At 44.1% G+C, this 72,089-nt stretch overlaps 1 protein-coding gene and 1 pseudogene across 1 annotated transcript; one reads left to right on the top strand and one right to left on the bottom strand.

Moving 5' to 3' along the window:
• The first annotated feature begins 27,883 nt into the window (after nt 1-27,883).
• Nucleotides 27,884-28,455, top strand: LOC100763483 (annotated as a pseudogene).
• Nucleotides 28,456-38,561: 10,106 nt separating this feature from the next.
• LOC100763767 (dehydrogenase/reductase SDR family member 2, mitochondrial) lies at nt 38,562-45,211 on the bottom strand. Its single transcript, XM_027390063.2, has 8 exons — nt 45,063-45,211; nt 43,705-43,882; nt 42,541-42,642; nt 40,848-40,918; nt 39,925-39,976; nt 39,290-39,424; nt 38,920-38,975; nt 38,562-38,673 (listed from the first exon to the last, which is right to left on the bottom strand). The coding sequence occupies exons 1-8, from the start codon at nt 45,209-45,211 to the stop codon at nt 38,562-38,564; spliced, it is 855 nt and encodes a 284-aa protein (XP_027245864.1).
• Between the last annotated feature and the right edge of the window lie 26,878 nt (nt 45,212-72,089).

The raw sequence follows: 72,089 nt of genomic DNA, 5'->3' as shown, positions 1-72,089 counted from the left end.
GAATGACCAGCTGTTTGACTTGTTTCTCTCCATATTTCTGTTGCATTTCTAACCACCTGTATCCTTAAACCTTTGGTTAGTTTTGTAGGATTTGTTTGTTTCCCTTTTAACATGACATAAACAAAAATCACATACTCTGTACTCTTGTTTACTTTTCTAGATGGTATCATTTTACTCTATTGTGATTTGACTACATTGTGTATGTGTATTGGAACTCTGTTCTCTAGGAAATGACATGGCCATTGACATTTGATCAGGCCTATTAAGAACCCCTGGGGAAGGAGGGGGCAATGAGACCCTCACCTGAGATTCCAGCCACTATTCCCTTCTCCCCTAACTGCACTCAATCCTGCCCTATTTGCTCATGGTCGGGGGATGAAGGGGCTACGCTATATAGGAGGTAAATGTTGATCAGGGTTGACTCTCGTGATGGAACTTTTGTGAGTCATCAACTAGACTGGGGTAAATGAATTTTGTGGTGATGCAGTTGCCCAAGAGCAACCCACACTCCTGTAAGTAACCCCTCACCTGTGCTCCTATAGATGACCTATACTCCCTGTGGGCTAGTGACCACACTCCTGTAGACAACCCCTCACCCACACCCCTATAAGTAACCAAATAAACTCATTGCTTTGCCAAACTGAATAGAATAGAATTGTTTCTTTGGTTCATCAATGTCCTATTTGGAGTGAACAGGCATTCTTCTGTCTCCTCAGTGAGTCACACAATATGTTTCAGTTCCTTCATTTTGTTAGGGTATTTATGAATAGACCATATTTATTTATACGTTTTATGGCTAATGGACATTGGGCTGTTTCAGTGTGAGTCAGTTATAAGCAAAGCAACACAGGTGGATATAATTCTGTTGCCTAGGAACGAGATGAGGAATTACCATTCCTATAAGGATATGGTCAAGCTAGCACATAATACCATCACAATGGTGTCAAGTTACACTCCAACTGCCCACAGTGCCTGGGTGCTCCCATTACTCTGCATCTTCACCAACACATGACATTCTCAGATGTACCTTACCTTGTTTTTTCCCCCAATTCCTCAGATTGGCTGAGCATATTTTTATATGTTTATGGATATTTGGAAATCCCGTTTTGTAAGGTGTCTTTTTCACAGTGTCCTTTCCTTTTGCTATTTTTAGTTGTTTCTTCCCACTTGAGACTTTCCAGGTGTTATAGTGTAGATATTCGTGTTTCCCCAAAAACTCCTGTACCAGAAGTTGGTTTCTGAGACACACAGTGTTGACAGGCTATGAATCATGATTAATCCACTGATGAGTTTAAATTTAAATATGTTGCTCATAGGTGGTGGAACTGTGGAAGGTATAGCCTATCTGAGGGAAGTGTGTCCTTGGAGAGTACCCTGGGAAAACGTCCCTTGCCTCCGACATTCTCTCTCTCTTTCTCCTTCCTAGCTACTATGTTACGAACAGCTTTGCTTCAATAGCTCTCCTTGCATGGAGTTCTGGGCTGTGGCATAATCCTTTTGTACATTGTGAATACATATTGCTCGTGTTGGTTTAATAAAGAGCTGACTGTCCAATAGCTAGGTAGGAAGAAGTTAGGAGGAAGAGCCAGACTGGGAGAATGCTGGGAAGAAGAAAGTCAGAGTTGCCAGCCAGGTGCAGAGGAAACAGGAGATGAATGTGCCTTGTTGAAAAAAGATACCACCACACAGTAGAGCATAGATAAGAAATATGGGTTAATTTAAGATGTAAGAGCTAGTTAGTAACAAGTAGCAAGCCTAAGTTATTGACTGAGCATTTATAATTAATAATAAGTCTCTGTGTGGTTATTTGGGAGCCAGCTAGTTGGACAGAACTGACTGGTGGGACAGAAACTTACACCAACAGTTCTGATTCACAGCAGCCCAAACACAATGAAGAGAAGTTGACTGTAGACTGCAACCTATGAAACTGAGCCAAAATAAATGCTTCTTCCTTTACTATCTTATGTCAGTTATTTTGCCTTTCAAAAATGAAAAACTAACATGCTTTAGTGCTTTGAGAAATCTCTCCCATAAGCTCAGGCATTTGAATACTCGGTCCCCAGTTGGTGGTGGTATTTGGGGATGTTTAGGAGGTGTGGCCTTCCCAGAGGAAGTGTGTCACAGCAAGTGGGCTTTGAGAGTATCAAATCTTGCCTGCTTTCAGTTCTCTCTGTTTCATGCTAGCAGTTAAAGATGTGAGCTCTCAGCTTCTGCTCCTGCCACCATGCCTGCAGCTTGCTACCATGCTTCCATGATGGACTGTTAGCCCTAAGCCAAAACCAACTCTTTCTTCCAGAATTGCCTTGGCCATGGTGTTTTATCACAGTGACAGAAAAGTAACTGATTCATATTCCTTTTACTTTCTTAATAGTGCATTTTGATTTTTTAAGACGCTACTAATTTTAATATTAGATGTATTAATCTTTTCAGGTGGTTGGCATTCTTGTATGCTGACAAATATTTCCCTATCAGGAGTCTATAAACATTTCTCCTAAATGGTGCACTAGATTACTTCATTGGACTTGATCAAGTTGTCCCGGGTATTTTATTTTAAATCCACTGAGGAGAGTATGAATTATGCTACTATCCTACAGTGCTTATTCTCTGTCCCCCAGAAACCTTCAAGTTCACATAGCAAAGGCTTTCCCATGTATACATTAGGTGAGGCAGCTCTTTTTCTCCTTCTCACCCCCTGCCCCTGGCTCTCCTCCTCCTTGCTCTCCCTTCCAAGTAGCTCCTACTCTTGCCTCTTCAACTCTATCTCTCTAGCCTTTACCTCATAGTTCTGCAGTTAACCCAGCTGTCCTGGTCAGGGTTTCTATTGCCATGACAAAGCACCATGGCCAAAAGCAAGTTGGGGAGAAAAGGGTTTATTTGGCTGACACTTCCACATTGTAGTGTATCATTGAAGGAAGTCATGGCAGCAACACAAACAGGGTAGGAACCTGGAAGCAGGAGCTGATGCAGAGGCCATGAAGGGGTGCTGCTTACTGGCTTGCTCACCGTTGCTTGCTCGGCCTGCTTTCTTATAGAATCCAGGGCCTCCTGCCCAGGGATGGCACTACTCACAATGGGCTGAGCCACCCCATCGATTATTAAGAGAATACCCTACAGGCTTGCCTACAGCCCAATCTTATGAAGGCATTTACTCAATTGAGGCTCTCTCTTCTCTCCAGTGATTCTATCTTGTATCAAGTTGACATAAATCTAGCCAGTACACCAGCCAAGTCACAAGACCTGTCTTTCTAGAGAGACAGAGACAGGGACTTAAAGCTCTAGGGATCCTTGTCTGGGAACTGCCATGCCTAAAATTCCCAATCCTAGCACATTGGGCTTTTCCACCTTTGTAACTTGTAAGTTGTGGAAACAGGATCGGGCTCATTTCCTTGCTTCATGGTTCACTAATCATTAGTGACCTGTTCAAGGCTCCATCTTATTTAACTTAGTTTGTTTTATTCCTTTTATCCGTTATTTCCATTGTTATTCCCCTCTTCACAAAGGCTTGATTTGTTTTCTTTCACTTGTATACAGTTACACACCCATGTTATTTTGTGTGAATACATTTTTCTCCTTCTACAGACAGTGCTGTGACATAGATTTTAATCTGTGTTTCTTGCACTGTGGATACACGTGTACTCATTTTTTAACATCTTAAGTTAGGTGTATGTCTGGTTCATTACAATGCCCAAAGTCCCTCTAAGTGCTGTCTTACGAGGCAGAAAAACAAGATGGAGCTGGGACATCTTATTGAAGTGACACATTCAGAAATTTATACGGTGCTATCAAAGCAAAGGAACTGGTATTAAAAAGACCCATTTAGATGATCTAAAAGGCAATGACTGTGACCAACTCAACACACAGTTTTTGAAGACTCTCAGACCTCTCAGTGACCCCTCTTGGCACCATCTTTATCTTTCCTCCAGCCCAATCCCAAGACTCCTAAGTACACTGGAGGGTTATAGAAATGAAGCTGTGAAAATGGTCAAGCAAACAGAACAGCAGCTTAATGGAAACAACCTGACTTTGGAGACACAAGCCCTGCTAAGAACTAGTGCTGCTGTGCCCACAGCTGTCCCTGTGACAGTGGCACTTAAGGCCTTTGATTGTTGTAGCTATAAAAGATGGCCTGAGAGGCTTTGGCAGGTGACAAGTAAAGCAATGGCACCAGAATCACACACACACACACACACACACGCACGCACGCACGCACGCACGCACGCACGCACGCACGCACGCACCTGCATTTGCAGGCACAGGCAGCAGGCACACAGCCTAGCAGGACCTTCACTCTTTGCTCAGTCTCCATGGAGCCAGAAGTTCTCCCCACTCCACACTGGAGCAAAGTGAAAAGACCCAATGGCTGGTGGTGAGTCACTGGGATGAACCAGTCACAGCTCCTTCATTAATGAGCTCAAAGAAGTGGAGAACTACATGAAGAAGACAGCTGAAAGTGACAGAGTCACATTCATGATGCTAATGTTGAATTGTAGAACGAAGCTTCTACTTCTTTCTAAGCTAAAGGCATCCAACCGAGTAGGACCGACGTGATGCACCCAGGAAGTTTCCAAGTCAGTTATCTTTAACCTAGCGCAGAGGGCCGATGAGATATGGCAGATGTAAGCCTGCTTGCTGGAGACTAGAGTCATCTGAGCCTCTTGTGTCTAAGGACAGTTTGTACCAGGGGAAGAGAGGCAGAGGCTGCCTGGCTTTTTAAGACACTATTGGTAGCATGGGTCAGTCGGCAAGTTCTTCAGCTGAAATGAATATGGAAAGAAAGAAGAAGTGAAAAAGCAGATAGAGAAAAAGTGGAGAGAAAGGTAGACATTTCCTCATTGGTACTTTTGAAAGACCTAAAAGAGACTCTCCTGGATGGGCAGAAGAGAAAACACTGAAGAAGGAGAAAAGCGCCCTTTCTGAAGATTTCCATGATGCTTGAGAGCAACTCTGGCCTTTGACCTGAGGTCCAAATGGGAGGAAACCACACTGGATTTCTTGGGAGCAGATGGACTCTTATAGCCGCCTTCTCTCTATCCAGAGACACGGAGACACCTTGGGATCTTAATCCATATTTTGGCAACCCTACTGATGGGACTCTAACACTCCAGGATTCCCTAGTGGGCATGAGAATTTCCTATTTCTCAGATTTATTTGACATCTGTCCATGGTGACCAAATGCCTGGTGGCTGTAGCTGTGGCCATGGCCATGAAAAACAGAATGCCCCTGCGTGGGCTTTGAAACAGTTGAGGAAACTCCTCTGCCTAGTTAGAACTCCAGTTTGGACCACTGTGATACCCAAACATCCAGCAAAGAGAAGCCACCATGAGCTGTCTTTGGTGGAAAATTCAGATGTTCACCTCCACTCCTCGAAGACATAGGAAAATTTTTCTTAGAACAGGAAGAATGATAAGATAGGCAGCTAGCCAGCTATAGCCACCACAGCAGCCACATTGTAGAAGGGGAGAAAAAAAAAACAAGCAATCAACTAGCACCAGCCAGAGGAAGAACCCTTGTAGATACCTCTGCGTGCTGAGGTGTGTGCAGAGTCCTGGATTCAAGCCCCAACACCTGCAGAAGCAGGGGGATGAAACCCAGCACACACGGGGACTGTGAAAACATTTGTAAAGCCACTGGGGACTGTAACCAAAGGAGTGAAATAGCACAATGGCCCTCTTGATTTGCTTTCATTTCAGACTGAAGTGATTGACGGGAAGGTGGAAGAGGCAAAGATCCAAGTAGATGAGGAACGATTCCCTTGGAGAGAGAGAAGGCATGGGAGCTCACAGGTGAGAAAAGAAACAAACACAAGCAAGTGGTGAGACAGTGTAGGGAAACTGAAGAGGAGCATCTTGATGACGTGTGACAACCATTTCCTGAAGCAAACAGAAGAGAACCTTTGGGAAAATCACAGCCGCAGTGTAAATAGCCATTGGGGTTTAGGGGTATAGCTCAGTGAAGAAGCACTTTCCTGACAGGAAAATGGTGTTGGGTTCAATTCCCAGCATCCCCTACTCTCCAAATAGCCACTGGGAAAAGCAGCTAAGGGTCCTAGGAGAGTAGGACAGTCAGGGAAAGGGGTTATAAGGAAGGGTGACGGGGTCACACTGGCGCTGATGGGGTGAGCTCATAGGATGGTGACAAGGGCAGAGGGGCCCTGGAATTAGACTATATAAGGCATCTTAGGTGGCCTGGGACTCTCTGAAGGTCCCTCATTTCCCCAGCTTCTTCCATCTGTGGTAGAAACCTGGTTAGGTTTGTTGCCATCACATTATCATGGTAACAAAACTTACCGCATGAAAACTGAAACCTCCAGACCGTGCTGACCTAGAGGCCAGAGCACTGGGAAACACTGAGCAGTGTCTGCCAGAGAGCCAGAAGAAGAGGCCGCGGGACGCTTTGTCCAACTCCTTATATGATGATGGCGGCCACTGAGCCAGGCAGATGTAGATAGTGGCTGAGGAGGGATTCTGAGTAGGTATTCCCTTCTGGTGAGAAGGCAGGGAGGGGAAAGCTGGATGGGTCTTCTGGTGTCATCACCCTCCTAGAGATGAGTTGTTGACTATGCTGGGTATTAGGTAAGGCATCTCTTACCAGAATCCCAGGACTCTAAAATGCTGGTGACAAATGTGAAGGAGCTCTTAGGGATGGGAACCACGGAGACAGGGGGATTGACCGCCTCTAGTTACTGTCACATGCCACGTAGATCCTAGCCATGCCTTTCCTACTGTTGTGCCATGATGAGGAGAAATCCCTTTGAAACCAAAATGAACCTTTGGAAAGTGGTAGCTAATACAGAAAAAGACAGACAGACAGACAGACAGACAGAACTAGCATACACTGGTGAAGAGAAAGGGAGCCCTTGCTGGACCTTCAGGGTATGGAGGATAAATATGCTGGCGCCTGGCCACAAACTCAGATGTTTCTCCCAGTGTACCCTGGAAATCACCAAGCAGAACCAGCAAGAAGCTACACTTGTCGAGGAGCACAGAGACTATTTGCCCCTCCTTGACCCAAACAGAACTAAGCTAGGGAGGCCCACAGCAGATACCTTAATTTCTCTGGGCCTCACTTTCCTTTTCTGCTACACTGAGTTTCCAAGTCTTGTTCCACAGTAGTTCTGGCTTCAAGGAGCACTGGTGGTCTATAGTGCCCCCTGGTGTGAGGTTTTGAAAATCTGTCTATTGTGTTTAGACAGCTTATATTGGATGCTGGAGATCTTAAAGCCACTCTATTCCTTCAGGATAATGCAAGAATTTCGCAGTCTGGTTATCTTCAACCTGAAAGAAAAACAAATTAACAACAAACAAAGAAACAAAATCCAGGAAGTTGGTGCTCAATGGAGTAGTTCACAAGGAAACATTCATGCCAAGGTACATCACCTGCAAGCAGAGCTGGGGTCTGGCTCCCATTCCTTCCTAGGCCTCCCTGGCCGGAAGGCCAGGAGTTGATAAAAGCAGACAACCTGGTATCCTAGTTTGGTTTCTGTTGCTCTGATAAACACCATGATTGACAGCAGTGTGTGTGTGGAGGGGGGGTGCATTTATTTGGTGCGTTTATTTGGCTTACACGTCCACACCACAGACAATCATTGGAGGAAGTCAGGACAGGAACCCAAGTGGGAACCTGGAAGCAAAATCTGAAGCAGAGACATGAAGGAACGTTGCTTAATGTCTTACTCTCCATGGTTTACTTAGCCTGCTTTCCAGGACCACGTGCCCAAGGAAGGCACCAATCACAGTGAGCCAATCTTGGCCACATGAATTATTAATCAGGAAACTACCCACACAGACATGGCCACAGGCCATTTTAATGGGAGCAATTCCCCAGCTGGGTTCTCTCCTAAGTGACTCTAGATTGAATCAAGCTAACAAAAACCAAGAAGCACATGTGGTTTTTAAATTTAAAAAAAGAAAATGCTGTTTGTGAACTTGGATCTTGTTATCACATGGGATCAGTGTTTGCCCCCACTCCACAGCCCACCCCAAAGCTCCCCTCTTAGTGAGGTTGTCACTGCGGACAACAGCTGTGACAATGAGCACCAGGGAGAATCTTCTGTGAGGACGCACCGGTGTCATAAATGAGAGACAAACTTAACCAAGCCAGAAGCTTCCAGAAAATGAGCTTCAAGGAGAAGAGATGGGGCTGGGAGTAAGGAGATGAAGGGAAAACAGGGGTGGGGAGGGGCAGAATCTCCTGGGAGACGTGAATTCTTTAGGGAAGCTACCTCAGAGGGTCCTGATGCTGTCTCTCCTGCTGGAAAGCTCCAGTTCCCCACAGGCATATGCATGACCAGTCAGCAGCTAGATTTCCAGAGCACATGACCTGGGGACAAGGAGCCATCCATGTGAAGCCTGAGAAGTGGTCACTACCTGAGGACAGGCCAACCCACAGGAGAGAAATCCATTTATAGTAATCTGGTTTTATAGAATCTCACCCAAGCAAACTAGGCTCAGGAGGAGCACATGTATGGAGCACCATTACCAGGGACTGAGGGTGAGCATTTGAGGCCATGCCACATGGCCCTGTCCCTTTCAGTTGCCCCTGCCTTGCTATTCTCAGAAGATAGGCTACATCAGGAATGATAGGAGACGACCCTCCCCCCATACACACACACAGTGGCTACATTCCCCTGAAATGTTCCCTTTCCGTGTGTGGATCACATCCTTTGAAGACCAAGAAATGTGGAGACATGGAAGTGATAAGGGGCTGGTGAGATGGTAAAAACACTTGCTTCCCAACAATGCCATCCTAATGACCCGAGTTCAACCCCCAGATCCCGCACAGAACGGTAGAACGATGAGCCAACTCCACAAAGCTTTCCTCTGGCATCCACAAGCATGCCATAATAGCACTTCCCCTATAGCCCTCACACTCACATCACCACCACGACCACCGCCACTGTCACCACCACCATCACCATCGTCTAATAACATCATCATCCTCTGGCCACCACAACCATCTTCATTGTCATGACCACCATCATCATCATCATCATCACCATCATCATCTAATAACAGCATCATCATCTGACCACCACCGTCACCACAACCATCATCATTAACATCATCTAATAAATAAGTTCCAAGAGCAGTGTCCCAACACTTGGAACACACTACCTGCTCTTCTTGGGACATTTCATTTTCTGAGCTTTTTCCTCAAGTGTCCCCAGTGAAAGAAGAGAAAGAGGCAGCTTTGGAGCTCCTCCCTTCCTTGCTCTCCCCAGCAGGCAGGGCCCCTTCCACCATGCTCAGGGGTTAAAGCAGACCAGGGCATGCAGGGCTTCAGGTAGGCCAACATCACTACTTCCTGGATATCAAAGACCATAGTGACTGCAAACAGGAGCTGGAGTTCGCATGCTTCTCCATATGACCCGAGAGCTGTGGAGAAGGAACTCGGGGGATCATTCCAACCTCCATGAATACCCAGAACACCTGGTTTAATGACCTCATCAGTGTTACTCACTACACAGACTGGCCCAGGGTCCAGCACATTCTGGGAAAGCAGGTCGGTGAAAAGAGAGCTCGGATGCTAGGAAAGCTTGCATATCGGTGTCTGCTTTAATGAGTGGAGGTGAGAACTCACACACTATAAACATTAGGTCTGTGTTGATGCTTCAGGAAAGCTGAGGGCTGGAAGTGGCTGATGGCCAAGATGGGGCTAGTGAGTGGGGGAGCACAGCCTGTCTGAATATCGTCACATGACCAAGTACATGAATCCTGAATGCAGTCTCTGGTGAGGCCAATTTGGTCTCTCTCCCTCAGCCCCTCTCCCTGTAATGTGGTCACTTTCTGGTTCATGTTTTGTTGCTTTCTGTAGCTAGAGTTTCTTTCCAGCCTGGTCCCACTGCTGATTCTCCCCTAATAAACACAGAGACATATTAATTTACAGACTGTTGGAGGATGGCTAGGGCTTCTTACCTGCTAGCTCTCTCTTAATTATTAACTCATTTCTATTAATCTAAGTATTCCCACGTGGTCTTATCTCACCAGAGAAGGGTCTGGGCCTGTTACTCCTTCCTTGGCAACATGGCGTCTCTTTGGAGGGCTTCTCTGCCTCTCTCCCCAGCATTCTCCTCGTCTCCTAGCCCCACCTATTTTCCTGCCTATACTGGCCAATCAGTGCTTTATTCATCAACCAATAAGAGAAACATATATACGGAAGAACGTCCCCCATCAGCTTTCAGCAGCTGTTCACCATGTGAGGACATCCTAAGCCAGACACCCAGCAGAGGCAGAGCCAATCCTGTGGGCAAAGGTGGTGATGGGTTCATCCCTCCCATCATTCTCCTGGAGGCCTGACAGTGAGACATAAATCCATTCCCTGGTGTCCAGTCTCAAATCCTACAGGCAGGAAAGGGAAATAACACAGCTGAGTGTCTACAGTGTCTTGTCACAGAGACAAACTCATACTTTACAGAGGTCCTGGGTAGGAAAGGACTTGTGTAGAAATTGGGATGGTCCTGGAACCGGAGAAGGGTGTGCTTGAGGTGGGGTCATGAACTCTCACTGTTAACTTGTAAAATGGTGAAGTGCAAGTGCGGAGAACTCACCAGCCAGAGGAAAGGGCGGATTGCCAGATCTAGGCCTCACGCTGTGCAATGGAAAACCACGGGGTCTTCACAGTTCCCTATGTGGTCTTTGCTGTAGATGATCCTTCTCAGGGAGGCACAGGGCCTCTTCAATGCAACAAAGAGAAAGCACTACAAACTTTTCCCCAGGCCCTAGCTAAGAGATGGAGAGACAGCTCAAGTGGTCAAGAACATTTGTTACTCTTACAGAGGACCTGGGTTCAATTCCAGCACACACATGACAGCTCACAGCCATCAATAACTTCAGTCCCAGGGGATCCTATAGGCACGCATAGAGTGAACACACATGTACACAGGTTAAACATTCATATACATAAAGCAAAACTCATAAATAAATCTTAAAAACACTGCAAAAAATTCTAAGAGAAGGGGAAATTGCTAATCATTCTTCCTCTACTGCTCACAGTTTATTAAGATGAATTTTCTTCCACCTTCTGGTTGGTCTCTTCCAGTCTTTGTAAGCACTTTTGAGAACAGTGTCTGAGTAGGCACTTAACACTTGAGTAACATGCCTATAACTAGAAAAGATCTTAGGAGTTTACTCCCGGGACAAAAAGCCATGTAGGTCTGGACTCACCTTCTGGCTGTGAGAGGAGCTGCACTGATGTCTCAAGCAGCAACAGCAACTTCCTACCACTTCCAGGGCAGAGAGGTGCTTTTCCCAGGCAGCATCTAGGCAGGTGGCATCTGAATTCTATCTGTCTGGACCCCGATATGTTGGCAAGCTAACAGGCCAGTTCCTCTTCTGCAGTACAAGCAGAACAGCAAAAGAACACTGGAATTCTAAACTAAAGCAGTGGCAGGTAAACCCGGGCTTTGCAGCACCTTCCCTGGGTCTGGGGGTGGGGGTGGGAGTGGGGTGGAGGCTGGGCAGAGCAGCAGGTGTCTTTCTGCTTACAGACTCTTGCTATGGAAATATCCTCCCTCCTAAGAAGCTTTGCTCTGAAGGACAATCTCTCCACACCCCCTTCTCTTCCTTTCCTTCCAAGCCTAGTTGCTGAGTATATGGTGACCACAAAGGAATTCACCTTCCATGACAAAAGATGATCCATAAACTTTCCAGGGACTGGACTCATAGGGTCCCCAGATGCTCTCCTCCACTTCCTGTGTTCTGGTGGTGATGGTGACATTTGTGTGCTGAGCCTTCATCATTTTTTACAGAAGTAGCAATTGATATTCTAGGTACCAGCTCCAGAATATTTGTTACTATGAATTTGGCTGTATGCAGAATATATACTGGGTGATTTGTATTCACAAATAGGCCCCAGAAAAAGGGGATTCCTTCTCACTGGGGCATCAGCTGTAAGAGCCTCCTGATCTCACACTACATAGCCTTAGTTTTTCCCTTTGATAGTGTGCTGAGAAGCCCCCGCTAATGAGTTAACAGCAAGTCACATCTAGTGGAAAGATATGAGGCACCTGTTTTTCTCAAAATACTATCCGCCTCCCTGGCTCTGAGAGGCATATATGTCCTAATGTCAGAGAGTTGTTACATGTGCCTGTGGATAAAACTAGAAGCCTTGTGGGATAAGAGAGACCTCAGGAGAACTTTTAGAAAGAACTTTTGGAGACTTTTTAGAAAGAGCTTTAGAGAATTTTTAAGAACTTTTAGAGAAGAATCTTAAAGAGAGCTTTTGAGAGAGAACTTTTGGGGAAGAACATTTTCTTGAGAGGAACTCTTAAAGAGCCATGAGAGGAACGCGCATGTGTGAGCCGGTTTATTTCCCTCTCACCCTCAGACCCCTTTTAGAATCCCCCCACCTCCCCCCCACCCCCGCTGTCTAGCTCCTAGCCTAGACACTGAGAGAGCATGGAGTCTGGAACTTGGATGCTCTTGTTATTTGTGCCCTCTGTATGCTGAGGACTCCACGTCTGTGTGTCCCACCTTTCTCTCCAGGCTCAGGCTAGTAAATTTAGCTTATGTGAGATCTCTAATATCACACATCTAATGCAGCTGTGATGGCTTTAAAATCTGCTCAGAAACTCTGCTAGTCTTTCCTTTGTCTCTCCTATTATAGAGTGGTTGGTCTATACTACAGCGCTTCTCTACCAAAAGAGAAAAGTAAAAGTGCTGGGAGACAATTGGGGGAACTAGGTCCAAAGACTCCATAGCTTGCATCTTGTCTACTCTTGTCATTACATCCTTTGTCCTGGAAGAGGACAGCTACCAAGTTGTGAGGTTTGTCAGGCAGTCTAGAGAGAGCTCCAAGCATGAGAAACTGGGCCTCCTGTGAGCTGCCACATGAATGATTCAAATTTGCCCCCTTCAGACATCGTCACTCAAATCTACAGGCATCCAAGTAAGTCTGATGAGAAACCCTGGCCAGCGGCACACAGCTAAGCCCTTCCTGAGTTCCTGTAGAAATAGTGAGATGACAAGTGCTCATTAGCTTAAGCTGCTGAATTTGGGGATATTTTATCCTATAGCAACGGCTAACTAAGATGGTAGTCAAGTTAAATTCTTTATGTGTGCCTCAAGGTTGTTCCATCTACAGCCTCTCCATCTTAGCTGATAGCCACTGTATCCTCCAAGTTATCCAGGCATGACACTGTAGAGTCACCACCTTCTCCTCTCTTTCTCTCACACCTCAAGACCTGCCAGAAAATCTGTACTATACAGCAAAATGGGACTTTCACTGCTATCACCTAATTGGGGAGGGGAAGGGAAGCACCCTTTTTCTCCCTTTCTACATTTTCCTGCACTAAATGCTAAACCAAAATAAAGTTAGAGATGTTAAAATCAGAAGAAAAAGACCATTTCTAAAATTTTTTAAAGACAAATAGGAATACAGCTTTTATGTTGACGACATACACACTCCCCCAACCTAATATGATGTATCTTGACTGCAGGCTGAGAATGCATCTCTCAATGTGGATTTCATCTTAGATATGACCCTCTTTACACTGTAGACTAGAATGGCAAGTTGCAATTCGACAAAGCTAGAACCTTATGTGAAGATGATGCTGATGAATGGCGGTGATTTCAAGCCCAGGGTGATAGGCCTTCCCAGAGTAACAGGCTTGAGTTTGTCCTGTACAGGAGAGTATGTCAGAATGGGAATGATGGTTCTTTCACTAGAGCAACCATTCTGCCCTCACAGTCCTGCTCAATGTGCTGTGGGGTAATGCCCAGGGCGTGTCCGGATTTGAGGTGGAGTTCAGACTTTGTGTACCGATTAATAAACTAGCCTTTTGAAGCACATGGGAAGCCAGTGGTGCCCACATGGGAAGCCAGTGGTGCCTCTTAGTCACCCAGGTTGTGGACACTTTGTTTACCTTTGAAGGATAGATGGGTTCTCTGACTACAGCAGGTGCATCTTCAGCTAGTCTAAGCTCAAAGGGAAACAGATATGCCTCTCAAAGACCCAGTGGGAGGGCTTAAAGTGAATTGAAAGTTGTTTTATGGGTCAGGTATTTAAATTAAACTTTACTTTTTCAGAAACAAACAAAACAATCTAGTAGTCACTTTTTAAAAGCAAGCAAAAAGAATAAAGAATCAAGGTCACAGCTCAGTGGTACAGCACTTGTTTTGCATATTTGAGTCCCTAGGTTCAACTTCCAACACTGCCTAAAACAAGAGACAAAAACCTAAGCCAGAAAAAAAAAAAGGATAGGAAAAATTACTTTTAAAAATATGCTCTATTCAACCTAATATATTAAAAAAGTTTACCAGTAAATATGTAACTGATATAAAAATAATAAAATTAAGTCCCTTGAACTGGTGCATATTTTGCAACTAAAGCTTATTTCAGTTTGGAACAGACACTTTTAAAGTACTCATTACCCACAGGTATCCAGTGACTCTCATACTGGCCACGAAACAACTGGTAGTTAAATAATAACTTCTGTTATACTGTCACTGTCCCTCAGTTAAAGAAGAAACTAAAATTTAAATTGCAAATATTCATGAATGAACAACAAAAGCATGTCACATTTTTACCTGCATGTGTGTCTGTGTACCGCATGCATGCCTGATACCCTCAGAGGTTGGAAGAGGGCATCAGATCTCCGAAACTGGAATTACAGGTGGGTGTGAGCCACCATGTGGTGCTGGGAATCGAATCCCTGTCCTCTGGAAGAGCAGCCAGTGAGCCATCTCTCCAGCCTCCATGTCACATTTTTAAATGATGTTATTTATGGCAAAAGAAATGGAAAAAAAATACTTAGGAAAGGTTAAGCATTATACAAGTAAGTTTTTACCACAAAACCTACTAAAAGAATAGCAAATAAACTCAAAATAGAAAGGACATTAAAAAGATAAAAATAGAAATCATGGAAACTGAAATGAAATTTACCAAACCATTAAAAGCATTTTCCATGGGTGGTGGGGCTGCCAATGTTTGCTTCTCCTTGACTTTTCATTTTTCTTCTCTTACCAAATTTCTTTAAGAAAATTTTACTTCTGCTTTAAAAAATCCTCTTTCTTCTTAGACATCCACAGAGGATTTTGAAAGAGTATTTATCCTCAAATAGTAATCTTAGTAAAGGTGCTATAAAATCTGTTCTTAGAATTTGCAGAAATTGCACACAAGCAGTTGGGTAAATTATGTGACAACCGGAATTCCAGACATTTTTCTGGAAAGTTGCTGCAGCCTAATCCTGTTATGAGAAACTTCCACACATACTTCCAGGACAGAGACAAGGTGGGGTCACAAGGAGTTCCCTGGGAGGTTAAGGACAAGTCCTCTCTCTTTCATGGCATGGTCCTTTGGGAATGTGATCCAGCCTGGCCTGTGGTTCACAAAAGGAAAGACTCAAACCTCCAAGAATGGGTCTGACTCAGAGGTGCCACAGGTTAGGGCTCATGGATTCTGAAGTCTGAAGGGAGATTTGAATTTTATTCCTAGGGGTTTAAAATCTTAGAAGGGGGCCAGAATGGTGGCACACACTCACCTGCTGCTCCAGAAGCCAAAGCAGAAAATGAGAAGGATAAGGCCAACTTGGGCTACATAGAGAAGGTGTACCTCGGAATAGAATAGAACAGAAGAAAAAAAGAATAGGATAGGATAGGATAGGATAGGATAGGAATAATAGAATACAACAGAGTGATGAAGGGAAGGAGAAAAGGAGTTAATTCAAGAGGACAGAAAGAGAGTTAGCATTATTTTCCATACATAATGGGTAATTAGGCTTAAAATCCAGTCATTGAACTGTCAAGATTATTATATCCAGCAAACATCAGTTAAAATTGATAGATATAAAAGAACATTCCACATTTTCTTTATGGTATATTTATGATCACTGTATGTCATACTTGAAGTTCCAAGTCCACTGATCCCCTGACCATTTTAAGCTCATACAATGTAGTAGGCCAAGGCAGTGTCTTGAATCTTTAAGAATTAACTTTTGGGCCCAGCTGTGGTGGCACACGCCCTTAATCCCAGCACTCAGGAGGCAGAGGCAGTCAGATTTCTGTGAGTTGGAGACCAATCTGGTCTACAAGAGCTAGTTCCAGAATAGCCTCCAAAGCCACAGAGAAACCCTGTCTGGAAAAAAACAAACTAACAAAAATAAAGTAAATAAATAAAACAAGAATTAACTTTTGGACCGAAGAAATGACTCAGTGGTCAAAAATATTTGCTGCTCTTGCAGAGGACCCAGGTTTGGATCCTAGCACCCACATCTGGCAGTTCACAGCCACTTGAAACTGTACCTCCGATGCCTTCTTCTAGCCTCCATGGACACACAGGTGCACACACACACACACACACACACACACACACACACACACACACACACACACACACACACACACACACACACACGCAGACATACATACAAACATAAATAAAAATAAACCTTAGCCTCAATTCAAAGCCTCTCTTTAATTATCCTCTGAAGGTATTTTTTTCCCAAAGAACAGTTACTTAGTTAATCATCACAGGCCAACAAAACCCAGATACAAACTTAATGATTAGGTTTGTGATTAGAAAAGATCCAAGGCCTTCCCCCCCCCATGGTGTATTTCTCTCCGCCTTAGGGAAGGGGCTCTCATATCACTTTGAAGAACTCTGCAAACAGTGGAAGAGAAGACAAAGAGACCAGCTACCATCCAGGAATTCAGAGAAATTTTAGTGCATATTTACTTGACCCAGTTGTAGCATCATGGTGGGGAGAGCAGCGGGGGGGTGGGGGGGGAGCGCGCAGGTGGGAACAGTGTCTTGGAATCCTCTTCAAGCATGTTCTACCACTGACCTGAAGAATTCCCACACACTCCATCTCTTAGAGTTTTCACCTTCTCCCTGTAGTGTCATGATCAGGCACAACTTTAATAAGTAGGTTTGGAGGGGATCATTCCAGATCCAAACTACAGTGATTTCTAATTTCTCATTAGATGGTAAAGATGTTCGCTATCTGTCTTGCCAGGAAGAATTATTGGAAAGTGGCCTTCTTGGGTGTCAGAGGAAGTCAACTCAGAAAGATCCTAGCAACTCACATCAGGAAAGAGCTAGGGAAGCCATTCAGAGGCCTATGCTCCCGGAACTCTCAGGAAAACTGCTCTGTGAGCCACCAGGATAAGCTGGGCAAAGGGAAATGCTGTTATTTTGTGTTTGTTTGTTTATTTTGCATCTTGACCATATTTTCCCCTCCCTCCTCTCCTCCCAGTCCCCCTCCCATCTCCACCACACTCCTCAATCCACTCCTCCTCTGTAAAACTCACATTTTATAAAAGTGAACAGACAAAACAAACAAAAACCCCAAAATAAGAAATTTACATCTATCAGGCATGGTGGCACAAACCTACAATTCTAGAACTCAGGGGGATCAGGTGTTGAAGGCTAGTTTCAGCTACATGAAGACTCTGTCAAAAACAAAACAAATCAAAACCTCTTCATATTTAGGTACAAAGACCGGTGAGGTTTTTAGAAGGCGCATGTCAACACGGTGTGTTCATGCTCTAACATGGTAAGTGTAAGTCACAGTGATTAGACTCAGGGAAGGCTGATAAGACATGCTGCGGGAGGTAGACCTTAATCCTAGGCTTCAGATTTAACAACCTCAAAGAAAATGTGGCACCTATGCAAATGAACTGCAGAAGATGTTACTTACAATCTGGGAAAATTCAAATATTCCACAAGGCAAAAGCACAGAAAGAACCATCATCCAAGTAAAAGGTTAAGGGGGGAGGGCATGGTGAGCATCGAGATCTGTAGTGGAAAAGCTGTGTGCTCCCATCTGCATTGAGGAGAAATGGTCTCTCGTGTTGGCAGACAGAATTGAAGGGAAATAAGCTGGATATGATGGAAACATGAGACAGCTGCAGCAGAAGCCTAAGCAAGACATTCTGAGCCCAAACCAAACACACCGAAACCATCCCCTGTGAGATCCAGGAGGCAGTACTCACACAAGGCATAGCTCGTAGAGTCCCAGACCAAACTGAGGCAACACAGTAGGAATAAATATGTAGTTACAGAATATAAGAAAAATCTGTGAATCACTGACAGAATTTGACGGGACAGTAAAGGAAAAGTCAACAATGATTGTTGGGAGCCAAATCTCAGGGCTTGGCATGAGATCCTAGGCCATGATTGGCAGGCCACATAGTTAACCTTTACATAGCAGCTCCTTAGAACCTCAGCTCAAGAAAGGAAAGAACTTGACCCAGTCCTCCACCCACAGGCTCAGTCACCTAGGCAACCCTTCCTGGGCCTCTTATTCATAAACTCTTTATCCTGCCAAGCATCCTCTTTGTGGCTTCCTAATATCCTGCCTACACTAACACCTGGGGCTCAAACAACCCATTCTACCCCTCCCCATATCCTGCTCAGCCGACTATATAAGCTAGCCTGAGAAAAGTAAAGTTTGCCACTTGATCAGAATCCTGTATTGTGGTCGTTTTTTCTGTGTCTCTTGTCCCCATTCCCTATCCCTGACTCTCTTGCTCCAGGTTGATGTCCTGCAGGTCGGAACAAATGATACTCACATTTCTTATAAAAGACAAAAGCTCACATAGAGTCATTCACTGTGCCTGGAACAGTAGAAGAAGAGCATACGTGGGTGGATGAACAATGAGAGAGAGAAGAGTTTGAGAGATTTGGAGGCGTCTGAAGGATGTCTGGAGGATACAAGGAGAGTCTAAACTAAGCAATAAAAGTCTTGGAATCAGGGTACATACAGGTTGGTTCCCAGCACCCCCCACATGCTGACACACAGTCATCTGTGGTTCCAGCCCAGGAACCCAATACCCTCTTCTGGCCTCCATCAGCACTACACACAAATTGTGCACAGACACACCTGCAGGCAGAACACCTGTGGTGGCTATTCTTGGTTGTCATCTTGACTATATCTGGAATTAACTGAAACCCAAAAATGTTTTGGAGTTTTGTTTGTTTGGTTTTTGTATTTTTGATTTTGTTTTCTAGTTTTTCCCCCAGGGGATTTTTGCTTAATTTGAAAGATTTACTTCTGGATCGGGACCCTTGAGGTGGGAAGATGTACTTTTAATCCAGATCTTTTGAGGCAGAAAACACACCTTTAATCTGGGCTAGAAGCATATATAAGGACATGGAAGAAGGATGTTTTTTATATTTGCTTATTCTTATCTTGCTAGCAAGTCCATTCCTTCACTGACATTAGAGCCTGCTTCTTCAGGATTCTGGCATATACTAAAGACCAACTGAGACATCCTTTTGAACAACTACTGGATTCTTGAACCTTCCATTCATAGGCAGCCCTTGTTGGATTAGCTGGACCATAGCCTGTAAGTCATTCTAATAAATTCCCTTTATATAATATATATAGAGAGATTCATTCTGTAAGTTCTATTACTCCAGAGAACCCTGACTAATATAACACTTATATACATAAAAATAATATAAAATAAATATGGCATTGCAGAGAAATGATAGATCTGCTATGTTCTATCCCTTAGCTATTCTGCATGCCTTCTGCTTTTAGTGCCAAGCCAATCCACTTACACAACTATTTTATTTACAAGTTTTAAAAGAGGAACAACCAAGTGTCATGATATTATTGTATCCATCCCCAAGTCCATGTCATTTCAATTTCAAGTCTTTTTACTTCATAAGTATGCAACCTATGCCCGAATAATCCCTGCAACCCATTCCTCAACAGATACACTCGAGGAAGGAAAACAAGAACAACCTGAACAAAAGTCACCAGCAAAGGAAAGAAAAGTCAATGAGCAGCATCCCTCACCCCACAGCAGGGAGAGTGGGGAGTTCTCTTGGTGAGGAAGTAGAATTATTGATCACCCAGTATGGCTGCCTGCAGTCCTGCACATTGGATAGAAGTCTTCTTTTACACACTGCCCTCCCTGGCACAACCTGGAGGGATATAGAATAGTCCCTTCTAGAGAACAGTCTTCTTTAGTAGACAACTTGCTGTTCACTCAGTTTATGAGAGGCAGATTCCAGGGTTGCCTTTGAGGCTGAGGTAGCATAAGATCTCACTTGTCTACCCTAGAAATTTCACTAATAATCAATTCTCTTAAAAGTCTCATAGGTATCAGAACTTTTTGGTGAGTCCTGGGGTTTGAACTTAGGTCACCAGGCTTGGCAACAAGCTCTTCTACCTAATGAGCCATCTAGGCAGCCTCTGAGTGCACCCTTTTAAATCTGATTTGACTCAAAAGTCCTTCTTTCTGTCTTATTTTTAGAAACATGAAATAACTCGCAGTTCCATGAAATGTAGCATTTAATTGAACTTTAAAATTTAAAACCTTTTTCAAGGCTGCTAGACAATGATGAACTTTATAGATAGATTGCCTTGAAATTGAGGTCCTTCATAGAATGTTAGGTAGTGCTAAGTGTCAGGAAGAAAAATGAAGACAAAGAAAGCAATATAGCCAAGAGGTGCAGCTTTATAAAGGAGTGGCTGTAAAAGTGATGTTTGAATAAAGACCTGGATGGGGTTATGGTGATTTGAAGGAGAACGGCCCCATAGGCTCATACGTTTGAAAGCTTTAGCCCCAGTTAGTAGAAATGTTTGGGAAGGATTAGAAGACATGGCCTTGTTGGAGAAGGCGCATCACTGGGGGTAGACTTTGAGATTTCAAAAGCACATACCAGGTCCAGTCTTGCTGTCTACCTCCAACCTGCCAATAAGATGTAAGTTCTTAGCTGTGGCTCCAGGGCCATACCTGCCTACCTGCTGCCATGCTCCCTGCCATGATGGTCATAGGCTCGCCCTTTGAAACTGTAAGCACGCCCCAAATTAAATGCTTTCCTTTATAAGTTGCTTTAATCATGGTTTCTCTTCACAGCAACAGAAATGTAACCAAGACAAGGTAAAGTTAACAACCTGAAGATATCTGAGGGGAGAATGTTCCAAAGAGAGTACAGCAAATGAGAGTATCCTAATACTGACATCAGCCTCACCTCATCGAGAAGGAACAATGAGGACAACGTGGTTGAAGGAAAGTGAGTGGACATGCCCAAGACTGGAGAGAGGAGATACATAATTTATGTAACAATTTCCTTACTTGGGGCATATAGGCTATTTATAATAATTTTACTTTGTGAATCTATACCTAATACTTCAGAATTGTTTCTTTAGTATAGAAGGACTCCAGTAAGTAGAAATCTTAGATTGAATGGCTTAAACATTTTTATTCATGATGCTGAATTGATTTCTTAACACACGCTATGTTCACTTCCACAAAGAAAGGTTTGAACACCCTCTTTATGCCCTTCAGCACTGTTAACTATTATCAACATGATGAGCAAATGAGGCAGTATAGAACTCGAGTTTCCCCACACATTTACTGGCCTGTTAAATTTCCTTGTCATGAGCTTAGGATAGGTTGGCTCAAATTCTAGTACCTGAGACTAAAGTATACCACCCCAAAACTATGCCTCTTTGCTTTGAGAATTATTTTGAGCTGACTGTATTAAGAAACTGTGGATACTGGAGAAACTATAAAAAATTGGCATTTTAAAAAGACACTTTTCATTGTTCACGTCCAGTTTGGTCTGCCATGTTGTTGAGATAATGACAATAGCAGTAGACACACGTTTACTCTAGAGGCGGTGGGACCTGGGAGAATGGAGCCGATAAACGAGGCAGACTAAAGTCTCACGCAATAGCCAACTTATTCAGAGCATCAGACAGTTTATACTCTAAAGGTTAAGAGGAGTCACCTGAGTAAAGTGTACAGTCACAAGGGCAAGCTGCATGTGGCAAAAACATGTTTTTCCGTAGAGGCATATAAACAAATAACAATAGCCAGTTGTAATGAATAATCTGAAGTAAATTTATTCCTATCTACTACTCCTGGGAGAGGCACGAAAACACACTCCAATTCCATGTTTTGAAGAAACTGAGGTCACAAGACTCTTGTCTTATTTTCTTGGAATTTTCTCACAAACACTCAGAATTCTCCTCACATGACCTCATTCTTGGGCCGATTCCGAAAGACATGCTACTGTAGATGAGGGATATCTCTTGGGGCCCCACCTCTAAGCAAAGGCCTATGTGGAACTAATAACTGCTGAGTGAGAGAGAATTAGTTGTCCCAATGGATAAGCCCCCAAAATGGTTATCCAGTTCCAAGTGGTCATTCCTGAGATCATATACATACAAGGAACACTAAACAGAATAAGTATTTATATATCTACGCATTTACACAGATATGTAATTAAAGAAAAAGAGGCCATTAGAGGGAGCAAGATGGGGTATAGGAAATGGATGGGAGGGAGGAAAGAGAAGGGGGAAATGACATTATTGTATCTTAATTTTAAAATAGAAATAATACATATTTAAAAAGACATTTCACCTTTAACCTTTACAAAAAAAAAAAAAAAAACTCAACTTTTAGAGCTGTCTCCCCTCTGCATTGTGGGTGAACAAGGAGATCCCAGAGAATGACGATCCATAGAAAGACATGACTTACATGTAGATAAAAGGCCTTACCCTTGCCTTAAGGGTCTTTCCTCACACTGATCTGTCTTGTTTCCCATAATAGGAAGCGTGTAAAATATACAGCTCAAGATAATCTTAGCGATCTACTGTAGAGATTGCCTAGTCCCCCTGGGCTTTCTCCTACAGTAGATATACATGTCCCAAAACTTGTTTGCTTTTCTCATATCAATCTGTCTTTTTAACAGGAAGTCAGCTAAAGAACACACAAAGGTTGAGAAGAAAATTGTTTTTCCTCCTGTATACTTTTATGCAATGTCTATGATTAACTTTCTCCATGATTTATGTAAGCAACAGTAATAGTTTATCAATTTATACAATCTCTTTGTTAACTTGTTAAACCCCACCTGTCCTTTTTATACATTCTCCCAGAATAATACAGAGAAGCAGTCCAGTGCACCATTTACTGCCCTGACGACATTTCTAACCCACCCTCATCTTATATATCTTTGGTGATAGGATATCTGAAGACCAAACGTTCCTCTTCTGGTGGGCTAGTCCAAACTAGTTCAACCTAAGAGAGCTGCCAGGACAGCCACCAAATGACCTGCAGCTTTCTCCCAATCTGATTCCCATGCTACATACACCACTAAGATGGCTGGAAATACCAGACCATGAAAGTGCTCCTGGCAGGCGGGCAGCCGGGCGGGCGGAGACTGGGAGGGCTCTGAGATAGAGACAGACCAGACTATCAGACTGGGACATTTCCACATCATCTCCAGTATACTGTCACCATCAGAGGGGAAATGTATACATGAGACAAAGCCAAGCATAGCAAGCAAAGCTTGCTTATTTGTTAAGATGCACACTCAAGAGGGAGCGTGGGTTCCTTAATAGGCTTTTTAGTGGGCTTAGTGATTCCAGGGGCTGATGTATACAGTTACATACATTTTTAAAGTCTTTATGTCTATGAGGGGAGTATGCACATGTGAGTGTAGGTGCCCAGGGAGACCAAAAGAAGAGGGTATCAGAGCCCCTGAGGCCATCAGGCGTGGGTCCTGGGAACTGAACTCCCATCATCTGCAGTGGCAGCACAAGCTTTTACAACCTGAGCCATCTCTCCAGACCCCACACAGATCCTTATTTCTTGACCAGGGTGACTGGACAAGAACAATATTGTTTTTTCATGTCAGGACACAGCTAGAATGTCATGGTGTCCGAAGTTGAGACTGTTTTTCCTTCTGTGCAAAGCCCAGTTGGATGGTTGTTGACCCAGTGTCTGGACATGCTTATAGGTTATAACTCCTCTGCTTGGCATTCCTTCCGGCTTCTCTCCAAGTTCTTCCCTTTAGCCCCTTACTGCTCCTTAGTCAATCCTTGTCACAAAAGGAAGTGGAAAAGGTCATACCAGAATTCTGGGTCATCCAGGAAATGGCAGACTGTGTGTCCCCTTGCCAACCCATACACATGTCATTAAACTTGTTTAGTTTCTCCTATTGGTCCGTCCTTATCACTCCATTGTCCTTATCTATGGCTTCTCAACCTTATTCCCCTTTCCCATGATGTTGACACTCACAATCAGTTCATTATGGGCTTTATGACACCAAACTGAAAAGATGATCCTTCTCTCTGGGTGGGGTGATCAAAAAGGCTATTGGTAAATATTCTGCTTAGCATCTCATCATTGCCCTGTTGGGAGTCTCCAGCCGGAATCAGGCTCACACAGCAAGACTAGACTGTATGTATTGTCTCTCCGTTCATGCTGTCTCCTCCCTCTGACTGTACTCCCCATCACTCAGGTCCTTCATCCTTTAAGCTATAACGTGTTTGCTGTTCATTAATTATACTATATAGCCTCTCCCACAAAAGCCAGAGGTATGTTTCTATGGTGATGGTAGAGAAAGCCTATGCAGAACTGTAGCAGCTGGTATTCGCTTACTCTGAGAGCTCATTAAACTGACTGGTATGAAAGGATAGTGGGGATCCTGAAAGAGCCTCGCAGAGGTCAAAACTTTGTGGTAAAGTTGTCAGTAAAGAAGCTCAGACACAAAACTTTCACACCTATCCAATAGCAACTTGACACATTCGTGATGTTTTTCATGTGCGACCTCTGATATCTGGTCTGAGACAGCTTTTTGAACTACGTTATTGGGGAAGCAGAATTTCATGTGGCAGCTATGAAATGATAAGGGACTGCAGGAGAGTCTGCTCATTTAAAAGTGGAAGGACAAACACCTTCTCCTGTGAAAGGGAAACAATGGGAAAGACAAAGATTAACAGTATAATTAATAAAAAATATATCTACTGCAAAACTGCAAAAATCATTTTGTGTTTGCCCCTGAATGTGATAAAACAGCACCAAGGTGTAATTTTAGAAAAGATAACATTGTATATTTCATGCATACATCAAATGGGTAGGTGTCAAGGTTTTACTTGCCCATTAGCTGGTGAGTGAACAAAATGATGCTACAACTGATTTAAAAGCATTTGAAAGACTAGGTATTTATAGAGAATGTTAGAATAAGATTGTGAGGTCAGACACAAAATTGGTTGATGTCCATTAAAAAGCAAACCATAATCAATGTCCTTTGTCATTGTAGAGAGAAGGTATTTGCATCTCAAAAAAAACAAAAAGCAAAAACCACACACTAACTTTGCCCAGGGAATTAGAAAACCAATCCCAACACCACACTACAAATGCCCTGTTCTCTCTTCTGTCTACTTCCAAATTCCAATACCTGACCACCTGCTCCCATCTCCAAAGAAAGCAGAGGAACATGGGAAAGAGGGAGAAGCCATCAGTGAACACCTTTGCTCTCTCAGACACCAGGAAGGAAAAACCTGCATAGAACACCTGCTCCAGGTATGGGATGTAGCAAACTTTCTGAGACCGCAGCCCCCAAATCATGACATGGAGACTGATTAATTATAAATTCTCAGCCTTAGCTTATGCTTGCCCACTAACACTTATAACTTAATTTAACCTGATTCTCTTCATCTAGGATTTGCCTCGGGTTTTTTTTGTTTGTTTGTTTTTTTGTTTTTTGTTTTTTTTTTACCTTTCTTTCATTCTGTATGTCCTACTTTACCTGCTTCTTTCATGTAGGGCTGGCTAGCAACTGCTTGGCTGGCTGGCCCCAGGCGTCTCCCTTTCTCCCTCATCCTCTCTTTTGAGTCTCGATTCCTCATCCAACTTATTCTCTCTGCCTGCCAGCCTTGCCTATCCCTCTACTTTCTAGCTATTGGCCCATCAGCTTTTTATTAGACCAATCAGGTGCCTCAGGCAGGCAAAGTAAAGCAGCAACACATCTTTACATTGTTGGACAAAATGCAGCATAAACAAATGTGACACATCATTACATAGTTAAATTAATGTTCCACAACAAAGGTTTCTACAGCTAACAGCACAGTCCTAACCAAAAAGATAGCATGAAAAGGCCCTGAATCGTTTGGGTGGATGAACGGTTTGTTGAAACCTCTTTACCTGATATAGAAGGTCCTTGGTTCTAACTTACTTTTGATACTGGGAGTATTAAAGAAGTATAAAAGAAAAAAAAATAGCTGACAGATGTTAACCAATGGATGGGGACCCTGGATAGAACAGAGATGGTTTTGGAATTTTTCTTAACAATAGAAATTCTCACTCATATATGAATTTTAGACATAGAGCAAAGGATTCCCAGCCTACAACCCTCTTCACCAAAGAGACTAGGAAACAAGAAGGACTCTAAGGGAAAAATGCATGGACCCCAGGAATGGGAAGGGGCAGGAACTCCTGAGCTAATTGGGAGCATGAGAATAGGGGAGAGGGAGCTGCCAGAATGAGAGGAGAAGAGGAGAGGAGGAAATGGAGGAGCAGAAATATTGAGTTGGGGGAAGAATAGAGGAGAGCAGGATGAGAGATACCATATTAGAGGGAGCCATTATAGGTCTGGGGAGAGATCTGACACTAGGGAGATTTCCAGAGACATACAAGGATGACACGAACTGACAATCTAGGCAATGGTGGAGAGGATAACCTAAATGCCCTTCCCTATAATGAGACTGATGACTACTTTTTATGCCATCCTAAAGCCCTCATCCAGTGGCTGATGGAAGCATAGGAAAACATCCACAGATATACACTGAACTGAACTCTGGAACTTAGTTGCACAGAGAGAGGAATGAAGATTAAAGGGGTTGGTACCAGGCTGGTGGAACCCACAGAAACAGCTGGCCTGTAGGAGCACATGGACCCCAGACTGCTGTCTGAGAGGCCGGTACAGGACTGATCCTGGATGACAATTGACATGGATGTCAATGAGAAGGCCTCCACACTCTAGGGGGCCCCTGGTAGTGGATTAGTATTTTTCCCTGGTGTAAGAAGGGACTTTGAGAGCCCATCCCACATGAAGGGATGCACTCTTGGCCTGGACACATGGGAGAGGGACAAGGCCCGGCCCAGGATGATGTGGTGGACTTTGGGGAGCCCCCATCGAGGGCCCTACCCTGCCTGGGGGGTGGAGGGTGGATGGGTAGGGGGGTAGGTCGGGCATAGGGCATAGGGGTGGGAGAGAGGGGAGGGAGAGGGAGAAGGGATTGACATGTGAAACAAACTTATTCCTAATTTGAATTAATAAAAAAATTCTCTCACAGATATGCAATCTTGCAGCTCGAGGCACAGGCTAATTCACTGTCTGAAGAGGGCTCACTCTCTGCTCCCAAGTTAGCAATTTGTTACCATGGTCACCAGAGGGGACAAATTTGTGTCCATTCATGGTGGAAGGGGAAATAGGTCAGGCAATACTCTCAATTCTTTTTTCTAAGGTCACTAATCCCATTCACAAAGGACAACACTTATTGGTTAATAAGCTCTTTAAAATCCCACCTTTTGGGACTAGAGAGATGGTTAAGAGCACTGGCTGCTCTTGCAGAGAACATGAGATCAAGTCCCAGCATCCACATGGTAGCTAACAACCATCTGTAACTCCAGTAACTAACACCCTTCTTCTGACCTCCAAAGACACCAGGCACACTCAGACATAAAATAAAATAACTTAAAGTGGGACTTTCCAATAGTGCTATATCACAGTTTTATCATGAATTTTAGAGGGACACAAACCTTTAAACTACCACATTCTGCTAGCCCCAATGAATGTCCTTTTTGCAGCAACACTCATTATATACAATAATAGCCCCAGTGTCTTAATTCATTGAAACATCTTAAAAATCTAAGTCCCAAGTCTTGTCTAAATAGGATATGGATGAAAGTCAAGGTATAATTCATCCTGAAGTAAACTGTCTCTCCAACTGTGAGTCTGTGAAACCAAACAAGTTATGCACTTCCAAAATCAAACGGCAGGACATGCACAGGCAGGCGCTCCCTTTCCAAAAGGGAGAAGAAGAAAAGAGTAGTAGACCCCAAATAAGTTTAAAAGCCAACAAGACGGTCTCATGAATTCTCCCAGTAGCCCTTACTTCCTCTTCCTGTAAGCGACCTGAGGTAACCTGTGAAGATGGTTCGCTACTCTCTCGACCCAGTAAACCCTACAAAATCATGTAAGTCAAGAGGTTCAAATCCCCGGGTTCACTTTAAGAATACCCGTGAAACTGCCCAGGCCATCAAGGGTATGCATATCCAAAAAGCCACCAAATACCTGAAAGATGTCACATTGAAGAAGCAATGTGTGCCATTCCGGCGATACAATGGTGGTGTTGGCAGGTATGCCCAGGCCAAACAGTGGGGCTGGACGCAGGGTCGGTGGCTGAAAAAGAGTGCTGAATTTTTGCTGCACATGCTTAAAAGTGCAGAGAGTAATGCTGAGCTTAAGGGTCTAGACGTAAATTCTCTGGTCATCTAACACATCCAGGTGAACAAAGCACCTACAAGCCGTCGATGAATTTACAGAGCTCACGGCCGGATTAACCCTCCCTCTGCTCCCCCTGCCACATTGAGATGATCCTCACAGAAAAGGAAGAGATTGTTCCCAAGCCAGAAGAGGAGGTTGCACAGAAGAAAAAGATATCCCAGAAGAAACTGAAGAAACAAAAACTTATGGCACGGGAATAAATTCAGCATAAAATAAATGCAGATAAAATTATTAAAAAAAAAAAAGCCAAGAAGACAAACAACATTATTGAATCTTAGGAATTCTGTTCCAAGGCCTGGAGAGATGGTTCAGGAGTTAACTTTCTGCTCTTCCAGAGTTCCCAAGCTCTGTCCCAAGGACCCATGTGTAGGCTCACAACTGCCTCTAAGTCAGGAACTCTAACACCTTCCCTGGTCTCCACGGGCACTGCACTCACATATATAAACATAAACATATATACCCATACACATAATTAAAAACAAGTAATTTTTTAGTTTTCCACCAGGGATAGTGGTATACATCTCTAACCCCAGCACTAAGGATACAAATACTAGCCAGTCTCTATGAATTTAGGTCAGACAGTGCTATCTAGGGAGACCCTGTCTCAGATTTCCTTTGATGCCATATCCCTCTTTCTGGATATACTGGGGAAGGAGTGGGATCCGTTAACAAGTCTGCCACCAGGGCTCTCCTGAGTGCTTTCTCCATTGTGGCTTTCCCAGGTTGGAATTTGTATGTGTGTTTGTTTGTTCATTTGCTTGTTTTGTGGTGCTGAGAGTTGAAGCATTAACTAGGACTCAAATATGCTAGGCAGTCACTGTATCACTGAGCTACATCCCCATCTCTAGGCTAGAATCGGATGCCTATGCCTCTCCTGGGTCTAAGTGACACACTGTTGGCTCTGTAAACCTGGAGTCTTAAACATGGCCCCGTTCCCATGGCCTCACCATCCATTATCATTGTGGGTACTCTCAGCAGTGGCCCTTACCAAACAGCTACACTACAATTGCCCTATGGGAGCTCTTGTACTCTGTTCACCATCACCAAAATTTACCACTCTGCCTCCCAAAGGGGCATCTTAAGTCACACTTTGGATAGCCAGAGTGCCAAGACTGAATGCTTGGAACATGAACTTAAGAATGTGTGGCCCTGCCTAAAACTCAACTCTGATGAACTGAGAACTTCAAGCTAAGTCAGATACCCTGAATCTGATAAGAGAGAAACTGTGGGATAACCTTAAATTCGTTGGCACAGGAAAAGACTTTCTGAAAAGAACACTGACAGCACAGGCACTAAGAATAACAAATGAGACTTCATGAAACTGAAAACAAAAAACAAAACAAACAAAAACACCATCGTTTAGACGTTACAGGCTAGAGGTTGGGAAACTACTTTTTTACCCACTATGCACCTGATAGAGGGCTAATATCTAAAATATATAAGGAATGCAAGATTTTGTTCTAAGGTATACTGTAAAGGTTTAGATTAGTGCACATTTTGCTTTCTTCATTATTTTCCTGCTGCTGTGATAAAGCAACTTAAGAAGGAAGGGGTTATTGTGTCTCATAGTTCAAGGTTATGGTCCCTAACAGTCAGCAAGTCCCAGTGGCAGGAGCATGAGACATCTCCTCACAGCATCCACAGTTGGGAAACAGAATGGCTGATGTTGATGCTCAGGTCACTTTCTCCTTCTAAGTTAGGCTATCACTCACGGCATAGTTTCACTCACAAGAAATGGACCTTCCCCTCTCAATCAACATAGTCCAGATAATACCCATTATATGTGATCTCAGGCCCATCGAGCTGAAAACAGAGTAGCCATCACAATTGGAATAGCTAATAAAAAAATCTACTCAAGAAAGATTAGAACACATAACAAATGCAAGAAACTTGATATCCAGAAAACAACCCAATTTTTAAAATGAGGTACAAATCTAAACAGAATTCTCAAAAGAGAAAATGCAAATGGCTGAGAAGCAGTTAAAGAAATATCCAACATCCTTAGTCATCAGGAAAATGTAATCGAAATTACTTGAGGATTTCATCCTATGTTGGGCAGTGGTGGCAGTGCATGCCTTTAATCGAAGTACTTGGGAGGCAGAGACAGGAGTATCTCTGTGATTTCGAGGCCAGCCTGGTCTACAGAACTAGTTCTAGGATAGTCAGGGCTATACAGAAAAACCCTGTTTTGGAGAAAAAATATTCCATCCTACACTAGTCAGAATACCCAAGATAAATAAAACAAATGGTAGTTCATGCTGGCCAGGAGTAAGGGGAATATCTATCTATTGCTGGTGGGAGAATAAACTTGCATAGCCATTATGGAAATCAGTGTGGTGGTTCCTCGGGAGCTGGGATCAGATCTACCTCAGGATCCCACTATGCCACTCTTGGGCATATCCCCAAAGGACTCTACATCCTTCTACAGAGACTCTTGCTCAACCATGTCCCTGCTGCTCTAGTCAGAATAGCCAGAAACTGGAAACAGCCTCAATGTCTGTCAATGGATGAACGGATAAAGGAAATGTGGTATAAATTGTGGTATATTACAAAATGGAATATTACTCAGCTGTCCAAAAAAGTAAAGACAAAAATAAATCATGAAATTCTCAGGTGAATGAATGAAGCTAGAAAAAAAAAAAAAAGATGATTCTAAGTAAGGTAACCCAGACACAGAAAGAAAGATATAGTATATATTTGCTTATGTGTGAAGGTTAGCTGTTAAGTCTTTGGTAAGCAGGCTACAATTGCTATAACCACAGAAATTAGGTACAGAGAAAGGGACTCTGTGGAAGGGATGGATGTCGCTAGGAAGCAGAAATAGAATAGGCAGTTATGGGTGGACAGGGGTGGGTAGGCTGAAGGACTGCAATGGGAGGACCAAATGGGAAAGAGGAAGGAAGAGGGAGGTAACGGAGAGAATATGAGGAGGGACAGCTAGAACTAAGGGTCTTTTGAAGGGTCATATGGAAACCCAATACAGTAGAATCTTCTTAAAATATATATGTATATGAAAGAAACCTAAATGGACTCACCAAATAACAAGGGAGACAAAACCCCAAGCAGACCTCTCATCACCAAATGAAACCTCCAGTTCTGGGACTGGGTTCCATCTAATCAAGCTGGTGGCCCAAGGGGCCCCCATGGAAAGTCCCAAACAACCCAGGCTGTTGCCACAACTCATAAGGCCCTGTTGCTAAAGACAGTGCCTACACAACACATTGAATACGGAAAAGTCAAATGGGTGCCTACTTAGAGCATACACCCATATTGACTAGTTTTCATGGCACTGGAAGGTACTTCACATGCTACCAAAGGAGGCAGGTAAACACCAACCCAGCTACAAACTCTTCAATCCACAATGGTGACCTGCCTGCAAGATTCACTGTGGCACAGTTTGCAGCAATAACCAACCAATAGCTGATTGGATTTAAAGCCCACTCCTTGAGATGGAACCCATGCCTGACACTGCTTAGGTGACCCAGAACATGAGACTTGATAGACCAGGGGCCTAAGGGAAAACCAAATGCTACTGTTCTGCTAAAAGAATATAACAACAAAATGACTCCCAATGACATGCTGCTGTACCTATAGATAGATCATTGCCTTGCTCAGCCATCATCAGAGAGGCTTCCTTCTACAGTAGATGGGAACAAATACAGAGACCCACAACCAGACAATGTGCAGAGAGTAAGACCTGGGAATGCTTAGTCCTAAATGGATGTCTCCATCACATCTCTCCCCTCAGGGTTCAGGGGACCCTGTGAAAAAAAAGAGGTGGAAAGAGCCAGAGGGGACACCAAGGAATCACAGCCTTCTGAACACAGCACCATCAACACACGTATAAACTCAGAGAGATTGTGGCAGCATGCACAGAGCCTGCATGGGTCTGTGCCAGGTAGGTCCCAGGGATGAGAGGGGAAGTGTACACAAGCCCCCATCTCTAAGCCAGAAGCTATCTGCAAATGATAACTGCTCACAAATGAAAAACTGGTTTTCTCCGATGGAGTCTCACTGAGTATACAAACCACTCTTAAGGGCAGGTCCCATGCCCAGCAGTAGATGGCCAACACAAAATGAACTGAAAGGCATTTATGGAGGTTCTTTGTCTTTGTTGGGGTTTTATTTTTTAATCAGGTAGGTTTTTTGCCTATATTATGGTTTCAGGTTTTGCATTTTTTATGGGATTTCTGTGTATGCAAACGTGTGTCTTATCAGTTTCTAGATTATTTTCTAATGAGAGAGAAAGAAAGGGAGTGGATTTGGTGAGAGGGGAAGGTAGGGAGGATCTGGGAGGGTTTGAGGAGGGCAAACCATAATCAGGATATATTGTACAGAAAACTATTTTCAATAAAAGAATAGAGAGGAAAAGAACATATGGGGCAGTAAAGTCTGAGGGTCACTTGGTCCATTCCTAGAAACTGTGTATCCACAGGGGCCTGTGATGAAGTCACGCCTTGATCTCCAAGTGCAGGTGGGTTTTTCTATTGGTACTGTGGGTTAGCTCTATCCTGCCTGAAGGTTCCCAAATAACCACACAGAGACTTATTAGTAATTATAAATGTTCAGCCAATAGCTTAGGCTTGTTATTAACTAGCTCTTACAACTTAAATTAACCCATATTTCTTATCTACATTCTACCACACGGCAGTACCTTTCTTCAGCACGGCATGTTCATCTCCTGTTTCCTCTCTGGCTGCTGCCTCTGCCCTCTTCTTCCCCGTGCTCTCTTTTTGTCCCCAAGTCCTGCCTAACCTCTACCTGCCTAGCTATTGGCCATTTAGCCTTTTATTAAACCAATCAGAAGGTGCCTTGACAAAGACACATCTTCAAGGTGTGCACAAAGATTATTCCATAACATCCAAGGTTCCTCTGCATCCTTGTCCCTTTGTCTTGATGGAGAGCATCTGGTACCCTATGCATATCATTTCTTGTTGGCCTTTGGCTTGGCCATGCGGTCATTGCTGTCCTCCCCCACACCATCCGGCCCCTCCATGCCTCAGCCAGGCTCAAATGCCCCACTTCTTTATGCTCTGAGTCTCTTTAAATTATGAATTCCACTTTGGTTTGGTTTTCTCTTCTTGCATTTTATCATAAGCAGTCAGGAGAAGCCATACCACACCCTAGGAACTTTGTCTAGAGATATCTTTTACCAAATGTCCAAGTTCATTTCTTCTAAGTTCAGTCTTCCTCAGAGCACAAGGACATGGACACGCTTCAACCAAATTCGTTGCCCTTTTAAACACAGGTAGTTTTCCCTCCGGTTTAAAAAAAATGATGCTGGTCATTAACACCTGAGATGTGATACACCTTCCCTGTGAATAAACATGTATCCCCCAGACAGCAAACTGACCACAGACCAAAGTACAATATCACCAAAGTCCAACTTAGCGAACCAATGAGCTTTATTGGGTTACTTACAGGAATGTAAGTGAGGGATTACCATGGGAGCAGAAATGCTGCAAAGACAGCTGCATCACCAAAAGCCTCCCCAGCACAGGTGACAGTTCACAGAAGCTGGAGCACACTGACTGCATAGCCTGCAGGCCGCTCAACAGGTTGGAAAATCTTTTCTAGGTGGCTCAGTTGATCTGGGCCTCTTCCATGCAGCTTAGCTTGCTTGGCAGTGACTTCCAGCATTCTTTTCTGTTTCTATACTCTTAGGGGTGGGAGCGAATCTGGTCAGTTTCAGGGTTTCCTGAAGATAGTTTTGAGTTGTTCACTTGCTGTCTTAACAAGCTTCTCCGAAGGATAGAATGCTATACACACACACACACACACACACACACACACACACACACACACACACACCTAAAAATATCCTGCTGTTTCACTTCTTTTTTACACCCATGTCTTTATCCTTAGAAGAAACTGCAACTCAACATAAGACCTCATCAAAGTGACCTTCCCTGTCCTTATTCCCACCAATTTCCAGCGCATGAGCATTTAGATAGATAGTCTCTGAGGAGGCCGATGCTCTCTTTATAGCTCCTCTCCCTATGATCCCTGATCGTCCTTTAGGTCCAGCCTCTGACCACTGCCCAGTTTCAAAGCCACTTCCAGAATTATAGCTATAACACTTCTGAGAGTCAGCTACTACCCACTGCCCCCACCACCTTTAATTTTTAAAAATTAAAAAAATAAAGAGCCTCCCACAATTTGTTAGTCAATGCCGAGAGATGAGCCCTGATATCGTATACATACATACAAGCAACATTGTATGGACTAAACAGGGTGTGTGTGTGTGTGTGTGTGTGTGTGTGTGTGTGTGTGAGAGAGAGAGAGAGAGAGAGAGAGAGAGAGAGAGAGAGAGGGAGAGAGAGAGAGAGAGAGAGAGAGAGAGAGAGAGAAAGAGAGAGAGAGTAAAATAACAATTAAAGGAAAAGAGGCCATGAATTTGAGAGAGAGCAGGTAGAAAATAGGGTAAGTGGGAAGGGTTGAAGGAGAAAGAGAAGGAGAAAATGATATAATTATATCTTATTTTTGAAAATTTTAAATTTTAAAAATAAAATGGGAATTTTCTAGAACTCATGGGGTAAGACACTGACAGATAATTCCCCCTAGAAGACAACCATTAAATAAGGAAATACTATGGATGACAATAATCTGAAAGCTAGTCAACAAATGAGAATCCCAGCAATGAGAAAGGCAGAGAGGAGAATTCCCAAATTCTGTCTCTAACCCCTGAACTCTGAATGTACAGTGTAGACTCAGTGAAACTCAGCTAAAGAAAAAAGGAATGACTTGAAACCAGACACCAAAACAACAGAAAATCCGGGGGTTGGGTTGCTTCATGACATTGTTCCGGACAAAGATTTTTCTGGATAAGATCATAAAAACATGTGGAGATCCAGACCTACCTGAGGCTTTCTCAGAGGCCCTCATGAAAGGAGAAAGGAACTTCAGTACTGTGCCATTGTCCAGGACTTGGCAAGGTCTGTCTAGGGCTGAAGCCAGTGCCTCGTAGGCGTCAAGGTAGCAGTTTCTGGGGACTCTTTCCCTGAGCTGTGGTTGTCCTCAGGCAGCTGTGTCTGAGAACCTGCATTCTCTTTACCCACATTGTCTGACTTAGGTCTCTGCTGGCCTTGCCCATTCCCCCCTGCAAATAGTATGTATGATGCTGTACTTCCTGATGAACCTGATCCAAATAAATCCTCAGCTTATACAAGACCTCCTGGTCCCAGCTTCAGCTTTTGTCTTCTTCATTTCTCATCCCCAGTCCTCCCACTCAACACCTCAACATTCAGGACCCTTTTTCCTGCAAATCTGGGTCAAAAGATAGATAGTGAAAGTGAGAATAAACAAATGAGATTAAAGAAAACCAAAAAGTTTCACAGCCATGGAAACACTCAAAAGAGCAACAGGACAATCTACCAAATGGGGGAAAGGTGCTTAACATCTACATATGTGACAGTGGTCGTCACATTGCCCAGTGACATCATAGCTCCCTTAGAATGCATAGGTGTACTCCGTATGTCCCCACAATAGCAGTCACCTAAGAGCATATTCCTTACAATGCGTCCTTGTCCTCAAGTGATACATGAAAACTATGCTTCTGACAAGAAATTAATACCTAGAAAAAAATGGAACCACTTTGTGGCAGAACAAATAATCTTATTTAAGAATATGCCAAATCGGCTAGATGGTGGTGGTGCACGCCTTTAATCCCAGCAGTCAGGAGGCAGAGGCAGATGGATCTCTATGAGTTTGAGGACAGTCTGGTCTACAGAGAGAGTCCTAGGACAGCCAAAGCTACACAGAAAACCCTGTCTTAAAAAACCAAATCCAAATAAAGAAAAAAATGGGCCAAAGCATGCACAGGTCCAAGCAAACGAGGTCCCAGCACTGAGAGGGGGAAGTGGACACAAGCTTCCATCCCTAACCAAGAAGCCATCTCTACCTGATGGCTGTTTGCAAAGGGAAATTACTTTTCTCCTAATGGTGTCTCACTGTATGAAGCAAATTAAGGGATGCCCAATGCTCAGTGGTAGATGGCCAACACAAAACAAGCTTGATGGTGTTTCTGTAGATTTTTTTGTTTCATATTGCTTTGTTTGGGCTTGTTTTTTAATCTTAATGGTCTTTTGCTTATATATTATAGTTTCTAATTTTGTAGGGTTGTGTGTGTGTGTCTATGTGTGTGTGTGTGTGTGTGTGTGTGTTTCTTGTGTTTTGTCTTTGTTCTTTGTTTTTCTGGTTTGTTTATTTTTCTTGTTGACCTGAGTGCTTTCTAAAGAGAAAGAGGAAGGCATGGAGTTGTAAGTGTATGAAAGAAGGGAGGAGGTGAGAAGAGTGAAGGAGAGGAAACTGTGATCAGAATATATGATATAAAAATACTTTTAATACAAATTTTAAATTAAAAAAGAATGGACCACATAAACTTTCATAGACATTTCTCAAGATGTATCACTAGTCATTGGGAAAATGCAAACTCAAACCCTGATGAGATGCCGTCTCCCCCTAGTTAGGATGGCTGTATCAAAAAGACAAAAGGTAAGTGCTGACAAGGATGTGGGGGAAATATTATTGGTGGGAATTTACTTAAGCATAGCCAATATGGAGAACTAACTGTATGGTAGTTCTCTAAGAAAGACTAGAACAAGAGGAGTACTTACCACATCACCCAGTAAGTCCACTATTGCGTATACAGCCAAAGAAAGTAAAATAGGCACATTAAAGGATTATCTGTACTCCCCAGCTCCCTTCAGAACCGTTCAGAAGAGCTAAGATACGTGAATCAACCTACCTGTCCGTTAATGTGTGAAGGATAAAGAATATCACACATGCCATCTAGCTATGAACTATGATTTCCTGTCCAGTGCAACACTGAATGGAGCTGGAGGACATTATGTTTGCTGAAATAAACCAGACATAAAAGAGTAATACTATACAATTCTCCCTGTGTACAATCTGAAATACTCTACAAGCAGCGAGTAGAATAATGGTTGCCAGGGCCTAGAAAAGTTGGGGAGTGGGAAATGGGATTGTGTTGCCTGTGAGTATGAAGTTGGAGTTAGAGAGAAAAAAATACAATCTATTACTCTGTTTTACTATAGGGTAACAACAGCCAGCAATACTATATTGTATTTCTCAAACTAGCTGGAAGGAAGGACTTTGGATGTTTCACCACAAAGAAATGATACATGTTTGAGGCGATGGATATGTCAGTCATCTGGTATTCTATAACCATTTCTATCCAACTGAAACACTTCCTGCTGGAGAGAGGAAGGAAGCTCACAAAACTTACATGACTCAAGAAACTCCTTATAGTACAAGCTTCGTAAGGCCTCCCCCTGAAGCTATATGCACAGTAACAGTTGTGGAGGAGCGGAGACTGAGCCTGCGAGGTGGGCAGGAAGTTACAGGGATGTATCTCTCGAGAGTCATCACCCACGCCGGGGTGAGCTCCGGTGACAGGCCTGCCTTTGACCTGTAAGTGACCTCAGTAAATGGCTAGACTTGCGTGGATCATCTCTTGTGCCACGTCCAGAGGGAATGGATGCTTGTCCACACCTTCTCTGGAAGGGTCACACATGCCTTGATCTGATCAATATACGGTGTAATATGAATCAAAAAGAAAATCTCAAGGTGATTTTCAAAGCCTTTACAAACGAGTGGCTAGTTTTTAGTTAGCACCCAACAGGCTGTTGAAGGGTGTCGCCTGACAACAGTTCCCTTTGGTAGACAGAAGAGGCTCGACACAGCAACCAGATAAGAAGGGAACCTGGGAAATGCATTCTCTAATCTCTTCATCCTGACTTCCAATCTGCCCCCAATTGACCCAAACTCAGTCAAGGTCAAAGTTCAAAGGATACTGTGAAGTAGTTCCTCACAGACTGTCCCAGGGCACAGAGTCAAACACCAAGTAAAGGATGGAACTGGGAGAACAGGCGGGAAGAGTCCAGCCTGATTTCCAAATTCACAGAAAAGGAATAAAGGGAGGGAGGGGAGGGGAGGGGGAGAGGGAGGAAGGGACACAGGGAGGGAGGGAGGGAGGGACTTAAAAAAACTGGTGGGGATGAGGGACAGTGGTAAGAAAAGGCAATGACCGAAGGATGAAGCCTCTGGGTCAAGAAGGCTGTGTGTATCACCAAGCAAACAGGAGCATGTCCAGAAGTATTCAAACAAATTTATTTCAAATGAAAACGCTAAACACCTGCCTTCCTTCACCATTTGTAAGTAAGTGTTCTCGATATGACCTGGACCCCAAGCACATGCTAAGTCTCTTTGCCTACATATTTCTCACCAGAGCCCTCTGTTCTCCAGTTGAGGCCTTCAACCCCCATCTCTAAGCCACTCCGGCTCTTCACAGTTTAGGGGAGAAGCCAGCTACTATGATGTTCTCCCCGGTGATGTATCTGGCATCTGGGGAGCATAGGAAAGATACAATCCCGGCACAGTCTTCTGGCTCCCCAAACCTGAAGAGATGAAGTCACAGGAAACACTGAGCTCCGACCCAGACTTCTGCAGTCCAGAAGGGGCACCTAGCATTCACCAGCCTCAGGGGAGGTGATTGGACTCACACCCACCCTCCTGCCCCCAACCCAGGACTCCAGAAAGGAGAGGCAGCTGGCAGAGTGGCAGAAAAAAGAGGCCCTTTTCACCTTTAAATATCATTTTCCCTAAAACGAAGCACAGAGCACCAAAGCCCGAGCCCTACCTACCGCTGCAGTCCGTAGATTTTATTCAGTTCGGGTAGCAAGTTTGGCACTGTTTTCTCCTAGGGAGAGATTTCAGAGCCAATGTTAGGCAGATGACTGGGGATATGATGGGGTGAGAATAGCATCATGGCTGACCCACACCTCTGTGGGAGGATGGAACAAACACTAGTCTGCTTGAAAGGAGATAGAGCCCCTCCTTCTTCTGCACAAAAGTAAGGGGCCGCTGCCCAAACTCCTTCGAGGAGGCTCTCGATGCGTGTCCACTCTCTGTGGACCTCCATCCAGATAGAAGGCTGGGAAGGGACCAGAAGGCGCATGGAGAGGGGATGAAATGGGGGACGGGGTGAGAGCAGAAGGCATTTGTCATTCTTACCCCTAGGCCGAAGTCAGTCTTGATAATTCCTGGCACTAAGCAGTTCACTCTGATGCCTTTTGGAGCCAGCTCTATAGCCAGAGACTTGCAGAGGCCCAACAGAGCCGCCTTACTGGTGTTGTACACACCCAGTTTCTGAGAAGCAAAGAAGGGGGCAGTGAATCAATGTGGCAGGAAGGGATCCTTCCTGGAACAAAGGTCACTTCTGGGCTGCAGAGTACGCTGGTGTGCCTGAGTGTGGGCCTGAACACAGACTCCCTCCCTGTGCCTCACCACCCCAGAGTAGTTTGACAGGTTCTTGTCTATGTCATCAAGGTGCTGTCATGTGTGTACAAGCTTGACACAGCGAACACTGTACTGTTCATTTGAAGTCAGTCAGGAAACTGGAATTAGGAGACACAGGGCCCTAACCTGACAGGAATGAAAACTGACATCACCTACAGGTAAATGGCAGATTTTTGCCCCTGGAGGAGAAGATGAGATAATAATATCTGATGTAAAGCACCCATGGTGCCACCCTTGGGCGCATATTTCACTTTTATCAACAGTCAGTTCTCCCACACCCCACTGCAAGGCCTCACAAGAAATCAAGGCCGCTTGCCCTCACCCCGTTGACCAGAGGCTGCCATACTCACCGGCACTGGTATATAAGCCGCTACAGAGGACACTAAGACAACACAGCTTCCCCTTGAGGAGAAAGGGATATGGAGAGAAATTAGAGATCCAGTCAATTAAAAGAGGCAGGAAACTGTTTTCACACCAAGAGAAAAGCAGCTCAGAGTTCACAGTAAAAGTGTAAAAGGTTAGACAACTATCGAGAACTCTGAGAAATGAGACATCTAAAGTAATGACCCTTAAAGTCACTACCACTTCATAAACACACAGTGGCAACCCTTAAACAGGGCCCCCAAACTGAGGCAGCACATCCAGAGGACAGAACTCAAGTGGTGCTCATATATTGTAGGGACCTCTGTGGCGTCAATAGACCACTAAGGAGTCCCAGCCTTGATCAGCCCTGGGTAGCCACAGGATCCACAAAAGGGCCAGACTGCATACCAGGTCAGGGAAGGGAGCCCATGGTGCCTCTGACCAGGAGAGAAACAGGTGACATGCCTACTAAGGAGGACAAGAACGAGGGAGGGAGTGATGGGGACCCCAGACTGCTTCACTCTGGACCCTCCACAGCTGCAGCTGTCACAAAAAGCAAGGTCCCTAAATTCCCTGAGATGAAAGCCATAGAGCAAGTGGAAGGTCTTTTGAGGATATGGAAGACAAGCCTTGTTCTCATCCCAGGAAATGATTATCAAAATGTCACACCATTGGGTGAAGCGTCAAAACTTGTCCAAAAAGACATATCTCTCTCTCTCTCTCTCTCTCTCTCTCTCTCTCTCTCTCTCTCTCTCTCTCTCTCTCTCTCTCTCTCACACACACACACACACACACACACACACACACACACACACACACAACCCCTTCAACTCCCTGGGCCTCTACCCAGTGTTTCCTGTGGGTAAAAATTAATGCATATGGCCCCCACCAACTCCCCACATGCACTCACCCCCTCTTCTCCATGTGGGGCAGCAACTGGCTTAGCAACAGAGCTGGGGACTTCACATTTACATCCAGGATCTGAAACCCCAAACAATACAAAGGTTGGCCCGGGAGACAGACACCATTGTCTGGGAGCCAGAACAGAAACAAAGCTCCAGGAGTATGGTGGGTAGCTGAGACACTGAGTCCTTTTACTATGTGTTAGGGTGCCTCCATTAGGGTTTTATTGCTGAGATGAAACACCATGACCAAAAAGCAAGTTGGGGAGGAAAGGGTTTATTTGGCTTCCACTTCCACATCACTGTCCATCATTGAAGGAAGTCGGGACAGAAACTCAAGCAAGGCAAGAACCTAGAAGCAGAAGCTGATGCAGAGGCCATGGAGGGGTGCTGCTTACTGGCTTGCTCCCCATGACTTGCTCATCCTGTTTCCTTCTAGAACCCAGGACCATCAGGCCAGGGATGGCCCAACCCATAATGGTTTGGGCCCTCCCTGGTCAATAACTAATTCAGAAAATGCCCTACAGCTGGGTCTTACCAAGGCATTTTCTCAAATGGGTCTCTTTCCCCTCCGATGACTCTAGTTTGTGTGTCAAGTTGACATAAGACCAGCCAGCAGAAAGGGTCAGAAATTATCAGGGGGCACACAAACTTCTAAGTCCCCTGAGTTCCCCAGGCCTCAGAGAATACAGAACTCAGCTCCCATACAACCTCCTCTACATCCTTCCAGAGGAAAGACTGGGGGAGCATGGGGAAGCAAAGGAGAGGAACTTGGTTGTTAATGACTGACTGAAGCGGGGAGCATGGGTGAGAGAAAGGGTATCAGTACTCAGCACCTAGTCTACCTCACCAAGTGTTTAGAACCGGGGATGGTGTTGCTCATTCGTGTATTTGTGTTTTGGATACTATTTGGTTGGGTTAGATTGAATTAAGCATTTAAGCAGTGCTGGGAGTCAAACCCCAGACATCTTTTAAAAAGAGAAAAAGAAATCTCTGGAAAGGTCTGAATGTGGTTGAAGGATGAGTTGGAAGAACTGGAAGGTTGATCTACGAATCTATGGAGCATGAGAACCACAGAGGGCAAAGTCTACCGAGAAAAACTGGAAGGGTGGCCAAGGGAAGAAGACCCACATGAAGTCTTGTGCACTCAGATCACAGGCCCATTCATTCCCTGCGCCCAGGGATGGGAGGGGCTCATATGTGACTAGTCATGGGTGAACTCTTCAGGATAACAGGGATGGGGGGGTCTGCAGAGGCTGTAGGAGCTCCCTGAGTGCCAGTGGCTTCCAGCTGAGATGGCAGAACCAGAAGAGCCCCATCTGTCAGCTATGTCTGTGGCTCCTTGGAACAGCCAGACTGAAGGGCTCACAAAGGCACCAATGAATCCTGGTTGTGACAGTTTCATAAACCTGAGGGTCTCTGTCATGACCAGACCCAGAAATCTTTTTCTGGCATCTCAGGACTTGATCCACACAAGGAGAATCAACACAGAAGCTACAGAAACCCGGTAGAGGCTGGGTACAGCCAACAACAGTTGAACTTAACTATGGAAGGTCTGGGTTCAGGCCAGCCCCATCTCCATCCATCAAAGCCAATGTTGGTGCAGCTATATGGGAACTCAGGCATGGTATGCGCACATGCATGCATGCAATCGTGAGTACATATAAACACCATGTAGGGTGTGTACAGCACTCTTCTCACCTTGTCCCAGATCTGTTCACTGGCTCCCAGGGTGCTTCCCACCAAAGGATTGACTCCTGCCACACACACCAGGAAGTCAACGCCCCCAGAGTGCTCCAAGGCCTGCAGAGGAAAGGATCGGGCATGCAGGTGAAGGGATGGACTAAAGAGTAGCGATGACCCAAAGAAAACCACTGTTGCATTTTGAATCTGAAATGTCCCTATAGGCTTATATTTGCTTGGTCCCAGCTATTGCACTGTCTGTGGAGGCTATGGACCTTTATGCGGTAGAGCCAAGCTTGCAGAAGGTCACTGAGGGCAGTCCTTTGGAAGTTACACCTGGCCCACAGTACCTGCCATACTTTCTGCTTCCTGGTCTACTGTGCTGGGAACAAACTTGGCCACATACTTCTACACCCGTGCCTTCCCCAGCATGATGGACTGAACCCACAAACCAAAAGAAACCTTAATTTAAGTTGTTTCGGACAGGTATTGTGACCGCCAAAACTAAAGCAGTGACTAATTGGTCATCCTGGGGCTGTGCCAGGCTGGAGCCGGATCCTGACCAAGACTGAATAAAATGACATTCTTGCCTCCTTGCATGCATCTAGTTTCTGCCCTGTAAAACATCTGATTGGTCCCTGGGTCCCACCTTTCCAGGCCTTTGCTCCTAGGAGGCCTGCTTTCAGCTCTTCCATTTCTAGTTGGTTCCTTCCCTGCTCTCTCCTTTGGCCTGGAAGGATCATCCCTTGTCTACTACAGCACCTGTCTGGTCCACGTTTCTTCAGATCCTGGCTCACAATTTACTTCTTCCAGGGTAGTCACAATAGGAGCTGATCCTAAAGCTCTTATTTCAGAGGCTAGTCTGATGAACTAACAATACAATACATGTTGGGCCAGGCCTACACAACTCAGACTTCATTGTGGGGACAGATCACTTGGAGATTTGGCAACTCTGGCCCCTCTGAGGTTCTAGGCAAGCTCCTCAGCCATGCCCAACCACTGGCCGTGTCTTTCATTAGTATGAGCAGCACAGCTGTTCCTTCTGGTCAGAAAATCTTTTAGTTATATCTAACTATCCTGAGAATGTGGGATTAGCCTCGTTAACAGACCTGGAGACCCCAGCTCTCTAGTGCCAAGGTTAGATCAGTGTCTTTCCATCTGTCCCAGCCTGTGACTCCTTACTGTGTCCACAAGGTGCTGGCGGTCCTTAGCCTTCCCCACATGGCACACAGTGCCTGTCACACTCAGCCCCTCTTCCTTCAGCGTGGCCACTGCACGGTCCACATTCTGTTGCTTCCGGCTACTGATGACCACATGTGCCCCATTCTGGGCCAAACGCTGGGCAATAGCAAAGCCAATCCTGTGGGCATAAGAGGAGATGGTGGTGATGGTTTCAGCCCTCTGTCTTGTTCCCAGGCAGACCCTTGTGACCATATCAATTGTTTCCTTGATGTTGCCCAGGAGTGGCTTCGAAGTCTTCGGTCAGTAGCAGGCAAGAGAAATCAATGGGTACCTACCAGGTGCCAGTCTTTCACAATCTACTCATTTCATTCTCACAGCTTTAAGCATGATAATTACATTATGTGGATGAAGATTTTTTTTCATATTTTATTAAAAGGAACTTTGAAAAAAGAGTCTACACCATTAGAAGACTAGTGGCCTTGCGAGGTATCAGGCCTAAATTGCAGAGACTTCATAACTAGTCAACATAACGTTGCTCTCTTCCCCAGCCTCAGGGGTCTGGCATGGATTTTACTCTTTCTAAACCTAATGCCTTCCCTCTGGTCTGCAATTTTAAAACATTTCTGCTGGAAGACATGCTGTCCTCTATGTCTCCTAACACTGAGGAGGTCTGAAGACTCTTAACTGGAACTGGATTGGGAGCACACAAAAAGACTTAAGACATCACTGGGATCTGAAAACCTAGTTCTTTTGTTTTCCCAGTGATTCTAAACAGTTCTAAATATTTTGGTGATATTAAGAGCATAAAAGATCAAGATAATGGTGGTGTCTCCTCATTCTGATGATGATGGTAAGGACTCATTATCATGCATATTATTACAGGAGCCAGAGGACAACTGCAACTGTGGGGATGTGGGAAGCCATGTGAGGACACACAGACCACTCTGAGCTGGTTGCCAGACATGACCCTGCACATTTCTGGGGCTATATACAGTCAAAGAGACCTCTGAGTCTAAGGCATAATAGATGTCAGGCTTCTTTCTATTAGCAGAGGACTGAAAAGGCAGTGGCTGTGTGGATATGAAAGATAATAAAGCAGATATGCTGTTACAATGGTAAAATGTTACTTAGGGGTAGTCCACCAATGATGGTAAGAGACTACATTCAGATGTGCCCTGGTTTTGTCACTGCAAATCTTCATGGAGCTCAGAAATAGATATTTTAGGGATACAGAGTTAAACACTAGAGCTGTGTGATGGGTGGAGGGGGGATGGCAGGGATATGTGAGATGAGGGTGTCCCTGGGGACAATGGCAACATCTCCTGGTAATGAGCCAGCCAGGACTTCCATTCCCTCACCCTTTTGTAGAGCCAGTGATCACAGCCACTTTATCAGCCAGGGGACGTTTCTCATCTGCTCTTTTGCTGAACATTCTTGCTGAAAGGGGGACTGATGCAAACTGGTGGCCCCTAAAGATCTGTGGGACAGACCTGAACATGGCAGCCATTGGAGAGACCTGTGAAGACAATAATTATGGAACACATTAGGACTTGGGCTCTTCTGGGTCTTCCATGAAGTCTCTGACAGGTGTTCCACCATCCTCCAAACTTTCCAGAAAATACAGAACCATGTTGTGGGATAATCTTTTTGTACACTGTGAAGATGTGTCTCTTCCTATGGCACCTTCTGATTGGTTTAATAAAGAGTTGAATGGCCAATAGCTAGGCAGGAGAGAATAGGCTTTAGGAATAACTTTCCTATTGTTTAGGGTTGGAATTGGAAGGAGGTGGTCAGGTTGGACACCCCTTTCAGATGACTTTAGGGCTTAGCTGGAATAGACATAGTTAGGATGTGCAATAGCAGATTGTATTGTATCTTCTTGTATTTCACCTTTATGATTGTTAATTTTGGATGTTTTACACTATTAAGTTTTAATCCTCTTTTAGACTAAAAGGGGAATTGTAGGGAGACACCATAACCACGCCTCCTAAGGGATGGCTACAGTTATGCTTAACCACGCCTGTAGGGCATGGTCAGGGGGTGTTCAGGATGACGTGTGGGGGTTCTTAAGGTTTGGGAGACACGTGGGAGCCCCTTCTCTCTGGCCTCCCTAGCTTGCTGCCTCTGGGCATGCTCTGGCTTGCACTTGGCTGGTATTATCTTAATAAAGATATCTTAACCTACAGGCTCACGCTTCAGGTGGGACTTCTAGGGAGAGAGAGGAACTCAAGAAGAATCTGAGGCCATGTGATTAAGCCAGTGAGACAAGGAGGGAGTCAGGCATACAATATGGAGGAGAGGTAACAAGCCATGTGGCAGAACATAGATTAATATAAACGGGTTAAGTTATAACAGCTAGTTGGGAGCAAGCCTAAGCTAAGGCTAAGTTTTCATAGCTAATAACAAGTCTCCATGTCACTATTTAGGAACTGACTGTCCAAAGAAAGACCGACTCCAGAACTCTTCATGTCCTCTCTGTAACCTAGGCTCTAGACAGGCTTCTCTGTAACGAGCACTCTTTCTGGCCAGCCTGGTCCCACAGCCTCATCAGTCCCAAATGAACACATGGATTTTATATTAGTTATGAAACTGTTGGCCGATGACTAAGGCTTCTTACTGGCTAGCTCTGTCTTAATTATTAACTCTTCCAGCAACATTGTATCTCTGTCCAGTGGTCTCACTCCGCCTACCTTTCCCAGAATCCTCCTCTTCTCCTAGCCCTGCCTATCTTCCTGCCTGGCCAATCAGTGTTTTATTCATCAACCAATAAGAGAAGCATATACAGAATAACATCTCCCATCCCTTCCCCATAGTGAACCACCAGCACAGTTTGTAGCCAGGCATGGTGTTGGGCCCTGGGTAGATGCCTAAGAGATACTTGCCTGACCCATTTCCAGATCTCCAAAAAGGGAAGTCAAGTTTACAATATGTTTCTTAGAATCACCTTTGGACTTCTTACATACATCCTTTATCTGAGCATTGAACTTTTCATTTCCTTTGAGGGACCAAACCCAGGGCCTAATATATGTTAAGTATGTGCTCTGGCTATATCTCAAGCCCTTATGCATTGAACTTGTTTCTTCTCAGCATCTTCAATTTCCAACCATTCTCTTACCTGTTGTAATCTTCTCTTCCCCCAGGCCCCTTCTCAAAGCAACAGCAATAACCCCTTTGTCAGACATAGTAAACTTATCAGCACGTTTGACAGGTTGGTTTCCTCAACACAGGGCTCCCATCCAACTCTACATGAAGCCCAGTCATCCACTCCCTTTCCCATTCAACTCTATGTGAACCCTATCCATCCACTCTTTTCCTATTCTAAACACTATCACCAGGCCTCCTGGCCCAAATTCATACCTCTCAGATTTGTCTGCCCCAAAAGCCCGTGTCACCTTGTTGTTTTAACTGTATCAGCAATACCTTATCTCTGAAACCATCTCTCAACCCATACCTCTCATCTCAAACCCTGCCTCACCATGCTTACTTAATCTCCATTGTCAGTTTAATTGGCTTGAGAAGTGCCTCTGGCATTTGGGGGCTTACCTTTGGATATATCTATTAAGATATTTGCAGATATCACCAGAAAGGAGGTGCCCTGAATGAGATCCCAGACTCAACAAACAAAAGAAAAGGAGAGAGTCGGGTAAGTGCCAATCTCTCTGCTTTCCCACGCACTGATTGACTGGTTGTCCCTCAGCCCCTGCCAGGCCTCTCTGCCATGACCAACTGTGCCCCTTCTTAAGCTATGAGATAAGATAAACCCTTACTCCAGTGTGTGGCTTCTGTTTGGTGTTTTGTCACAGCATGGAGAAAAATAAAGGCTACCTAGTCAGAAGAAACACTCATTCTCTAGACTGGCTACCCTCAGAAGCATACTTCAAGGCAAGCAGTTGTTTGGGAGGTGGTCTTGGGAAGCAATATTAAAATTGGAGTGGAGTAGACAAGATGAAAAGAGGAACTAACCTAAGAAAAGTACATGATCCTGTACATGGAGTAGACCTCTGTGCTCCACCACAGTTAAACTCTACTGAGGTACTCTGAGCCACCCATTCAAATGTCAGTGGGAATCCAAGGAAACTGATGGCTTAGGTTGGACAGCATTGGCAGTGCCTCGGGACTTTGGGGTTTTAACACTGAAAGTTGCCTTCCAGTGTAGGGAAACCTTTAGCCATGCCTGCTTAGGGGCTGGCTACAGGTCTGCCTACATTCCAGGAAACTCATGAGTCCTGTGTAAACCCAGAGAGGTCACTTTCAAGGTATATTTCCAGCACCTGTGGGTGGCTGGAGTCCACCCAGAGCAGCGAAGGCTTGGAGACACAATACAGGCTCTTGACATACACAGCAACAAAAACAAGTTCTGGCCCCAAGAAATTTGTAATATATTAAGATAAGAATTATAATGACTGAAGATTAATGCCCAGGGCTGGATGAGAAAGAGCAGTCCCTTGGGGGAAGTAAGGTGGAGCTTGAGGCTAGATCAGCCTATGTTAGGAAATAGGACTGAAGAGTTCTCCAGGCACAAAATGAGCTGGGTCCTGAGAGATGACCAGCAGAGTGGAACAAACAGCCTAGGTCTAGGGGAAATGACATGGGACACCATGGAATTTAGGTGTTTTTTTTTTTTCCTTAGGACAAAAGGAAGTTCCTAAACTGGGCATTGGTGGCACACACCTTTAGTTCCAGCACTCAGAAGGCAGAGTCAGGCAGATCTCTGTGAGTTCAAGGGCAGTCTGATCTACAGAGTGAGTTCCGGGACAGCCAAGGCTGTTACACAGTGAAACCCTGTCTGGAGCCCTGCCCCCCCCCAAAAAAAAGAAAGTTCCTGAAGATTTTTCAAATTGGCAATTTTAATGTAAATAAATGATTGCACAAATGTTCCTCTGGGGCTTGGTCACTACAAATCTAATCATTCCTCATATTCCTAGCTCTCATCTTGATTTAATTCCTACCCTGCTTTCTCACTGGTCTTCTAATCTTTGAATAAATACTGAGGACATGCACAAACAATGGCTTAGTACAGAAATCTAACCTAACCTTTCTTGAGATCAGGGCATAAGTCTCTAAAACAAGGCAAGGTCACATCTGTTCTCAAAATAAAGACTTTAAACCACCAAGAACCTTTTATCAAATCTTTGAGGTTCAACGCAAGCTTAATCTTTTTCATCTCAAGGAGCATTAGGGAATAAATTGTGTCATCTTACAAATCATGCCAGGGCCTTAGGGTGTCACCACGCTTGGAGATGAAACCATTAAAGAGAAGATCGTGTTGAGATGATGTTGTAGGAGTGGATGCTGCTGATACAATCTGACTGGTTCCTTAGAAGGAGGCAGGAGGGGGTGGGGCTTACACCAAAAGGATGATAGAGATGTGTAGACGCTGAGAGCAGGCCACACGAAGACAGCTACAAGGAGACCATCAGAAGCCTTGGAGAGATGACAGGAGAAACCAAACCTGCCAACACTTTGATTGTGGATTTACAGGTCTTCTGTGGTTTAAGCCACCTGGCCTTGTCACAGAATCCTGGTAAATTAATATAATAAAGGAAGGAAGGAAGGCAGAAAGACAGAAAGAAAGAAAGAAAGAAAGAAAGAAAGAAAGAAAGAAAGAAAGGAAGGAAGGAAGGAAGGAAGGAAGAACCTCAATGATTTTCTGTTATACCTCATATCCCTCAACTTTCCTTTACTAGAAAAGGCACACTAAGAGCTATGAGCTTCCAGAAAACAATCAACAGAAAAAAAATAAAAATAAAAAGCATGAGAGGTTAGAAATTTAGTTCAATGGTAGAGCTCTTGGCAGCAAATGCAAGGCCCTGGGTTCTCTCACCAGCATAGCGGGGGGTGGGGGGGAGAAAGAAAAGAAATTAATCCACAAGCCTCAGATCCACAAGTATCTGGAGCACAAAGGTGTCGACAAAGCAAATAAACAGATGGGGCTTCCCCAGTGCAACAATAGCATCTGAAAAGCAACAGGGGTCGCGCCAAAAGCAAAACAAAACAAACTGCCATGCTTGCAGTTTTGTGTTCTGTCCCCGACCTGCCAAGATTTACCACATAACAAATTATATGTGCCCATTTTTGGTTCAGAAAATGTCACCATTGCTGTATCTGCCCCTCCCAAAGAAAACGATGAAAAGGAACATCTATTTGGCTTGCAGCTTTGAAATGTATCTCACATTTCTAGTCCCAGTCAATGCTTGACGAATGTCTACTAGAAAAAAAGACGGAGGCTGGGATGCTTGTCAAACAAGTGCAGATCCTGGGTTCATTCCTCAGCACTGGAGAGAGGAGGGGAGAGAGAGAGAGAAGGGACGTGGAGGAGAGGGAAGGGAGGGACAGGAGAGGAAAGGGGAGAGGTGAGAAGGGAGGAGAGGAGAGGGGAAGAGAGGGGAGGGAGAGAAGAAGAGACAGAGAGAAGGAAAGAGGAGAGAAGGGGAGGGAAGGAGAAGGGAGCCCAAATAAGCGATGATGCTATCAGTGTGACCAATTAAATCAGTATTTCGGTCTTCTCCTTTGCCACGGACCACTAGATGAAAAATATTTTTTTAAAAAAAGGAAATTCAGGGCTGGGGAGATGGAAAAACCCACTGTTAAGAAATAAACAGGGCCTGAATAATGACACTGTGAGCCACCAAGCCCAGCAACATGTGTCTAATCCCCAGAAACCCATACGGTGAAAGGAGAGCACTGACCCATGCAAGTGTGCACACACACACATAAATAAGCGTGAGGAAGCAACAGTGTGAGTACTTCACAGAACATGTGCCCTAAGGTACAGCCAAGCAATACAGCAAGGACGAAGTGCCCTTCAAATGTCCCTGAAAGGAAATAACTGACAGGGGTGAGAAAATCTTTAATTCAACAAGTTAATAAAAGATAAATACTAATAAAATCAGAATAGGCGAGTAAATATAAAAGCAGGAATTAAAATCTGAAACAGCTAGTTATGGAGACACAGACATGTCATCCCAAAACACAGGCGACTGAGGCAGAATTGTGAGTTTCAGGCCAGCCTGGGCTAACTGGTGAGATTTTTGATCCCCTGCTCCCTGCCCCCTGCCCCACCCCACCCCCAAAAAAGAAGAAGGGGAGGAAGAGGAGGAAGAGGAGGAGGCAGCAGCATCTGTTATTTTTTAAACTTCTGGTTACTTCTTGAAGACGTGGCTGAACCTAGGTCTGGAAACAGGAAAAATATAAAACAAGCTTGGGCTGCCTTGTGGTGCCAGAATATTAGTGACCACTGAAACAAACAAACAAAAGCAAACAAATCAATAAAGCAACAAAACACATCTTTAAAAACCAAAAGGGTGGAGATGTTACGAAGGGCACTAGCTGGAAGAGCAGCAGATGCTCAAAACTAGCGACCTGAGCAACAGAAGGAAGGAAAGCATGTGGGCTTTTAACTAAAAAAAACACATAAATATGTGTGTTCTTGGCTCAATTAGTAACCGTGAGACTCTGTTTAAAAAAATAAAAAGGCATGGTGGTGCACACCTATAATCCCAGCACTTGAGGAGATCTTGAGTTCAAGACTGTCTCCCACTATATATAGCAAGTTCAAGGCCAGCCTTTGCTCCCTGAGGTTGTCTCAGTAGGTGGGTGGATGGACAGAATGGTAGAGAAGAGACAAGTCTTTACAAAAGAATGCTTTAGGCAGTTGCTTTTTCTTGTAAGGAAAGTGGGCTGGGCTTGGAGGCCTATCTCCAAAGAACATGAGGAGTGAAAACAGTAAAACAGCTTTGCAGTGGAGAGATGTAGCCAACACTTCCAAGCGATTACGGTGACGTCACCACATAAGTAATGCAGACACTGTGTACCCCTTATATAATAAGAGGGCACTTTCACTCTGACATCTCCCCCAAACCTGGCAGTCCAATCCTGAAGACATCAAGCAAACTCCAATTGAGGGATGTTCTTTAACACCAAAACTCTTCCAAACTGTGAACAGCACATGTGAGAAACAGCAGCCTTAGAGACCATCTCAGAGAGGAGGAAATAGGATTAAACACAGTGGATCATCATGGATGGAGTTTTCAGTGGAGCTCTATCTTATTTAACCTTTTACACTTCCTACACTTGTTTGTAAGCTGGAGTATTATTAAATTTTCAGACATAATATGCTACACTTTCACAGTGGGACCCATAGCAACTTGTGAGACAGCAGAATTCCCGGAGAATCCAAAAGACTCCTCTGGGCCCATGTGGAGCCCTACTATGCTCTATCCTAGCCCTGTGGTTCCCCCGGGTGGGAGCACAGTCCTGGCCTCTGTGGAGGAAGCAGCTCAGCCCACTGGTGTCTTTAAAGTAGCTAGAAAAGTAGCACAGCAAAGAATAAATATTTGGTTTTTTATATCCAAGTAAAAATGAAATGAGATTATCCATTCCTCCAACAAAAATGACCTCAGGCCTTAAGGTATCCCCTTTCTGTGGCATCACACTTCCGGCAGCGCTCAGTTCCATGGCCTCACACTTCCGGTGGTGCCCAGTGCAGTTACTGACCGCTGGATGCCCTTAAAGCCAGCTCTCACCCTTAAGCACAGGACCTGTGATGGGGGGGGGGGATGTGTGTGTGTCCTGGAAACCTCTGCTCTCTATTCCCAAGGGGGACTCCTGGAAGGATATGGCATGCCTACCTCAGGCCAGTGGACTCAAGCGCTCAGATTCCTGGAAAGTTGTCTGGGGCTGTGGCAGTCACAAAGCTATGCTGGCCACAAGCAATCTGCTATATAGAGTTCCATCCCATCCTCTCTTGCTTCTCAGTCACCGCCCTCAGGCTCACCCTGCTCATTTTCCATCACACTCCCAAACCTTTTGGATGACTCATGGCACATGTCAGCAAAGTGTTGCATCCTTAGAATTACCTGTAGCATCTCTAAGTAACCCCATCAGGTATACCCTACGTATGGCCCCAGCTGGGTTCATAGTAACCAAAGAACCTGAGGAACGCTGCTTTATTGCTAGAAATGACCATTGGGGTAAGAGAGAGGACCCAGACAAGTGAGTTAGGTTATATGTCGGTGTATGTCGGTTATATAAATACATACCCATATAATAAGTATATTTACATATAAACATTTGTTTTCATATAGATAAATGTGTATCAGACAGGAAAGGCAAGCTGGATTTCCAACACCTCCTGTAGCCAAGAAAGCCTGAAGGAAGCTGTCACAGAATGAAATCCTGGAAAGTTGTGGCCAATGGGAAATATTTCAGCAAATTTTTATCAAATTTACCCCATTCTAGAATTTTTTAATCAAATTCACTGCATTCTAAGCCACCAGCTTGACTCCTCTGGAGTCAAGAGCCTTAGATGTTTCTGCCCGTGGCATACCCCTCCTCCTGACATCTGTAAGCATTGCTCATTCTCTGCAGGTTCCCTAAGACCCTGGGCACTGTTGTGCAACATTTAGGTGCTCAAGAAACATATACAAATTGAAAGGCTGTCACTCCCCAGTAGGGTTTCATGAGTCTTAGACATATGTTTATCTCTTCTTTGAAAGCGGTGTCATCCCTGAGTATACCATACGCCAAGTCTATTGTGAAACATTGCAAATATTCAGAACAGAGCTGGGTGGTGAGGCCGCCACTCACATTTGACAAGTGCTGACATTTCTTCCTATTTTCTCCAACTTCTATTTAAAAAAAAATTAAACTTGAACAGTTCTTTTGCACCTCTTCTAGACCCCACTCCCTTCTCCCCTCCTTCCCAGGAGGCTCCATCATCTAGAAGTTACCTTCATCCTTTGTCCGTAGTTTTCCATCCCTACTCTGCATGCACTAATCTAGAGAAATACAGAATTACATTGTTTGAGTTTTAATTAATTACTAACAGAAAAAAATGTTACCACACTCATCCTGTGAAGTTCTCCTTGCACTAGACATGAGCTTCTCCCCAGAGATTACATTTGGAAGGAGGCAGTTGACTCCAAGGGAACATGGGTCACCAGCTTAGTTTTCCAAAGTTGGTGTGAGCACTACTGTTCCTCCCATCGTTCCTAGTGCCCACTGAGACACTTTGTTTTCATCACTCTGGTAGACAGGAAGAGTCATGCTGTATGTTCCACTTCCCTGATTACTAGTGAAGTTGATCTTATGTGTTAAGGACCATTCGGGCTCCCTCTCCTATGAACTGCCGGCTCATCCTGTCATTGGATTGATTGGCTGTCTCCTTTTTGACTTTAAAGGTACTTGCATATTTTGTACACTCTTGTTGGTAGTCTCTGTTCATTTCATCTACTTCTTGTCATCCCCAAGATCTCTGCTCCCTCCCCCCACACACATTGCTGTCATTCCATAAAGATTTTAGCACCTGGTTCATTGTCTCTTTTTAGTGCTGTCGTTGTTTTCATTTTGAGCAACCTCGGCATCATAGTCAGGGTTTCTATTGCTGCAACGAAACACCCATGGCCAAAGGAACTTGGGGAGGAAAGGGTTTATTTAGCTTACATTTCCATATCCTAATTCATCATCAAAGGAAGTCGGGACAGGAACTCAAACAGGGCAGGAACCTGGAGGCAGGAGCTGATACAGAAACCATGGAGGGGTGCGGCTTACTGGATTGCTCTCCATGACTTACTTACTCAGCCTACTTCCCTATAGAACCCAGGATCACCAACCTAGGAATGGTGCTACACACAATGGGCTGGGCCCACGGGCTTGCCTCCAGCCTGATCTTATGGAGGCATTTTCTCAGCTGAGGCTACTTCCCCTTCTGATGACTCTAGGCTGTGCCAAGTGGACCTAAAGCCAGGAAAGCATCCACGAGCACGATCTTAGCCCCTTAACTCCCTCACTTGTAGTGACCCTGTCTTCACCCTCCCCACTCCTGCTTCCATGGCCTACCTGCAACCTTTCCTTTACCAATAAGAGCAGTATTTCCATTATTTTCATGACCAACATCTCCCTTTTTTCCCATCTGTAGTTCAGACACACCCTCCAGTAGCCTGAGTTCAATGTTTCTTCAAACCTACTTGAACCCTACTACCCCTGCCCTGCCTTCTTTCTCTGTCTCTCACCTCTTCATGTCTTCCCCTCCTACACTGTCTAGCTTAGAATTCACGTGTCATCCTACAGTCATTACTCTGTGTCAGAAGGTATTCTCTGGCTTTACTCTTACACCCTTGAACTTTGATGGAAACACATACCAACATTGAAAAACTGTAATTCCCTCCATTTACTTTCCAATACCACATGTCACTCTCTATGGGGGACATGAGAACGGTATGCTAAATTCATGCCCACTGGGTGAACCTTTAGTGCTGCCCCCGGGCCTGATTCACCTCTTTAGTGATCCATTCTCATCTTCTTTAACTTAAACTCCCTATATAACTGAAGATGACTTTGAATTTATGATCCTCTTACCTCCACCTCTTGAGAGCTGGAATTATAGGTGTACCAGCACACTTGGTTTATGCAGTGCAGGGGACCAAACCCAGGGCTTTATATGTGTGAGGCAAACATTCTACCAATTGCTCTATATGCACGGGCCTCTCTTATTTTTCATAGACAATTATTTCTTTTTTAATTAATTAAATTTTTCATATATTTTACATACCCACCACAGTTTTTCTTCCACCACCACCACTACCCCCAGGAGAACCTGTAGCCATGCCTGCTTAGGGGCTGGCTACAGGTCTGCCTGACCACGCCTGCGAGGTGACATAGAGGGAGAGGTTCAGGGCTGCATTTCACTTTCGGTTTTCCCTTTCGGCTTGCTGAACAGACTACCCACACACCTACCCCCTTCTTCATCCACTCTTCCTCCATCTCCTTTCAGAAAGGGGCAGACATATCAAATTGAGGCAAGACCAAGCTCCTCCCCCTGCATCAAGGCTGGGCAAGGCCACCCAGCATGGGGAATAAGGTTCCCAAATGCCAGCTCAAGCACCAGGGACAGGTCCTGTTCCCACTGCTAGGAGTCCCACAAACAGACCAAAATACACAACTGTCACATACACGCAGAGAGTCTAGGTCAGTCCCATGCAGGTTCTCTAGCTGTTGGTCCAGAGTCTCTCCAAGATGCCCCTGTCTCTGGCTATGCTCTCTCTCCTGTCTACCTTCTTCTCCACCATACCTAAGAGCAATCATGTCCTCCTTTTCTATTTCTTTTTCATTCACTCTGCATAAAAGAACATAGGGACCACTGAGACAGCTCAATGGCAGAAAAACACCTGCCACCAAATCTAATGTTCCACGTTTGAGCCCTAGGAGCATGTGGTGGGAGGAGGGAACTGACTCCCTCCAGTTGTCCTCTGACCACACCAAATCCATAAATAAAATGTCCTGTACCACCCATTCTCCCTTCTCTGTCTATAGAAAATCTTCCCTAAAGAGCATTTGCACATTCTCTTCCCTTGCTCTTATTCTGCTCTTTCCTGCGCCCACTTCTAGCAGGTTTTCCTCACCACCACTCCCCTGGAACCATGGTCAAGGTCACGGGTTGCTCCCACTTTGAATCCACTGGTTGATGCTTAGTCCTCTTCTCACTGAGCCTTCAGCAGACTGGGATGGAGTTGCTCTCTCATTCTTGGGACATCTTCTTGGTGTCATCAGATCTTGCAGAATGCCCCTTGTCCTCTTTCACTGGCCCCTTTCTTATCTCCCCAAGTCTCAGAGCCTCTTACCTTTGTAAATGTCAACTCCCTGGGAAAGGGTTTTGCCTTTGTTTCCACGGGAGAAGAAAAGCTTTGGATACCATCAAAGTTGATCAAGATTCGAGTCAAAAAAGAAAAACCTCTTGATGAGGAGAAATGACAGGTCATCCACCAAGGTGTATCTCATAAACTGTATAGAAACCTCACAAAGGAAAGGAAGTGTTTTGTTTTTATTTTCACAGGAAAACTCATCTCCAGAAAGCAAAAGACACTGCATGGATAGATACTTAAAGAAGAACCATCAAACAAAAGGAATGTGCCATATGGTAAACTCTACAGCTGTCTCTCGGAGAAATCTGTTTCTCTTTACTTCCTAGTCCCTATTCAATTAAACCAGTGCTGGCTTTAGAGTTGGACTTGGCTTTCCTCCTCTAAAACCAAGCATGTTGTTAAAATGAAATTCAGAGTTTCTGTACCATATCAAGAAGCCAATTTATGTAATATAAAATTAGAGAAAAATTTTGGGGACAGTCATTTGTCTTTTCTTGGCTCTTTCTCTCAAAGTATACATTCTCTCATAATCATTATTTTTCTATTGTTGCCCTTCCCAGTATACATACATATAAAAGTAAAAATTTCTCTGCTAGCATTTATGTTTGAGTTCCACACAGCCAATGAAGAACTGCCTAACAGCAATCCTTAAACTCTCCAGAAAGAAAATGGGCCACACCTCTTCAAGTCCACTGGATCCAACTTGAGTCATTTGAACTGACACTCCGGCCAGAACTTTGGGTACTGATTCAAGCCCGAGTGTATGCCCCTAAACTACTTAAACCTTTTCCATGTCACTTTGATCATGCCCAAGCAGGCTTGGTCAGCGACACCTGTGACCAGCCCCAATCGGGCATGATCAGCATTACCTCTAAACAGGATTTACCCCTACAATTCCCTGTTAGTCTAAAGAGGATTAAAACTTAACAGTGTAAACTATCTATAATTAAGAATCACAAAGGTGAGTTACATACACATAAAATAATTTTAGCCAATTAATATTTTGACACATATTAAAATGGGTACAAATAAGTATATTTATGCTGTTGAGCTTTGTCAAATATGAAATATCTTTTCACTTATTCAGGTCTTACTTTTGCTCTTCAAATATATATTATCTCTTCATAAAGATGATGAAAAACTAGGCATGGAGAGATAGCTCAGTAGTTTAAGGGTGCTTGCTGCTCTTCCAGAGGACCTGACACTGTGCTCACATGAACAAACCCACACTCAGACACACACACAGACACACACAGAGAGACATACAGACACACAGACACACACACAGACATACAGACACACACACACACACACACACACACACACAGACATACAGACACACAGATGCACAAACACACACAGACATACAGATGCACAGACACACACATACAGACATACAGACACACAGACACACACACAGACATACAGACACACACAGAGACATACAGACACACACACACACAGACATACAGATGCACAGACACACAGAGGCATACAGACACACAGACACACACACAGAGATGTACAGACACACAGACACACACACACAGACACACAGACACACACAGAGAGACATACAGATGCACAGACACACACACACAGACATACAGACACACACACAGAGACATACAGACACACAGACACACACAGAGAGACATACAGACACACAGACACACACAGACATACAGACACACAGACACACACCCACAGACATACAGACACACAGACACACAGACACACAGACATACAGACACACACACAGACATACAGATGCACAGACACACAGAGGCATACAGACACACAGACACACACACAGAGATGTACAGACACACAGACACACACACAGAGACACACAGACACACACATACAGACATACAGATGCACAGACACACACACACAGACATACAGACACACAGACACACACACAGAGACATACAGACACACAGACACACACACACAGACATACAGACACACAGACACACACACAGACATACAGACACACAGACACACACACACAGACATACAGACACACAGACACACAGACACATAGACATACAGACACACACACAGACATACAGACACACAGACACACACACAAACATACAGACACATACAGAGACATGCAGACACACAGCACACACACAGACATACAGACACAGACACACACAGAGACATGCAGACACACAGACACACACAGAGAGACATACAGACACACAGACACACACACACAGACATACAGACACACACAGAGAGACATACAGATGCACAGACACACACACACAGACATACAGACACACAGACACACAGACATACAGACAAACACACACAGACATACAGACATACAGACATACAGGCACACACACAATTGAAAATAAAAATAAAACATTTCAAAAATCTTGCTACTTTTACTCACATGCACATGCACACATGTCAAGTAGTGCCTTTTTATTCTAATATTTTTAACTAGAACTGGTACTAGGATTTTTAAATCCTCATCTAAGTAGCCTTCCTAATTCTAATTTTATCTTATAAACTTTACACATGAGCAAAATGTTCCCTCTTTATGAGCTCTTATCTTTTTACTCTCTTTCTACCTTAGTGTGTAGATTAGTGCCTCCAATACAACATTAAGTAGAAGGGAGTATATTTGTATAAGTATATTTGTCTTATACCTGGCTTCATTAGAAATAACTTAGAAATCACCATTAATAGGGGACTATGGAGTTGGTGAAATTCTCTCCTAGTCTCATTTAAGTTTTTAAAATTAGAAATGAAGGGAGCAGGTAAAAGCACCTTGGCTTGAGACCTACTATTTTGACTTCAGACTCTATTCACCTGCAGGGTGAAATAAAATTCAGGTTCCCAGGCCCTAGGGGTGCTGAGAACTTTCCAGTGGCTGACTCACCTCATCCCTAACCTATAGAAATAGTCGTTATACATCTTTAGTTCTCTAGAAACATATGGCTGTTCCTAACCACAGAAGGAAAAAGAGAACCTGATTGGTTGGACTGAAAGGCTTGCATTGTATGTTGGTTGACAATGATGGAACATTCGAGGAAGCCCCTGGTCTCTAAATCCTGTTGGTGAAAACTGTAACTGTAACTTGGCAACAAATGATGGTGAATTTTATGCTTACAAACCCCACTTCTACCCCTGCTGGGGGCTGTCAGGAGAAACAAGGCTCCCGAGTCTTTGTTCTGCAGCCCTGATGGATCAATGGCCCCCTTATGTGGTGGATTATTAAAATCTTTGGAACTGTAAGTGTTGTCTCTCTGCCTCCTCCTGGTGAATAATGGGTAGGTGTAACAGAAATGGTGTTTAAAGCCTAGAGAAAAACTGCTTCCACTGGGATGTCATGTGAACCCCTCCTGTGCTCTCCCAGAGAACTGGATAATGATAAATTTTCCACTGGCAAACATTCCTTGTATTTTTGAGACAACACCTGCACAGCCATGATTTATCTTGCACAGACACTATGACAACAACTTCAAGGTTTGTGCTTGTACCCTTATCATTGAGATTGACACAATTATTTTTCTTTAGGTTTTGAATTAATTATTTCAAAATAATATAAGGGTCAGATTCTACTTTGAATGAACAAGGCCACAAGAGAACATCATGCCGGGTGTTGGTGGCACACGCCTTTAATCCCAGCACTCAGGAGGCAGAGGCAGGCGGATCTCTGTGAGTTCGAGGCCAGCCTGGTCTACAGAGTGAGTTCCAGGACAACCTCCAAAGCTACACAGAGAAACACTGTCTCAAAAAAACACAATAAACAAAAACAGAAGTCCAAAAAGGTAAACATGGGAGAGACTGCCCCCAATTTTAAAAGCAGAGATTGATTAGATACAAAATAAGACCAGCTAATATTTTGTTTGCTAAAAGCTCACTTTGAATCTAGAGAGGTTGCCGGGGAGATGGCTCCATTGATACAGTGTCTTCTCCTGAGGATGAAGAGCTGAGTTTGATGGTGACACTGGTTTGTAAACTTGCACTGGAGATACAGAAGATGCCTGGGCTCGCTGGCCAGTCAGTTCAGTCTAATTGGTAAGCTCCATGCTAGTGAGAGATGCTGTCTCAAAAACTAAGGTGGACAGTACCTGAGGAGCAGCACCCAAAGCTAAAGCCTCTGCGGGTGTACATGTGTGTGCACATGCACGCGCCACAGAAATACAAGAAAATAAATAACTTTAAAATTGAAATATGGACAAAGATAAATTTTGTGAATTTATTCAATAGTTATTTCAATAGTTATTTCAATAACTAATTGAAAGAAACCTGACAGAGCTGTATTAGTATTGAAGTTGACTCCAAAATAAAGGTTATTTGGGAATAAAAGGAAATACTATATAGTGGAGGTGGTGGCGTGGGGTAGGGCGGGGGGATCACCGTTAGTTCCATTTCACTTCGATGAAATACCTAATAGGAATAGCTTTGGGGGGAAGGATTTGCTTTTCACTTCTTTTAAAGAATTTTAAAAGTGCATCATGGTAGGGAAGGCACGCAGATCCCATGGCTGTAGGAGCAAGAGGCCAGATTCCTCACACCTTGGTGGCTCAGGAAGCAGACAGAATAGACCCAGAGGTAGAGCAGGGATACCGACCTTAAAGTTCCATCCCAGTGACTCATCTCTGCCTCCCACAACCTCCAACATCAGCACCACTGACTGAGGATATAAGGTTCAAACACATTAGTCTGTGGGGAACATTGCAGATCCAAACTGTAACAAGATCAGATTACAAAAAAAAAAAAAAAAAAAAAAAAAAAAAAAAAAAGTCAAAAGTCAAAGTACAAAAAGATGAGGTTAAAAATTAATGAGTTGGAAAGAGAAATATATAAAAATTTGTATTTACAACTGAGGATTTCAACACTCCTGTCTCGGTGGTTAACAAAACAAGGGGATAGAAAAATCAATAAAAACCCAGAAGACCTAAAGAATACAATAGAGCAACTCGACCTAACTGACAGGCAGAGGCCACACATTTCAGAAGAAGTATATCACGTTTTCCCTAAGAACACTTAGACCCTACGTCACAGTAGATGAGATCCTAAGAAACAAACAAATCCTAATAAATTTGATTTTTTCTTATTTTATTATGTTATATGTGTGGGTGTTCTGTTTGCATGTTTGTCTGCAAACCACATGGGTGCAGTGCCTGAGGAGGCCAGAAGAGGGCGCTGGCTCTCCTAGGACTAGAGTTACAGAAGGTTGTGAGCAGTCATGTATATGCTGGGAATTGAACCTGGGTCCACTGGAGGGAATAGTCAATGCTCTTAACCACTGAGCCATCTCTCCAGCCCCCTCCCCCTACTCCCTACCACCATTGCCTCCAAAGATTTTATTAACTTGATTCAAAATACACCAGTAAGTTCTCTGACCCCAACAGTTTTAAACTGGGAGCAAATAACAAAGATACCCGAGAAATCCTTAAATATCTGGAAATGAACCAGCATATTGCTGAGTGGTCAGCACCAAAGAGAGGTCTTTATTAAGTGAAGAGACGTCAATATTGTGTAGGATTCGGAGGGGCTCTCTCTTTTCCAAAACAGATCTCATAAGAGAAGATGACCCATTTCTTACTGTAAAACCATTGTGCTCTCATGCGTTTGAGGAGACAGAGAGGCAGAACTGACCTATTGATTTGGCCTCTAATGATTTTTATTCTCTCTCCTTTTTTAAGTTTGTACTATTATGCATTCTCATCCCCACCCCCACTTCCTCCGGCACCCACACATTTACACTGCACAGTGTCACTGTGTAACTCAGGCTGGCCTCCAATCACAGTCCTCCTACCTTATTCTCCCTGGCGCCAGAGCTCCCCCATCACTTACTTGATAGTTTTCCTCAAGTCTTGAGACCCAGCAGTCGTCTGTCTGTCCTCCCACCCCACGGCTGCTCTCACCCATAGCTTAGGAAGGTTGAAGAGAAGAAGACCCCCACGGGAGGTATGGGGACGGTGACAGTTCTCTCTGCAGGATGATGGGAGGAGCCTGTGATGCCTTGAAGTGTCTTTATGAGAGACAGAAACCAGAAAAGTCAGAGACAAAGACCCTGAAAAGCAATAGCTCCATTCTTGTCCTTAGAAGCCAAAAATGTCCTTGATTCTGTCCTATCCAGAGACCAGGAATGCTAGAAGGCAGCTAGGCTTCCTGTCCCCTGCCTTCAAACTATTTGCGAGGGTGTGGCCAAACTCCGATTCCTCCTGGCGAGTGCTTTGGAACTGGAGCTCTGAATTTTCATGATGAAAATGGGCTAATCTCAATTCCCCTACTTAGTCCATCTCATAAATGGTTGTAAGTCTGAACTCTTTGTTTGTTTGTTTTGGTTTTTAAAAGAGACAGGGTTTCTCTGTATAACAGCTCTAGCTGCCCTGGAACTGACTTTGTAGACCAGGCTGGCCTCGAACTCACAGAGATCCACTTGTCTCTGCCTCCCAAGTGCTGGAATTAAAGGTTTGTGCCACCACCACCTAGTCTTTTTTAAACTTATCTATTTTACAACCCAACTGCTGTTTCCCCTCCTTCCTCTTCTCCCAGCTCCTCCTATCTCCCTTCTACCCCCCCCCCACCCATTTACTCTTCCTCCATTTATATACAGAGGAGGCCAGGCCTCCAATTGATACCAATCAGACATGGCACGTCAAGTTGAAGCCTGGAGGAGGTGATCCAGTATGAGGAGTATGGTCCAAAAAGCCAGTAAAAGAGTCAGAGGCAGACCCTGCTCCCACTGTTAGGAGTCCAACAAGAATACCAAGCTACACAACTGTAACATACATGCAGGGGCCTAGGTCAGTTCCATACAGGCGCTGGTTGTGGGTTCAGCCCCTGTGAGCCCAGGTGAGTTGATTCTGTGGGTTTTCTTACGGTGTCTTTGTCCCCTCTGTCTCCTACAATCCTCCCCCCACCCCCCACCCCCGCCCTCCACGGGATTCCCCAAGCTTCACCTAATGTTTAGCTGTGGGTCTCTGCATCTGTTTCCACCAGTTGCTGGATGAAGCCTCTCTGGTGACAATTGGGATTGGGCTAGACACCAATCTATAAGTATAGCAGAATATCATAAAGCATCATTACACTGATTTTTTTTTTGTTTTTTTGTTTTTGTTTTTGTTTTTTTGCCAGTTGTGTTTGGTTCTATTCTAGATCTCTGGACCATGCAGCCTTGGGGTCCTGGCCTTGCAGCCAGTGTCAGGAGCAGGCTCCCTATCATGGCATGGGTCTCCAGCTGGACTGTAGGATCGGAATGCCTGAGTGCTGGGAGGGTATATAAGGTCCTCCCCAATGCTAAACAAACGAATCTCTGTTTCCCTCTCCCCTGACTCCTGACGCCATGCCTTCTTACCCCCTCCTGCAAGGGAGCCGTTAGGACGCAGCTACACTGGACCAGTTCCACAATTTCCATGCCACCATTACCTCAGCACATCTTGTAGGAAGGACAAATTGTAAGTTGAAGGCTATGTGGCAGCATTGGCATCCCAGTGCCTCCCCTGGAAGTCTTGGCTCGATGCTTGAGGGGGATGATATTCGAGAGCGGTTTAGAAGGCCGTTTTGCATAGAATCCTCCCTTATGGTCTGTTTCAGACCCCACTACCATTTCCCTGGTGACAAGGAAAACAAACACCAGCTTTGCCACTCCCTAATCCTTCTGATCAAAAGGACAGAATGCTTCAGGGCTTGGGTGAGACACGCCCGCGCAAAGATTAGAACTTTCACATACTAGTATCTCCTCCCCTAAGAGTTAACCCAGTTAAAACTGTCAGTCACCTGGCCCGGGGTCCACCAGCCCTACTCCAAGCTGATTCACCTGAGGACAGAATAAGGAGATGAGAGAAATATTGATCCCCTTAGTAAGATAATGTACTTACTCTTCCCAGACCTTCCGGCAGCTGCATGGGGAGCCTCAACCCTGCACCGCTGCTTTTCCACTATGAACTGCTGGCTGGCCTCCATTGCTGAACCTACCTGCTTTCCTGGGCCCTGACTCCAGATGGGTGGCTTTCCCTTTTCCTTTCCTCCCTCTGACTCCTCCCCGCAGCCACTGAAACTTGCAGCCTCTTGCCCTATTTTTCTGTTTGTTTGTTTGTGTGCTCACATGTTTCAAATTCTCTAAAGTTGTCCTTGAGCTTCCTTCTGGGTCTGTTATTAAATTCTTTTGTTACTGAGAGTAAGAATCCAAAGGATGGAACCTGGATGCCCCAGTACCACTTCCTACTAAAGCTCACTCCTTAACCTCATCTACTGCTGTGATTTATCAGCCAGAGAAGACTGCTTAGGCACGGGTTTAAGCCAATAGAAATATCAGCTGGCGGCCAGTGACTACACTGGGTGCTTAGGACCCCAGTGTAGCTCTGATCCTTTCTCAGGGTGAGCTTTTAAGCACAAAAACCGTATCCTGAGTTGGCACACTTCAGTTAACAAGAGCAGTTAGCCAGAAGCAGAACTACAGAAGCCACAAGGCAAGGTTAGTGCATTCAGAGACTTTCCCAGAACTTCGGGTTAGGTCTTTGTTTTCATTTTGTCTATGTGCTGGATTTTACAGCCCAAATGGTATTTCCATCATAGTCTGTTGTGCTGAGATCTGGGGCCCTACTAAAGATCTGGGGCCCTGTTACACTATGATGCAGAATTCATTGAACACATCACACCAATTGTACTTGTACATTCTCTTTTTCCTTGGCCAGTGGCTAGTCTATTCTATAGCAAACCATATGAACCATCTTTTACAGACAGACAGGCTTCCCTGAACCTATTCGGAAGAGCATTAATCTCCACTCAGGATGGCTCTGCCTGCATCCCACCCCCCACCCTCCACACCGCCCTCCCCCAAAAGTCTTCAACTCCACATCACAGGCTTGAGAGTGGGTGGAACTTTAAAAATTGATGGATGGAGCTCACAAGCATTTTAAATTTTTTTATTTAATGTTCATTGGTGTTTTGCCTGCATGTATGTCCGTGTAAGGGTGTCAGAAGCCCTGGAACTGGAGTTACAGACAGGTGTGCACTGCCATGTGGGTGCTGAGAATTGAAGCCAGGTCCTCTGGCAGAGCAGTCAGTGCTCTTAACTGCTGAGCCATCTCTCCAGCCCCCGTTCACAAACATTTAAATCATAAAAAATTTAGAGAAACTAAGGAGGCCTCAGCACTCTATGAGGCCCCTGGTAGTGGATCAGTATTTTTCCCTGGTGTAAGAAGGGACTTTGAGAGCCCATCCCACATGGAGGGATGCTCTCTCAGCCTGGACACATGGGGGAGGGTCTAGGCCTGACCAGGATGATATGACAGACTTTGGAGAACCCCCATGGAGGGCCTTACCCTCCTTCGGGAGCAGAGGGGGGATGAGGTGTGGAGCTGGTGGGGAGGTGGGGGGAGGGGAGGGAGAGGGAGAAGGGATTGATATGTGAAGCAACCTTGTTTTTAATTTGAACTAATAAAAAATAAAAATAAAAATAAAAATAAAAATAAGTTAGAGAAACTAAATTGATCAAAGGCATTTGTTTATTTTACACATTGCCACATCATCCCCTACTGATGTGTCCATTTTAACCACTGCTACTAATATCTGAGAGCCTATGCCATTAAACCCCAGACAGGGGCTAACCCAGAGTTCCATCAATTTGATGACTCTTTTCCAGTCATAATTTTAAGACAGTAGCTGAACAATTTGGGTATTTTTTAGTATTTTATTTTACATGTATGGGTGTTCTGATCACATGTATGTCTGTGCATCACATGTGTGCAGTGTCCTCAGAGGCCAGAAGAGGGTATTAAATCTCCTGGAACTAGAGTTACGGATGGCTGTGCTGCCATGTGGGTGCTGGAAATCAAACCCTGGTCCACTTCCAGCTGCAGAGAAGGATGAGTGATGAGCAAAGGGGTCCAGACCAGGCTGGTGAAACCCACAGAAACAGCTGTCCTGAACATCAGGGAGTTCTTGGTCCCCAGACTGATAGCTGAGATACCAGTATAGGACTGTTCCAGACCCCAGAAACATGGGTTTCAGTGACGAAAGCTCAGAAATCTACGGGACCTCCTGTAATTGTTCAGTACTTATCCCTAGCATAGGTGTAAACTTTGGGAGCCTATTCCGCATAGAGGGATACACCCTGAGCCAAGACACACGGGGTGGGCCTAAGCCCCACCCCAACGGACACGATAGACTCTGATGACACCCTATGGAAGGTCTCACCCTCTAGGGGGAGCAGAAAGGATATATGATAGCTAGAGATTTAGTTGGAGGGGGGGTATAGGGGAGGAGGGGAGGGGGAGGGAACTGGGATTGACATGTAAAACAATCTTGTTTCTAATTCAAATAAAAAATAGACACACACACACACAGAAAAGAAACCCTGGTCCACTGGAAGAGCAGGCGGTGCTTTAACCTCTGGCCTGTCCCTTGTGTCTGAGCATCTTAAAGCTGAATTTCTTTAGTGGTGAGATTTGGTTAGGGGGAGACTTGGGGGTTTTTTGTTTGTTTGTTTTGGAGTGCTGGAGATGAGCTCAGGGTCTCATGCAGGCGGTCCCTTAAGAACCGTTCCGAGTCGTCTTAGACTTCCCCCTCACCACGCCCCTGAGGGCGTGTCCCGGCACACCTGTCCAGGCTACTAGGAGGCAGGGCTACAGTGTCTCCCTACAGTTATTTATACATTACAAAAATTATACTAAATGATCTGTAAATGCCTTTTTGCTTTGTATTTATTTTTACTGTAAAATGGGTGAAACTCTCTTGGTGGACCTTTCCCCCATATAACTACACATGTCCCCCACCTCTCTTTATTTTCAGGAATTCTGGTAGAACCCAGGGCCTGCACTCTACCATTGAACTTTATCCCCAGTCTAGCTTTTTTTTCTCACTAATTTGCTTTTGTCTTAGATTTTATGTGATCTGATAATAATATTCCTATCCCCAGCTTTCTTGGCATTAATAATTGCCCAGTATATCTTTTTTGCATTCATTTATTTACTGTGGCATTTTAGTTCAATGTCTGGCAACCAGCATATAACTAGATTTTAGCATGCTTTATTTACTCCGGTCTGGCCATGTTTTAATAGATGAGTGTACTTCTCGTTTATTATGACCACCGAAGCTCTCAACTTACTGCTACTATGTTTTATTGTGTTTTCTGTTTACCATCTCCATTAGTGTACTATAGCTGCTTCAGTGAATTACCACAGACTAAGTGGTTTACAATAGAAGCTTATTATTTCACAGTCCTGGAAGAAACCAGGGGTCTAAAATCAAAGAGCCAGCAGGGCCTTGTCCTTGCCTCATATGCTGCTAGAGACAATAAACCTTCCTAGCTGTGATTGCCCCATCTTCACCTCCAACCATGTCTTCCCTTCTCCTGCTGTGTGTCTGCACCCTATGTATTTTATAAACACATGGTTATGGGTGCATTTAAGATGCACTCACATAACCCAGAATTTCAATATTACTAATTACGTATGTAACGAGCATTTTTTTGAAATGAGGTCACATTCCCATGATTTCAGAATTAGGCTGTGGACATAGTTAGAGGGCCCTTGTTGAACTCACTACAGCACCCTTATCCCATGTTCTTTGCTTCATTTTATTCTCCTTTTTTTGACTAATATCCTATTAATAAAATGTCCTATGTGTGCCTTCTCACTCCTGCCTTCTCATCAGCCATGGATATTTGGCATATATAATGGCATATATAGGTATACATATATCTATAATTTTTTCTAACAAAATACAAATTTTCAGTATATCTATTCTTTCATTTAAAAAAAAAAACAAAGCTATGGGACTGGAGAGATGGCTCAGCAGTTAAGAGCACTGCCTGCTCTTCCAAAGGTCCTGAGTTCAATTCCCAGCAACCACATGGTGGCTCACAACCATCTGTAATGAGATTTGGTGCTGAACACTGTACACATAAATAAATCTTTAAAAAAAAACAAAGCTAGCATACTTTTATTACCCATTGAATAATCCCTTACTTAGTTTTCCTAATTTGTCTAGAAAAGTAGTCTCCAAATGTCTAATTTTAAAATATTTTTATTGAAAGAAAATTTCATAATATATTTTTATCAAGTTTTTCCCCTCATTCAATTCCCTAGGTCCTACCCATCTCCCTACCCACCAAAAGTTGTTCTTTTTTTTCTTTCAAAAAGCAAAACAACAACAAAAAATAGGATAAAAAAAGATAAAAACAGGAAAGCATAAAATGAAAATAAACAAGCAGAAGACCAATAAGAACAAAATGCCAAAACAAATGAAAGAAAAAGTTAATAAGAATAACATTGAGGGCTGGAGAGATGGCTCAGTGCTTAAGAGCATTGACTGTTCTTCCAGAGGTCCTGAGTTCAATTCCCAGCAACCACATGATGGCTCACAACCACCTTGAATGAGATCTGCATGCAGGCAGAAGACTGTATACATAATAAATAAATAAAATCTTTAAAAAAAAAGAATAACATTGAGTTCATTTTGTGTTAGCCAACTACTCTTGGGCATGGGACCTGCTCTGAAGTGTAGTTGATTTTCCCAACGACACTCCATTGGAGAAAGCTAATTTTTCCTTCACCAGCAGGTATCAGTTGCAGATAACTTCTTGGTTGGGGTTGGGACACCATTTCCACTCTCCCTTCTCAGTGCTAGGACCACGTGTGAATGTGTGTAAGCCCTGTCTGTGCATGCCTCCAGTCTCTAAATTTATGTGTGTACCAGTCTTGTTGTATCCAGAAGACACTATTTTCTTGAAGTCATCCATCCACCTCCTCTTCTGCCTACATCTTGAGCCTTGAGAGGAGGGGTTTGACCAAAACATCCCATTTAGGACTGGGTGCTCCAAAGTCTCTCACCCTCTGCACATTGTCCAGTTCTGAGTCTCTGTGCTAATTCCCATCTGCTGCAAGAAGAATCTTCCCTGATATGGGTTGAGTGAAGCACTGATTTGTGGACATAGAAGTACGTCATTAGGAATCATTTTATTGCTATGCTCCTTGAGCACACTAATAGTTGCCCCCTAGGTCCATGGCCTATCCAGTCTCAGGTTCTAAGCCACTTTAAGCAATTTCAGGATATGAGTACAATCTCAGAGAATGGGCATTAAATGTAATTTTTTAAAAAGTGGTTGGTTATTCCCATAACGTCTTGTGCTATTATTGCACCAGTATATCTTTCAGAAAGCTCATTGTTCCAAAAAGCCAGTTCACGCACCCGGGATAAGTATGCCAGATTTGTTGACTCCCCAAGGGAGCGCTTACCCACTCTGAGGAGTGGATGGGGTATGGGAAAGGGGAGGTGGGGTAGGAGAAGTGGAGGGAAGGGGAACTGGGGTTGGTACGTAAAATGAAAAAAAAATTAATTAAAATAAGATAAAATAAGAAAGATCATTGCTGTAGGTCCCAGGGTCTGTAGCTGGATGACAGTAATGATTAGTTTTCTCCCTTGGTAGCATACAGAGTACCTTCCAGTGCCATGAACACCAGTCAGTAGAGGTGAAGTTAGATGCCCAGCTTGACTTCTCCATGTTCAATGGCAAATGGCATAAGTAAGTGTCTTCAGCAACAAGGCCTTACCATTAGGTTGTGGAGAGTAACCAACCACCTCAGCAATAGCCTGTGAGGTTTGGGTGTTTCCAAGGGGCCCCTTTGGCCAATGACTCAAGATGTTACTCACTCCTGGCACTAGAGTTTTAACTTGGTGGCATAAGATACCTTGTTGGGGCATTGTCTTGTGTGTGTGTGTGTGTGTGTGTGTGTGTGTGTGTGTGTGTGTGTGTGTGTTCTTCCCTCCCCATAGTCCCTCCTTTACCCTTCTCTCTCACCCCTCCCCATTTAATCCTCTTATTTTTTGTGTGATTCTATTTCTGCTTTCATGTCCTGAAGTGTTTTCATTATTCCATCCAGCTTCCTTATTTGTACCTTCACAATGTTCAGTAAGGCATTTGTTCATGTCTTCTTGAAGGTCTTTTAACATATTAATAATTGCAATTTCAAAGAAAGTCCTTGTCTTATACTTCAGCTAAATTGCATTTCTCTGGGCCTACTCCAATTGGGTTACTGCCTTCTGGAGGAGGCATAGTCTCTTATGCATGTTTATGTGCTGGGATATAGGCATCTGGAGTTATGATCGGAGTGTTTCTTGGTGTAGACATTGGGCTTGTCTTGGTTGAGTTGGTGTTCCATTCTTTGGTTGTTGTTGCCCACTCTGGATCCTAGGTAAGTGTGGTAGCTCTGAGTTCCCTGGTAAAGAGTTCTGGGCATCAGTGGGTGACACAAAGCTCAATAGTGAGACCTGCCTCAAAGACAAACAAACAAACAAAAAGGAAAAGAAACGGCATTGCTGCAAGTTCAAGGCTAGCCTGACCACAAAATGAGATTTATCTCAAAAGAACAAAAAAGAGGGGCTAGACTGATGGCTCAGCAGTTAAGAGTACTGAACGTTCTTCCAGAAGACCTGGGTTCAGTTCTCAGCATTCACATGGCTGCTCATGTCCATCTGTAATTCCAGGTCCAAAATATCTGACATCCTCAACTGGCCTCCTCAGGCACCAACCATTTACATAGTACACAGACATATGTGCAGGCAAAGCACTCATGAAATAAAATAGAATATATGAGATATATGTTCATTAAAATGAATCTTTCTAAACAGAAAGATAAAACCCTCAGATTCCTGCCCTTGTAGTTTTATGCTAGTAAAAGTGAAACTTTTTGCATCTACGTTCATGAGGGATATTGGTCTGTAGTTCTCTTTCTTAGTTGTGTCTTTGTGTTGCTTGGGTGATTGAAACCTCAGAAAAAGAGTTTGGCAATGACCCTTCTGCTTCTATTGTGTGGAATAATTTGAGGAGTACTGGAATTAGCTCTTGTTTGAATTTCTGGTAGAATTCTGCACTGAAGCCATCTGATCCTGGGCTTTTTTTTTTGGTTGGGAGACTTTTGATGACTGCTTTTATTTCATTAGTGGTTATAGCTCTATTTGAGTTGCTTATCTGTTCTTGATTTAATTTTGGTAACTGAACTCTATCCAGAAAATTGTCCATTTCCTTTAGATTTTCAAATTTTGAGGATTACAGGTTTTTAAAATATGACCTGATGATTCTCTAGATTTCCTCTGTGTCTATTGTTATGTCCCCCTTTCCATTTCTGATTTTATTAATTTGCATGTTCACTCTCTGCTGTTTGGTAAGTTTGGATAAAGGTTTGTCTATCTTGTTGATTTTTCTTGAAGAACCAACTCTTCTGTGTATTGATTCTTTGAATTGTTCTCCTAGTTTCCACCTTATTGATTTAAGCCCTCTATTTGATTATTTTCTGGCATCTATTCCCCCAGGGTGCGTTAGCTTCTTTGTATATTAGAACTTTCAGTTGTGCTGTTAATTCTCTAGTGTGACTTTTCTCCAGTTTCTTCATGTGGGCACTTATTGCTATGAACTTTCCTCTTAGCACTGTTTTCAAAGCATCCCATAGGTTTGGGTATGTTGTGTCCAATTCTTATTGAATTCTAGGAAATCTTTAATTTCTTTTTTATTTCTTCCTCAACCCAGGAATGGTGCAATTGAGCATTATTCAATTTCCATGAGTTTGTAGGTTTTCTGCAGTTTGTGTTGTTGTTGAATTCTAACTTTAAAGCATGGTGGTCTGACAAGGCAAGGCTGTCCATTCTCCCCATACCTCTTACTATTGTCCTTGAAGTTCTAGCTAGAGCAATAAGACAACAAAAGGAGAGCAAGGAGATACAAATTGTAAAGGAAGAAGTCAAAATTTCATTATTTGCAGA

Source organism: Cricetulus griseus (genome assembly GCF_003668045.3).
Source record: "Cricetulus griseus strain 17A/GY chromosome 1 unlocalized genomic scaffold, alternate assembly CriGri-PICRH-1.0 chr1_1, whole genome shotgun sequence".
In the NCBI taxonomy this organism is placed as follows: Eukaryota; Metazoa; Chordata; class Mammalia; order Rodentia; family Cricetidae; genus Cricetulus; species Cricetulus griseus.
Note: the sequence above shows the minus strand (reverse complement) of the source record. Positions and strands in the feature narration are given on the sequence as shown.

Excerpts from the sequence above, each read along its gene's own strand:
- LOC100763767 (XM_027390063.2), bottom strand. The coding sequence starts at position 45,211 with ATGGCTGCCATGTTCAGGTCTGTCCCACAGATCTTTAGGGGCCACCAG. Across the intron at positions 43,883-45,062 it reads ATCACTGGCTCTACAAAAGG|GATTGGCTTTGCTATTGCCC; the intron begins GTGAGGGAATGG and ends TTATGCCCACAG. Across the intron at positions 39,977-40,847 it reads CCCCACATGGAGAAGAGGGG|GGGAAGCTGTGTTGTCTTAG; the intron begins GTGAGTGCATGT and ends TTTCTCCTCAAG.